Source organism: Panulirus ornatus, chromosome 56, assembly GCF_036320965.1.
Source record: "Panulirus ornatus isolate Po-2019 chromosome 56, ASM3632096v1, whole genome shotgun sequence".
NCBI lineage: Eukaryota > Metazoa > Arthropoda > Malacostraca > Decapoda > Palinuridae > Panulirus > Panulirus ornatus.
In genome coordinates, this window is record NC_092279.1 from 1,956,310 (window position 1) to 2,014,511 (window position 58,202).

General features: G+C 45.2%; 1 protein-coding gene across 1 annotated transcript; it reads left to right on the forward strand.

Annotated features, from left to right (window-relative positions):
- Positions 1–5,428: 5,428 nt before the first annotated feature.
- On the forward strand, positions 5,429–44,802 carry LOC139765815 (sodium- and chloride-dependent GABA transporter 2-like). Its single transcript, XM_071693609.1, has 12 exons — positions 5,429–6,071; positions 28,522–28,653; positions 28,813–28,942; positions 30,731–30,841; positions 32,733–32,881; positions 33,112–33,230; positions 34,791–35,022; positions 35,985–36,106; positions 37,311–37,439; positions 38,062–38,265; positions 39,678–39,848; positions 40,439–44,802. Exons 1-12 carry the CDS (start codon positions 5,921–5,923, stop codon positions 40,562–40,564), a joined length of 1,776 nt encoding a protein of 591 aa, XP_071549710.1. The 5' UTR covers positions 5,429–5,920; the 3' UTR covers positions 40,565–44,802.
- Positions 44,803–58,202: the final 13,400 nt, after the last annotated feature.

A 58,202-nucleotide genomic window follows, 5' to 3' on the forward strand; every position in this document is an offset into this window, starting at 1 on the left:
TCATCCCCAACAGACTTCATACTTGCCCCTCTTTCCAAAACTCTTGCATTTACCTCCCTAACAACCCCATCCATAAACAAATTAAACAACCATGGAGACATCACACACCCCTGCCGCAAACCTACATTCACTGAGAACCAATCACTTTCCTCTCTTCCTACACGTACACATGCCTTACATCCTCGATAAAAACTTTTCACTGCTTCTAACAACTTTCCTCCCACACCATATATTCTTAATACCTTCCACAGAGCATCTCTATCAACTCTATCATATGCCTTCTCCAGATCCATAAATGCTACATACAAATCCATTTGCTTTTCTAAGTATTCCTCACATACATTCTTCAAAGCAAACACCTGATCCACACATCCTCTACCACTTCTGAAACCACACTGCTCTTCCCCGATCTGATGCTCTGTACATGCCTTCACCCTCTCAATCAATACCCTCCCATATAATTTACCAGGAATACTCAACAAACTTATACCTCTGTAATTTGAGCACTCACTCTTATCCCCTTTGCCTTTGTACAATGGCACTATGCACGCATTCCGCCAATCCTCAGGCACCTCACCATGAGTCATACATACATTAAATAACCTTACCAACCAGTCAACAATACAGTCACCCCCTTTTTTAATAAATTCCACTGCAATACCATCCAAACCTGCTGCCTTGCCGGCTTTCATCTTCCGCAAAGCTTTCACTACCTCTTCTCTGTTTACCAAATCATTTTCCCTAACCCTCTCACTTTGCACACCACCTCGACCAAAACACCCTATATCTGCCACTCTATCATCAAACACATTCAACAAACCTTCAAAATACTCACTCCATCTCCTTCTCACATCACCAGTACTTGTTATCACCTCCCCATTTGCGCCCTTCACTGAAGTTCCCATTTGCTCCCTTGTCTTACGCACTTTATTTACCTCCTTCCAGAACATCTTTTTATTCTCTCTAAAATTTAATGATACTCTCTCACCCCAACTCTCATTTGCCCTTTTTTTCACCTCTTGCACCTTTCTCTTGACCTCCTGTCTCTTCTTTTATACATCTCCCACTCAATTGCATTTTTTCCCTGCAAAAATCGTCCAAATGCCTCTCTCTTCTCTTTCACTAATACTCTTACTTCTTCATCCCACCACTCACTACCCTTTCTAATCAACCCACCTCCCACTCTTCTCATGCCACAAGCATCTTTTGCGCAATCCATCACTGATTCCCTAAATACATCCCATTCCTCCCCCACTCCCCTTACTTCCATTGTTCTCACCTTTTTCCATTCTGTACTCAGTCTCTCCTGGTACTTCCTCACACAGGTCTCCTTCCCAAGCTCACTTACTCTCACCACCCTCTTCACCCCAACATTCACTCTTCTTTTCTGAAAACCCATACAAATCTTCACCTTAGCCTCCACAAGATAATGATCAGACATCCCTCCAGTTGCACCTCTCAGCACATTAACATCCAAAAGTCTCTCTTTCGCACGCCTGTCAATTAACACGTAATCCAATAACGCTCTCTGGCCATCTCTCCTACTTACATAAGTATACTTATGTATATCTCGCTTTTTAAACCAGGTATTCCCAATCATCAGTCCTTTTTCAGCACATAAATCTACAAGCTCTTCACCATTTCCATTTACAACACTGAACACCCCATGTATACCAATTATTCCCTCAACTGCCACATTACTCACCTTTGCATTCAAATCACCCATCACTATAACCCGGTCTCGTGCATCAAAACCACTAACACACTCATTCAGCTGCTCCCAAAACACTTGCCTCTCATGATCTTTCTTCTCATGCCCAGGTGCATATGCACCAATAATCACCCACCTCTCTCCATCAACTTTCAGTTTTACCCATATTAATCGAGAATTTACTTTCTTACATTCTATCACATACTCCCACAACTCCTGTTTCAGGAGTATTGCTACTCCTTCCCTTGCTCTTGTCCTCTCACTAACCCCTGACTTACTCCCCAGACATTCCCAAACCACTCTTCCCCTTTACCCTTGAGCTTCGTTTCACTCAGAGCCAAAACATCCAGGTTCCTTTCCTCAAACATACTACCTATCTCTCCTTTTTCACATCTTGGTTACATCCACACACATTTAGGCACCCCACTCTGAGCCTTCGAGGAGGATGAGCACTCCCCGCGTGACTCCTTCTTCTGTTTCCCATTTTAGAAAGTTAATACAAGGAGGGGAGGATTTCTGGCCCCCCGCTCCCGTCCCCTCTAGTCGCTTTCTACGACACGCGAGGAATACGTGGGAAGTATTCTTTCACCCCTATCCCCAGGGATAATATACACATATATATATACATATACACATACACACACATACACATACATACGCACATATACACACACACACACATACATATATATACATATGAAAAATGTAAGAAACAATTTAGAAAACTGAAAGTTCTAGCTTGAAATGAATGAAAAAAAAAATGAATGTCACATAATGGTTCAACCTCTGGCTATGGAAAAAGGAAATGTATAATTTATTTACACAAACGTCAATAGCATATATATATATATATATATATATATATATATATATATATATATATATATATATATATATATATGTGTGTGTGTGTGGGGGTGGGTTGGGCCATTTCTTTCGTCTGTTTCCTTGCGCTACCTCGCAAACGCGGGAGACAGCGACAAAGCAAAAAAAAAAATATATATATATATATATCTGGTATATATATATATATATATATATATATATATATATATATATATATATATATATATCTGGTATATATATATATATATATATATATATATATATATATATATATATATATATTTATCCCTGGGGATAAGGGAGAAAGAATACTTCCCACGTATTCCCACGTATTCCCTGCGTGTCGTAGAAGGCGACTAAAAGGGGAGAGAGCAGGGGGCTGGAAATCCTCCCCTTTTTTTTTTTTCCAAAAGAAGGAGCAGAGGGGGGGAGCCAGGTGAGGATATTCCCTTAAAGGCCCAGTCCTCTGTTCTTAGCGCTACCTTGCTAACGCGGGAAATGGCGAATAGTTTGAAAGAAAAGAAAAAATATATTTTATTATATTAATTTTGCTCTGTCGCTGTCTCCCGCGTTTGCGAGGTAGCGCAAGGAAACAGACGAAAGAAATGGCCCAACCCACCCCCATACACATGTATATACATACACGTCCACACACGCAAATGTACATACCTATACATCTCAATGTACACACATATATACACACACAGACACATACATATATACCCATGCACACAATTCACACTGTCTACCTTTATTCATTCCCATCGCCACCTCGCCACACACGGAATACCATCCCCCTCCCCCCTTATGTGTGCGAGGTAGCGCTAGGAAAAGACAACAAAGGCCCTATTCGTTCACTCTCCGTCTCTAGCTGTCATGCAATAATGCCCGAAACCACAGCTCCCTTTCCACATCCAGGCCCCACAGAACTTTCCATGGTTTACCCCAGACGCTTCACATGCCGTGATTCAATCCACTGACAGCACGTCAACCCCGGTGTACCACATCGATCCAATTCACTCTATTCCTTGCACGCCTTTCACCCTTCTGCATGTTCAGGCCCCGATAACTCAAAATCTTTTTCACTCCATCTTTCCACCTCCAATTTGGGAAACAAAACAAAAAAAAAATATATATATATATATATATATATATATATATATATATATATATCTGGTATATATGTATATATATATATATATATATATATATATATATATATATATATATATATATATATATATATATATATATATATATATATATCATACAAACCTCCAACAGCCAGGATCGAACCCGGGACCCCTGTGCAAGAGGCAGGCATGCTATCCGCTAGGCTATGGGACTGTATAATAGGAAACAACTATTCGAAATACTAAGTACTCGAATACCCTTCGTCTCACAATGGTGAGCAACGGGGTCTATACTTGGTTGTTTCCGAACAGACGCACTTAGCCAGCTGATAGCGTTTTACCGAACCTAACTGTACAACGCGGAGGTATATGAATACGAATAAAGTGCATATGAACGCGCACCCTGGGGATAGGGGAGAAAGAATACTTCCCACCTATTCCCTGCGTGTCGTAGAAGGCGACTAAAAGGGGAGGGAGCGGGGTGCTGGAAATCCTCGCCTCTCATTATTTTTTTTTTTAAATTTTCCAAAAGAAGGAACACAGAAGGGGCCAGGTGAGGATATTCCCTCAAAGGCCCAGTTCTCTGTTCTTAACGCTACCTCGCTAACGCGGGAAATGGCGAATAGTTTGAAAGAAAAGATATATATATATATATATATATATATATATATATATATATATATATATATATATATATATATATATATATATATATATATATATATATATATATATATATGCCTGAAGGCTCAAGATATTAAGTGGGGATCTATATTTAGGTAAAACTTATTCACACACCACTCTGGCGCCAAAGCCAACAGTGCATATATTTCTATAGCAGATGGCGTTAGAACTTTCCTCTTTTATTTGTCTATCTTTTATCTATCTATCTATCTCTCTGGTGCATTTTAGGCACTTGAAGTGTTTTGAGTCTTTGATTGATGGGGGATCGAACCCTCCCCCTGTTAATGGTGAATATCGGTGGAGAGATACTGTTAGAAGAATAAAAAACCGCCAAAATAGCCAACCCTGCGGGAAATACCGAATGACAACAGAATGACGCCTGTTGGAACAGCGATGTTGATAAGGGAGAGATACTTGCTTAAGAAAGAGATAGCGGCGAGATACTACGGCACGAGTGGTGAGGCAGGGCTTATGCTGCTGCCCCTGAGCTGTGGCACTGCCAAGCGCGGCCTCCCTCCCTCACCTGCAGTTTCCTTCGCCGCCGCCGCCGCCCGGAGAGAGAGGAGGAGGGGGGTACGCTTGTAACGCAGGGGGGTCGATTTGTCACGGGCGGGTGGAAGCGTCCACCCGTCACGGGGAAAGGCCGGCCGGCCGGCCGGCTTAGGCGTCCGTGGACTCTTATACATTTCGTTACTAAATCAATAATTGTTCTACCTACCGTCTTATCCTCCGAGATTTAAACGTCTGTTGATAAACGAAAGGGAAATAAGGTCATCGGTAGGTTAAACGATCCATTTAAAAGAGACTGTGGTCGTTTGAAAATTAATACTTCATTTTTTTTTATGGGACAATCCAGTTTCCTCCAAGATGGACGGGACTTTCCTTCATGGAGGGAGGTCAAGAGTAACGGCGTTACGGACATGACCAATACCCGTTCGGCGTGACAGGACGCCCTGGTGGCATCTGGCATCTCGAGCGAGGGACGCCTCTCTCGCGCGCGCTCGCGCACGCGCCAACCCGCTGTTATAAATTTGGCGCCGGGGAGTGCTCAGGCCTCACTCTCAACCCTCACTTGAGCTTGTGAACTTCTTAAGACCTGACGTGCATATAGAAATTAAGACCCTCTTGGGCTACACTCCTGACGCTGAAGACGACGCGTCTCAGCGGAGACCAATTTCGAGTCCAATTGTATATGTATATATATTTATAAATTCTCTCCCTCGGTGACCTATTTCGGTGAGCGCTAACTGCTCGTTCCCAGACCGAGCGAACTGTCTTAAACCACCTCCCCCTCCCGCCAAAACCACCACCTCCCCAACCCCGCCCAGTCACCGTCGCGCGCCTCACGGAACACTTGTGAACCCGATTTTTTCAGAGGAAAAACCTAAAGAATATACAAACCTGAAGGCAATTGCAAGCGCCTTAGACCACTGCCGCGACGCCTACTACTACTACGAGCATCGCGCCTCCCGGAGCACCTCGCCCGAGCGCGACCGGCACCGCCGCCATTGATCCGACGGCCAGCACCAGCTCCGTCGCCGTCGCTATGACAGACGAGATCGCCATCAAGGGGAGTAACACGAAGGAGCGGGAGCAATGGAGCAACAAGCTGGACTTCCTCCTCTCGGTCATCGGCTTTTGCGTGGGCCTGGGCAACGTGTGGCGCTTCCCCTACCTCTGCTACAAGAACGGGGGCGGTGAGTACCACGGCGCTCTTCGTGTCGCCTGGCTTCAGGCGCGGTCTGGTGGTGTCACCTCAGTGGTTCCCTAGTGTCACCTTTCTTTAGCAGTAGTGTCACCTAGTTGTGTCATCTTTTTCTTTCAGTACTGGTGTCACCTAGTTCAGTGTCATCTCTCATCAGTACTAGTGTCACCTAGTTCTGTTGTCATTAAGTGTAGCACTAGTGTCACCTAGTTTTAGGATCACCTTTCTTTAGCGCTAGTGTCACCTAGTTCGTGTGTCACCTTCAGAACTAGTGTCGCCAAGTTTTAGTGTCACTTTTCTTTAGCGCTAGTGTCACCTGTTTTAGTGTCGTCTTTCTTTAGCACTAGTGTCACCTAGTTGTAGGACCACCTTTCTTTAGCGCTAGTGTCAATGTTCTAGTGTCGTCTTTCGCATAAGTGTCACCTAGTGTCACCTCTCTTTAGCACTTGTGTCAACTATTTCTAGTGACACCTTTCCTTAGCACTAGTGTCACCTTTCTTTGGTACTATTGTCATCTAGTTTTAGTGTCATTCTTTAGTAGCGTTAGTGTCGCTTATCTAATAGCATTAGTGTCGCCTTTGTTTAGCACTAGTGTCACCTTTCTTTAGCATTAGTGTCACCTAGTTCTAGTGTCAACTTTCATTAGCACTAGTGTCACCTTTCTTTAGCATTAGTGTCATCCAGTTCTAGTGTCACTTGTCTGTAGCATTAGTGTCACTTTTCTTTAGCTCTAGTGTCATCTAGTTCTCTTGTCACCTCTTTAAGCAATAGTGTCACTTAGTTCTGCTGTCAACTCTTTTAACACGTGTCACATCTTTTAGCATTAGTGTCACCCTAGATCTAGTGTCACCTTTCTTTAGCACTAGTGTCACCTAGTTCTAGTGTCACCTTTCTTTAGCACTAGTGTCACCTAGTTCTAGTGTCACCTTTCTTTAGCACTAGTGTCACCTAGTTCTAGTGTCACCTTTCTTTAGCATTAGTGCCATCTGGTTCTGTTGGCACCTCTTTTAGCAGTAGTGTCACCTTTCTTTATTAGTGTCTCCTTATTTTACCACTGGTGTCACCTAGCTTTAGAATTATTATGCAGTGCCGGTGTGACCCTGTGTCATACTGAGAGCCGTGATATGATCTAGCGTGTCACTTGACACTTCAAGTGTGAGCAGGAAACACACTTGTGGCCTCAGCATGATCCAGTGTGTCATATTAGTGTGAATATCGTCATACTGACGGTCGCCGGACTACCTAGTACCTCTCATACTTATCCTCCGTTATGATCAATTGTTCTGATGTGATCCAGTGTCATACTTTATCATCCACGGAGAAGCCAGCGTCATACTTAAACTTCGCAGTATGATCTGTAGTGGACCTAGTGTGACCTGAAGTGTCATACTAGGTATGACAGGTGAGATGGTAACCAAATGTTGTCTTATTACGCAAGGAGATCGTGTGTACAAGGCGTATAAGGGAGTTAGGGAGTGTTAAGGGTGTATAAGGGAGTTAGGCAGTGTTAAGGGAGTGTAAGGGAGTTAGGGAATGTTAAGAGCGTATAAGGGAGCTCGGCAGTGTTAAGGGGGTATAAGGGAGTTAGTGTTAAGGGTGTAGAAGGGAGTTAGGGAGTGTTAAAGTTGTTTAAGGGAGTTAGGGGGTGTACAGGGCGTGTAAGGGAGTTAAGGAGTGTTAAAATTGTTTAAGGGAGTGTACAGGGCGTGTAAGGGAGTTAGGGGGTGTTAAGTTTGAAGAAGGAAGTCAGGGAGTGATAAAGGTATGTATGGGAGTTAGGGAGTGTATAAGGCGTAGAAGGGAGTTAGGGGGTGTTTAAGGTGTATAAGGGAGTTAGAAAAGTGTTAGATGCGCACAAAGGAGTTAGGGGTGTTAAAAGCATTAATGAGATTTAGGGAGTGTTAAAGACGTAATAGGGAGTAAAGGAGTGTTAAAAGCATTAATGAGATTAAGGGAGTGTTAAAGACGTAATAGGGAGTAAGGGAGTGTTAAAGACTTATAAGGGAGTTAGAGAATGCACAGGACGTGTAAGGGAGTTAGGGAGGGTACTGGATGTGTAAGTGAGTAAGGGAGTCTTAAAGACGTATAAGGGAGTTGAGGATTATACAGGACGTACAAAGGGGTAAGGGAGTGTTAGAGACGTATTTAGGGAGTTAGGGAGTGCTAAAGGCTTATAAGGGATTTAGTGAGTGTTAAAGACTTACAAGGGAGTTAGGGAGTGTTAAAGACTCATAAAGGAGTTAAGGAGTGTTAAAGACTTATAAGGGAGTTAGGGAGTGTTAGAGACGTATCAAGGGAGTTAAGGAGTGTTAAAGACTTATTAGGGAGTTAGGGAGTGTTAGAGACGTATCAAGGGAGTTAAGGAGTGTTAAAGACTTATTAGGGAGTTAGGGAGTGTTAGAGACGTATTAAGGCAGTTAGGGAGTGTTGAAGTCGTTTAAGGGAGTTAGGAGGTACTCGCCCTGGGAGTGCCTGACGATATTCTCCCTGTTTTACAAACAAGGGTGAAACCTGTTTTACTTTTTTACATAACACAGACTGAAGGCTAATGAGGCTTACGCCCTGATGCCGGACCGTTGGCTTTCTAATGTTAGATCTTGAATCATACTAGTAGCATGAGCTACTGTCATACTAGTGGTCTTAGCATGAGCTACTGTCATACTAGTGGTCTTAGCATGAGCTACTGTCATACTAGTGGTCTTAGCATGAGCTACTGTCATACTAGTGGTCTTAGCATGAGCTACTGTCATACTAGTGGTCTTAGCATGAGCTACTGTCATACTAGTGGTCTTAGCATGAGCTACTGTCATACTAGTGGTCTTAGCATGAGCTACTGTCATACTAGTGGTCTTAGCATGAGCTACTGTCATACTAGTGGTCTTAGCATGAGCTACTGTCATACTAGTGGTCTTAGCATGAGCTACTGTCATACTAGTGGTCTTAGCATGAGCTACTGTCATACTAGTGGTCTTAGCATGAGCTACTGTCATACTAGTGGTCTTAGCATGAGCTACTGTCATACTAGTGGTCTTAGCATGAGCTACTGTCATACTAGTGGTCTTAGCATGAGCTACTGTCATACTGGTGGTCTTAGCATGAGCTACTGTCATACTAGTGGTCTTAGCATGAGCTACTGTCATACTAGTGGTCTTAGCATGAGCTACTGTCATACTAGTGGTCTTAGCATGAGCTACTGTCATACTAGTGGTCTTAGCATGAGCTACTGTCATACTAGTGGTCTTAGCATGAGCTACTGTCATACTAGTGGTCTTAGCATGATCTACTGTCATACTAGTAGCATGATCTGCTGTTATACTCGAGGTCTTAGCATGAACTACTGTCATATTAGTAGCATGATCTGCTGTCATACTAGTGGTTCTAGCATGAGCTACTGTCATACTAGTGGTTCTAGCATGAGCTACTGTCATACTAGTGGTTCTAGCATGAGCTACTGTCATACTAGTGGTCTTAGCATGAGCTACTGTCATACTAGTGGTCTTAGCATGAGCTACTGTCATACTAGTGGTCTTAGCATGAGCTACTGTCATACTAGTGGTCTTAGCATGAGCTACTGTCATACTAGTGGTTCTAGCATGAATTACTGTCATACTAGGAGCATGATCTGCTATCATTCTAGTGGTTCTAGCATATGCTACTGTCATACTGGTGGTTCTAGCGTGGTAGCGTCATACTTTTTTATAGCATGATGTACTGTCATACTAAAAGTACAAGTATGAGCTAGTAACACACTGATGGTTCTCGTATGGTATGCTGACATACTAATTATCCCATGTATCATACTAGTGATCCTTCCATAACTTTGTGTCATACTAATGGTTCGAAGTTGGTCTTGTGTCATACTGATGTGTCATTGTCATGGTCTTGTGTCATACTGATATGTCATTGTCATGGTCTTGTGTCATACTGATGTGTCATTGTCATGGTCTTGTGTCATACTGATGTGTCATTGTCATGGTCTTGTGTCATACTGATGTGTCATTGTCATGGTCTTGTGTCATACTGATGTGTCATTGTCATGGTCTTGTGTCATACTGATGTGTCATTGTCATGGTCTTGTGTCATACTGATGTGTCATTGTCATGGTCTTGTGTCATACTGATGTGTCATTGTCATGGTCTTGTGTCATACTGATGTGTCATTGCCATGGTCTTGTGTCATACTGATGTGTCATTGTCATGGTCTTGTGTCATACTGATGTGTCATTGTCATGGTCTTGTGTCATACTGATGTGTCATTGTCATGGTCTTGTGTCATACTGATGTGTCATTGTCATGGTCTTGTGTCATACTGATGTGTCATTGTCATGGTCTTGTGTCATACTGATGTGTCATTGTCATGGTCTTGTGTCATACTGATGTGTCATTGTCATGGTCTCTTGTGTCATACTGATGTGTCATTGTCATGGTCTCTTGTCATACTGATGGTGGTTTTAGTATGACAGTATCACACTACCAGACTTCATGTGTCTCCTTAATCTAATATCACACTAATCAGCTGATTGCTTGTTTTCTAATGATGACTTTGATCATACTAATTATATTAGTATGAGTTTCATATTGATTGATATGACATACTGATCATATTCTTTGTTAGTATCTTATTGATATTGAAGCATGAGTGTCATACTGATTATTCTAGAGATCTCCTCCTGATTATATTTAGTATGAATTTCATATTAATGATGATTCTAATATGACTGTCATACTAATGGTGTAATACTGCTGCTTCTAGCATGGATGTGTCATACTGATCATTTTAGAATGTGTCATACTGATTATTCTAGAATGTGTCATAGTTATCATTCTAGAATGTCATACTTATTCTAGAATGTCATACTTATCATTCTAGAATGAGTCATACTTATTATTCTAGAATGTGTCATACTGATCATTCTGAGATGTGTCATACTGATCATTCTGAGATGTGTCATACTTATCATTCTAGAATATGTCATAGTTATCATTCTAGAATGTGTCATACTTATCATTCTAGAATGTCATACTTATCATTCGAGAATGTGTCATACTTATCATTCTAGAATGTGTCATACTTATCATTCTAGAATGTGTCATACTTATCATTTTAGAATGTGTCATACTTATCATTCTAGAATGTCATACTTATCATTCTAGAATGTGTCATACTTATCATTCGAGAATGTGTCATACTTATCATTCGAGAATGTGTCATACTTATCATTCTAGAATGTGTCATACTTGCTATTCTAGTGTGAGGGGTGGCAACGATTCTGTCATATAGCACACTCTTGAGTGTCATGGTGAGTCTAGTGTGAGTGTCATACTTACTCTAGCATGAGAATCATAATAATCATAGTTCTAGTGTGATTATCTTGCTGATTATTCTTACTTGAGTGTGTCATACTTACTGTCTATGCGTGTCAAAATGATTTTGATATTATTCTGATTTTAGCACGTCACACTGTTCATCTTAGTATGAGTATGCCATGTGTTTCTAGTATGAGTGTCACCAGTGTAGTATGAGCTTTCAGTATTCATTAATCTAGTATGATTGGCTCTTTGACTATTCCAGTATGAGTTAGATACTAATTTTATTCCAGTATGAGTATCATGCTAATTATTCACATACGACTTTCATACTAATTATGGTTTTAGCATATCGTTCTAATGAGCCTCGTGTGACTATCATACTTAATCTTGTAGTATGAGTACCTACCAGTCAGTATGATAATCACGCACCCATTCTTCTAGTATGACAATACCACGCTTATTCTAGTATGATAAATCACGCTATTCTAGTATGACGTAACGCATATCTACTAGTATGAGTCATGCTATTATGTATGATGAAAATGTCATACCCTATTAGTATGATGAAATGTCATACTTATTACTGTAGTGTGTCATACTGATATCCTACCGTGAGATGGTGACATCACTGCTCCTAGTATGACAGGCCTCATACTGACGATTGTACGAAGTAACACAGTTGATTTTGGTCCTTCCGTTAACAAGATGGAGATAGTGATCTGTATTTACCCGGTTTCGTAACGTACTTCCTCGGTTTCGTAACGTACTTTGTTGGTTTCGTAACGTATTTTTCCGGTTTCGTAACGTATTTTACCGGTTTCATAACTTATTTTTCCGGTTTCGTAGCGTATTTTTCCGGTTTCATAACTTATTTTTCATTTTTCCGGTTTCATAACTTATTTTCTGGTTTCGTAACGTATTTTTCCGGTTTCATAACTTATTATTCCGGTTTCGTAACGTATTTTTCCGGTTTCGTAACTTATTTTTCCGGTTTCGTAAGGTATTTTTCCGCTTCAGTGCGTATTTTGCCGGTTTCTTTGCTTATTTGCTGGTTGGCATGCGTATTTTGCCGGTTTCTCTGCGTATTTTCCCCGTTTCGTTGCGTATTTTTCCGTGAAATTTCTTCTCTTTTGGCGGGATAATGAATGGGGAGGTAATTAACAAGGTGAGAGAGAGAGAGAGAGAGAGAGAGAGAGAGAGAGAGAGAGAGAGAGAGAGAGAGAGGTGCTCAAGGCGTACGGGTTCGAATCCCGGGTGCGGCAGTGAGGGCCCCCCCACAGTCACTCCCAGCTGTTCATCCTCCCTTCCCCCGGGGGCTCGGTCGGTCGATAGATGGGAGGGGGGGGGGGGTACCTGGCTTAGGCTGGTGTGTGTGTGTGTGTGTGTGTGTGTGTGTGTGTGTACATGCATAGGAGTACACAGGGGGAGCCACAGGGGCCTACCACAGGGGCCTGCCACAGGGGCCTACCACAGGGGCCTGCCACAGGGGCCTACCACAGGGGCCTGCCACAGGGGCCTACCACAGGGGCGTGCCACAGGGGCCTACCACAGGGGCCTACCACAGGGGCCTGCCACAGGGGCCTACCACAGGGGCCTGCCACAGGGGCCTGCCACAGGGGCCTACCACAGGGGCGTGCCACAGGGGCCTGCCACAGGGGCCTACCACAGGGGCCTACCACAGAGGCCTGCCACAGGGGCCTACCACAGGGGCCTACCACAGGGGCCTACCACAGGGGCCTACCACTGGGGCCTACCACAGGGGCCTACCACAGGGGCCTGCCACAGAGGCCTACCACAGGGGCCTGCCACAGGGGCGTGCCACAGGGGCCTACCACAGGGGCCTACCACAGGGGCCTACCACTGGGGCCTACCACAGGGGCCTGCCACAGGGGCCTACCACAGGGGCCTACCACTGGGGCCTACCACAGGGGCCTGCCACAGGGGCCTACCACAGGGGCCTGCCACTGGGGCCTACCACAGGGGCCTGCCACTGGGGCCTACCACAGGGGCCTGCCACAGGGGCCTACCACAGGGGCGTGCGTACCTTGGAGAACATGGCGGCGCCGGCGCCAGCCTTGACCTATTTCCATCTTGACCCCCCCCTCTCCTACCTCTCCCCTCTCCCCTCCTCTCCTCCCCTCTCCCCTCCCCTCACCTCTAACCTCCCCAAAGGCCATTATTCACCCCCAGCTGCTACACCCCCCCCCCCAGGGACACCCACACACCCCGGGGCCCAACGTCAAGGTCAAGTGTGCGGCGCCCCCCCTCCGTTCGCTGCCCCCCCTTGTCTTGGGGGGGGGGGTGGACCAGTATAGATGGCAGCTCTCTCTCTCTCTCTCTCTCTCTCTCTCTCTCTCTCTCTCCCTCTCTCTCTCTCTCGGGGCGCGGACAGTGGTTCATATAGCCACACACACACACACACACGCGCGCGCGCCCCGCTCCCCTTTCTTTTTGGGGCGCGCGCGCGCCCCAGCGTGGGGTGGTTATGGCCAGGGATCGCTATTCTTTGTTTGCACATGTCAACCACCATCTTTCCTGTGTGCTCACCCCACACCACAGTAATGTTACTCCCCCACACCCACCCCACACCCACCCCACACCCCCACAGTCCCTCTGTGTAACCACTGACCTCCCTATGTGACCCCCATCTCCCCATGTGACACCCCCCCCTCCTTTCTACGTGTCTGTGACATAGTACGTATCTTATGTGACCTCCTTTATCTATGTATGTGACCCCTATGTGACATAATACCTATCTTATGTGACCTCCTTTACCTATGTATTTCACCCCTATGACCCTTACTTGTCTATGTGACCATCTGCCTGTTTCACGTGACCCCTTACTTATCTGTGTGACCCCAACCCGTCTATGTGACTCTTACCTATCTATGTGACCCCTACCTATCTATAATGCCAACTGCATATCTATGTGACCCCCTTTCCTATCTATGTGACCCCTGCCTATCTATGTGATCAACTACATATCTATGTCCCCTACCTATCTAATGTGACCCCTACCTATCTATGTGACATATATGTGACCCCCTACCCATCTATGTGACCCCTGCCTATCTATGCGACAACTACATATCTATGTGACCCCCTACCCATCTATATGACCCCTACCTATCTATGTGACAACTACATATCTGTGTGACCCCTACATATGTATGTGACCCTTACCTATCTATGTGACCAAGTCTTTGCTCCATGTGACCCCCCTACTTGTCTATGTGACCCCCTACCTATCAGTGTGACCACCTACCTATCTATGTGACCAACTACCCGCTCCATATGACCCCTACGTATCTATGTGACCTATTATCTGCTCCATGTGACCCCCCCTTACGTATCTATGTGATCAAATGACTGCTTCATGTGACCGACCCCCCCTTACTTCCTACCTATGTGACCATCTCCCTATCCATGTCGCCCCATCACTACCATTTCTCTAACTCTCCCGACGCCCATTGCGTCACACTCTCCCCCGACTTTACTGAACTCTCTCTCTCTCTCTCTCTCTCTCTCTCTCTCTCTCTCTCTCTCCAGCCTCGGGAGCGCGCCCCGTGTGTGTGTGTGTGTGTTTACAAACGACCTCTGGCGTGGATCCTGCGCGCGCGCACAACCACTCGTTAGCCAGGTCGTTAGAGAAGGCTATGTCATATGCCTCGTCCTAGGAGTAACATATGACAAGGTGGCGCTACCTGGCTGGGGAAGGTATGAGAGCCACACGCGCGCGATTGAACGTGGCACCTAGCAACCCGCTAGGCGGCGGTGAGCGAGGCGGCACAAGACACCACGCTCTGGTGGCGCCTCACACAGGGCAGACCTCCGCTCAGGAAACAGGTGCTAGGATGAGTCACCGCAGTCAAAGGGGTCCTAGCGAGCAGTTACAGGGGTCCTAGCAAGCCGTCACAGAGGTCCTAGCTTGTAACAGTCACAGGTTCGCAGTAGAGTAACATGGGTCGTAGCAAGCAGTTACAGGGGTCCTAGCTAACAGTCACAGGTTCGCAGTAGAGTAACATGGGTCCTAGCGAGCAGTTACAGGGGTCCTAGCAAGCCGTCACAGAGGTCCTAGCTAACAGTCAGAGGTTCACAGTAGAGTAACATGGGTCCTAGCAAGCAGTTACAGGGGTCCTAGCTAACAGCCACAGGGGTCGCAGTAATGAGTCACAGTTGTCCTAGCAAGCAGTTACAGGTGTCCTAGCACATAGTCGCAGGAGTCCTAGCAAACATTGACAAGTCATAGCCACAGTTAATGTGGTTCATAGACTCCCTAGTTGGTTCACCTTAGCCCCCAGGAAAGTCCTTCTGAAGCATAAGGAAAATGGGGATACGGAGCTCCAAGAAAATCCTCGTGGAGCATAAAGAAAACGGGGACACGGAGGAAACTTTTCCCTCCACCAATGAGATGAATGACATTATTCTCTACCCCCCCCAGCCCCCCTCCTACCCCCACTCCCTCTTCATTACCCCACTATGTTTACCAAATGGCGTCCTAGCTTCGTCTCTTCGATGTGTATCAACTGACTGTTATATTTCTCTCTCTTGTGTCTCCCCTGATGATGTGATTATGACACGAAAGTGCACTTGGGAACTTATCGTGTTTCATTTTCCCCGTGGACTCATAGGAATATGTATATATAATACTTAATCGCCGTCTCCTGTATTAGCGAGGTAGCGCAAGGAAACAGACGAAAGAATGGCCCAACCCACCCTCATACACATGTATATACTTAACGCCCACACATGCACATATACATACCTATACATTTCAATATATACATACATATACATACATAGAGATGTACATATATGCACATGTACATATTCATAGTTGCTGCCTTCATCCATTTCGTCGCCACCCCACCACACATGAAATAGCACCCCCCCCCCCCCTTTCCCTGGCACGAACGCGAGGTAGCGCTAGGAAAATACAACAAAGGCCATATTCGTTCACACTCAGTCTCTAGCTGTCGTGTGTAATGCACCGAAACCACAGCTCCCTTTCCACAACCAGGCCCCACAGAACTTTCCATGGTTTACCCCAGACGCTTCACATGCCCTGATTCAATCCCTTGACAGCACGTCGACCCCGGTATACCACATCGTTCCAATTCATTCTATTCCTTGTGCACCTTTCACCCTCCTGTATGTTCAGGCCCCGATCACTCAAAATCTTTTTCACTCCATCTTTCCACCTCCAATTTGGTCTCCCACTTCTCCTCGTTCCCTCCACCTCTGACACATATATCCTCTTGGTCAATCTTTCCTCACTCATTCTCTCCATGTGCCCAAACCATTTCAAAACACCCTCTTCTGCTCTCTCAACCACGCTCTTTTTATTTCCACACATCTCTCTTACCCTTACGTTACTTACTCGATCAAACCACCTCACACCACACATTGTCCTCAAACATCTCATTTCCAGCACATCCATCCTCCTGTGCACAACTCTATCCATAGCCGACGCCTCGCAACCATACAACATTGTTGGAACCACTATTCCTTCAAACATACCCATTTTTGTTCTCCGAGATAGATACACATACATTGCCTCTTGAGTATGTTATCTTAGATTGATGGTGGGTCGAGCAGGACGCGAGAGATAAGACGCCAGATAAGATAAGGAAGATCCCCGGGCCCCTCCGACCAGCCCTCAGCAGTAGCTGACCCACACACACACACACACACACACACACACACACACACACACACACACACACACACGTCTCATTAGAAGCTAGTTAATACGGTTTCCAGAGATGGGACTGATGAGTTCTGTATATATATTCTCTCTCTCTCTCTCTCTCTCTCTCTCTCTCTCTCTCTCTCTCTCTCTCTCTCTCTGGGGATTGAGAATTGTTGAGCCTCAATGGGGTGACTTAAGTCAGTCAACTCCATATATATATATATATATATATATATATATATATATATATATATATATATATATATATATATATATATATATATATTCACCTAATTATTGTGTGTGTGTGTGTGTGTGTGTGTGTGTGTGTGTGTGTGTGTGTGCGTGTGTGTGTGTTCATGCAACGAACCCCCCCTCCCACTTTGTTCACTGGGAAGTGGGTTGAACACAGACGCTGGCACTGGCGTGTTCAGGTGGGAGGCGGCAGCGGGCGGGTCATGTGCCCAGGTTGTCTGGCCTCCACACCCGCCGCCCTTGTAGGGGAGCGGGGTTGGGTGGGGATGGGTAAGTGGGTAGGTCAGGGCTGAGCATTGGAAGGGCGCACTCACCTCCCGCCGCCACCACCACCGCCGCCTGCGGCTATTAACGAGAGAGAGAGAGGAGGGAGGGATAGGTAGCAACAGGGGGCACCTGCAGTGAGGGTGAGGGAGGGGTAGCAGTTGGGCAAGTGGGGGTAACCACAAGGGAGGGAGAGACGGTAGGGGCATAGCAGGGAGGGAGGGAGGGGAGGGTCGGGGCAGGGAGGGAGGGGCAGCAGCCAGCCAGCGCCCTTACCCAAGGTCGCTACGAATGCCAGGGCGAACACTGACGTAACTACGCTCGTTTGTCGGGAGGGAGAGAGAGAGAGAGAGAGAGAGAGGGTGGGAGAGTGAGGGTGTAAGGTGGGTGTGTGTGTGTGGGCGGGGGATGGTGGGCTCTTCCTCCCTGACTGGCCTGTGTACACCCTTAGTTTACAAACCTCCCTTCCCTCTGGTTTACCCAGCTTTAGGTTAAGAGGTCAAAAGAAAAAAAGAAAAAGAAATGAGTGTAAACTGCTACATTCTTTTTTGGCCTCGTCCATATACGTAATTACTTGCTCTACAACGCAGCTCGATCGCGAGTTTACACTACCGTGGTCAAGGGGGACGGTGTGTGGGGTATATTTTCCGCAAGTATACCCTGGCCGAAACTGGTTTACATCCCTAGGGATACCTGGTCGATGCGGACGGAGGCGACCCGTCAAGTAGGAACGTAAATACATGACGCGAGTCAGCATGAGGGGGGAGCGCTAGACGCTGTCGAACCCCACGCTTCTTGTGTGACGAGGGGCGGCGCCCTTCCTGCTGCTGCTGCCCTCCGACCAGGCACCATACCCTCCTCATGCTCCTCCTGCAGGTGCCGCCCCTCCTCCAGGCACGTCCACACCACCACCAGACAGCCACTCCCTCACCCACCGCCCTATGCCAGCTCCCAGCAGGTCGGCTGGCCTCGCCGGGCCCCCTGCCTCCACCAATCCTCGCCCAGCACCGATTCCCCACCCCTTCCTGCCCTTCCCCACCCCCTCCTGCCCTTCCCCACCCCCTCCTGCCCTTCCCCACCCCCTCCTGCCCTTCCCCACCCCTTCCTGCCCTTCCCCACCCCCTCCTGCCCTTCCCCACCCCCTCCTGCCCTTCCCCACCCCCTCCTGCCCTTCCCCACCCCTTCCTGCCCTTCCCCACCCCCTCCTGCCCTTCCCCACCCCCTCATGCCCTTCCCCACCCCCTCCTGCCCTTCCCCACCCCTTCCTGCCCTTCCCCACCCCTTCCTGCCCTTCCCCACCCCTTCCTGCCCTTCCCCACCCCCTCCTGCCCTTCCCCACCCCCTCCAGCCCTTCCCCACCCCCTCCTGCCCTTCCCCACCCCTTCATGCCCTTCCCCACCCCTTCCTGCCCTTCCCCACCCCCTCCTGCCATTCCCCACCTCCTCTCCTTCCCCTTCCCTCTATCAGTCACTCCCTAGAATACTGACTCGGGTCCCTCCCTTTGTCAGTCCCTCCCAAGAATACTGACTGGGGACCTTCCCTCCACCAGTCACTCCCTAGATTATTGACCCGGGTCCCTCCCTCCACTATTCCCTCCCCAGAATACTGACTCGGGTCCCTCCCTCCACATAACACTGCCTCTGGTCCCTCCCTCCCTCCCTCCCCATCCCCTCCACCTAAGTGCCTCTGGTCCCTCCCTCCCTCTCCCATTCCCTCCACATGACACTGCCTCTGCTCCCTCCCTCCCTCCCTCCGCATGCTGGCACGTGACTCACTCCCCATGCCCCCACCCCCGCCAGTTCTTGCCCTCCCCTGGGGGCATTCCCCCAGCCTCCGTCTACTCCCTCAAGGACGCCTGGTTCCCCCTCCGTCACGTGAGTCCTTCGCTCGCCAAGATCAAGGTCCTGCAGGATACGCTGCTCAGGACACCTGGCTCGAGGAGGATTGCCCCCCCAGACTGAGCCATCATGGCTATAAATAGCCAGAGCCACACGCCAGCGTGTGTGTGTGTGTGCTGTACTACGCCCGGGCACAAAAAAAAAAAAGTATCTTTACACCGGTGAACGACGGGTTTCAGAATGATCAGTCATTAACCTCAGGGTTTTGGTGTGGTCTCAGATTGTCTCGCCCGAGTGTCATATTATGTCACCTTGAGAGGGTAAGGATCGTTTTTGTGGTATGTGTACCTATATATATATATATATATATATATATATATATATATATATATATATATATATATATATATATATATATATATATATATATATTTATATATATATATATATATTCTTTCATCTATTATCATACTTAATCGCCATTTCCTTAGTCGCCGAGGTAGCGCCAGGAAACAGACGAAGAAAGAAGACTCATCTACTTGCATAAACATATATATATACATATACGCACATACACGTATATATATATATATATATATATATATATATATATATATATATATATATATATATAGTTAATGTTGAATGGGCGGGATTCGCCGGCCATCATCCCATGGGACAGCCTAGGTCCCCTGAGGTAGCGTTGGCCCTTAGGGCCAGACTGTGTCCCTAAGGGTCACCCTCAGACTCCCCCCCCCCCCGGGCGAGCCCAGGTGCCAGGGGGCCAGCCAGGGTCGACCAGTCGCCCCCTGACACCAGGGTCGACCAGTCCCCCCCTGACATTAGGGTCGACCAGTCCCCCCCCTGACACTAGGGTCGACCAGTCCCCCCCTGACACCAGGGTCGACCAGTCCCCCCCTGACACCAGGGTCGACCAGTCCCCCCCTGACACCAGGGTCGACCAGTCCCCCCCTGACACCAGGGTCGACCAGTCCCCCCTGACACCAGGGTCGACCAGTCCCCCCCTGACACCAGGGTCGACCAGTCCCCCCCTGACACCAGGGTCGACCAGTCCCCCCCTGACACCAGGGTCGACCAGTCCCCCCCTGACACCAGGGTCGACCAGTCCCCCCCTGACACCAGGGTTGACCAGTCCCCCCCTGACACAACTTGCCGACACACCTAACCTGGTTTCGACCAGTGTCCGCCCAGGCTCATGTTGTACCCAACGACCAGGTCTCGCCCAGGTCTTGTCTCTCCCCTATAGCACCCGTTGGTGATGATAGGAGTCCCTGTTGCGCCCGTTGGTGATGATATATGACAGCCCTAATTGACGATCTCAGGGGGGGACTGTTACCCCCACTCTGGGGGAACTGTTACCCCCACTCAGGGGGACCTGTTACCCCCCACTCAGGGGGACCTGTTACACCCCACTCAGGGGGACCTGTTACACCCCAATCAGGGGGACCTGTTACCCCCCAATCAGGGGGACCTGTTACCCCCCACTCAGGGGGACCTGTTACCCCCCACTCAGGGGGACCTGTTACACCCCCCCTCACTCACTGATGTGTGCACGAGTACAAGGAGACGTGACCAGGGTTGACCGGCAATTGATGGATCGAGAACATCGGCCGGAAAGGGCGAAGGGTGATTAGGGGGGGGTTCTCGGGGGGTGATTAAAGGCGTCAAACTACTGGTTCAAGCTACTGCAGCTGGTTCCTGAGAGAGGAGGAGGGGCTTGTGGGGCTGGGGAGAGGCTTGCTCGCCGAGGGGAGGAAAGCCGCAGTGGCCCCTGCATGGCCCTGTCCGTGGGCGCCCACCAAGACCCGCCATGAGTACGCGAGAGAGAGAGTAACGGGGTTAAATGGCCGAATAAGGTAATCCTCAGACGCTATAACGCGGAAACGCACCGGTTTCTCTTTAAGTTCAAAAGCTCTTCTTTCAAAAAAAAAAGATGGTCTTTCCCCTAACATTATATATGTATAGTAGAGGGCTTGTCTTACGCTTTTAAAAATGTGTTTTTTATGATAATCTACGATACTTTATGAGACTGGGTGAGACTCTGCACGTCAACATCTGTAGCAAAAGTACGATAACTGTATTGACTTGCATCGAGCTGCATGTTTCCTCGGCGCTGATTGGCTGGGGAGGGCGTCTCATGCGCTGATTGGCCAGAGCCCGTGCCGGCCAGGGAAGTTTCCATGACGTCACGCCAGACGTCTGACATGATCGCACGACTTGAGATGCTTGTGTTTTTCCTTCGTCAGCCTTGTTAAAGTCAACGAAGACGGAAATTATGCTAATGTATTTTTAAGTTAAAGAGATATACACATGTATACATAGTTTACCTCGAGACTGAAGGGACGAAAGTAAAGAACAGCGTGACTGGAATAATAAGCGGGGTCGATGAACAATTTTTTACCTAGAATTCACAGGACACGCCTGCCCCACGGGGCTCTCGCTACACATCGCTTATCTAACAAAATGTCTCCAACAATTCTCTTAAACTTGACAATCTTAGACCAGCCCTGATACATTTTGAACAAGACTTTGATATTCATACCATTTCCATCATTTGAATAAGAATGTGATCGAGCGTGAGAGATTTTCTCAAAGACATTTAAGAAGCCCGCTCGTTCCCTGTTTGTCCTGGAAGGGGAAAAACCCTGCAGGCGGGAGTGGCGAGCGCGCTGGGGGGTGATTCAAGACAGATGGCGCCACCGACATGGCCGATCAATTCCCGGTTTTATCAACTCTCCATTAACCCCGTTCAGACCCTCAGCCACATGAACAAATAAAAAACATATATAATGAATATTTAAGTATACTTTTAAGACTTATATAAGAGCAGAGTGGCGTGTCATAAGTGACAGGAGGCCAGCTGTACCTAACCTCACCATGAAGGAGGTGATGGCGACGGGTCGCGGGGTCGATGAGTTCTGCAGTTATTTGGCGCTACGGCCGACCTCCTCCTCCTCCTCTTCCCTTGCCCCCGGGAACCACACCCACCGCCATTACGGCAACCCCCGGACGCACCCTACACCCTGGGGGAGTTCATAGGTTTGAGAAGGAACTAGCCTGGAGGGTGTGCGTTCAAGGAAGAACTTGGGGCCACGCGCGCGCGCGCCCTCCGCGCCCTCTCTCTCTCTCTCTCTCTCTCTCTCTCTCTCTCTCTCTCTCTCTCTCTCTCTCTCTCTCTCTCTCTCTCTCTCTCATTCGCATCAGTGTTCTTGTTTGTATGTTTCTATGCCTGGTTCGCAAATGCACTCCTCCAGCTGACGTCCCAGCCTTAGCTGACGTCCCAGCCTTAGCTGACGTTCCAGCTTTAGCTGACGTCCGTACCCAGCTTCTAGCCCCTCCCCCCCCCAAATAGGGCCCCAGACTAAAGCTAAGTTAAGCGCTGACAGCGCCCCAGCTAAAGAGCACCTGCGGCGCCGCCCCAGCTAGAACGGCACCAGCGCCGCAGCTAAAATTTAGCTCCAGCGGCGCCACCCCCAGCTAGAGCTGCGCCGCAGCTAAACCCACGACTCCGGGCGCCATGTTTACGTAATGTGGGGCTGACACCTACGGAGGGGGTAGCTGACGCTTACCCCTCCCCCCCCCGACACACACACACACACACACACACACATTGTGTGCTGTTAGCTCCCCACACCCCCACACCCCCACATCCCCCCCTCCGTAGTGTGGGGGGGTGCCTCTATCTCCCTGTGCTCCCTCCACACTCCCTCCGCACTCCCTTCCTCCCTCCACCTTTTCCGTAGGGGGTACTGAAAGCTCACCTGTTCCCCTCCCTCCTTCCCTCCCCTTTACACACACACACACACCTTCCCTCCTTCCTCCCTCCCTCCCTCCCTTCCCTCCCTCCCCGGTGGGGACCCCTCCCTCCTAGGGTGATGACGAAGCCACTCCCTTCCCCCCACAGGGTGTTGATGGGGCGTCTCCCCTTCCTTTGCCCCCTCCCCAACCCCCCCCCCGCCCTCCCTATGCAAGAGGAGGGCGCGGTGATGGACCCGCTCCCTCCTTCCCTCCCTCGCTTTCCTAAGCGCCCTCGCCCTCCCTCGCCAAAGGGAGCTGATGGTGAAGGGCGTCACACATATAAGGGTGAGTTGGCTTGGTTAGGGAAGGGGGGTGTGGTCCGTCCGTGAGACGTACATGGTGGTCTGCACGTGAGGTAGGGTCCGTGAGACGTGCATGGTGGTCTGGGTGCGTAAGGGGGTGGGGGTCCGTGAGACGTGCATGGTGGTCTGCACGTGAGGTAGGGTCCGTGAGACGTGCATGGTGGTCTGCACGTGAGGTAGGGTCCGTGAGACGTGCATGGTGGTCTGTGAGACGTGCATGGTGGTCTGCACGTGAGGTAGGGTCCGTGAGACGTGCATGGTGGTCTGCACGTGAGGTAGGGTCCGTGAGACGTGCATGGTGGTCTGCACGTGAGGTAGGGTCCGTGAGACGTGCATGGTGGTCTGCACGTGAGGTAGGGTCCGTGAGACGTGCATGGTGGTCTGCACGTGAGGTAGGGTCCGTGAGACGTGCATGGTGGTCTGCACGTGAGGTAGGGTCCGTGAGACGTGCATGGTGGTCTGTGAGACGTGCATGGTGGTCTGTGAGACGTGCATGGTGGTCTGCACGTGAGGTAGGGTCCGTGAGACGTGCATGGTGGTCTGTGAGACGTGCATGGTGGTCTGCACGTGAGGTAGGGTCCGTGAGACGTGCATGGTGGTCTGCACGTGAGGTAGGGTCCGTGAGACGTGCATGGTGGTCTGCACGTGAGGTAGGGTCCGTGAGACGTGCATGGTGGTCTGTGAGACGTGCATGGTGGTCTGTGAGACGTGCATGGTGGTCTGCACGTGAGGGAGGGTCCGTGAGACGTGCATGGTGGTCTGCACGTGAGGTAGGGTCCGTGAGACGTGCATGGTGGTCTGCACGTGAGGTAGGGTCCGTGAGACGTGCATGGTGGTCTGCACGTGAGGTAGGGTCCGTGAGACGTGCATGGTGGTCTGCACGTGAGGTAGGGTCCGTGAGACGTGCATGGTGGTCTGCACGTGAGGTAGGGTCCGTGAGACGTGCATGGTGGTCTGCACGTGAGGTAGGGTCCGTGAGACGTGCATGGTGGTCTGCACGTGAGGTAGGGTCCGTGAGACGTGCATGGTGGTCTGTGAGACGTGCATGGTGGTCTGCACGTGAGGTAGGGTCCGTGAGACGTGCATGGTGGTCTGTGAGACGTGCATGGTGGTCTGCACGTGAGGTAGGGTCCGTGAGACGTGCATGGTGGTCTGTGAGACGTGCATGGTGGTCTGCACGTGAGGGAGGGTCCGTGAGACGTGCATGGTGGTCTGCACGTGAGGTAGGGTCCGTGAGACGTGCATGGTGGTCTGTGAGACGTGCATGGTGGTCTGCACGTGAGGTAGGGTCCGTGAGACGTGCATGGTGGTCTGCACGTGAGGTAGGGTCCGTGAGACGTGCATGGTGGTCTGCACGTGAGGGAGGGTCCGTGAGACGTGCATGGTGGTCTGTGAGACGTGCATGGTGGTCTGTGAGACGTGCATGGTGGTCTGCACGTGAGGTAGGGTCCGTGAGACGTGCATGGTGGTCTGCACGTGAGGTAGGGTCCGTGAGACGTGCATGGTGGTCTGTGAGACGTGCATGGTGGTCTGTGAGACGTGCATGGTGGTCTGCACGTGAGGTAGGGTCCGTGAGACGTGCATGGTGGTCTGTGAGACGTGCATGGTGGTCTGTGAGACGTGCATGGTGGTCTGTGAGACGTGCATGGTGGTCTGCACGTGAGGTAGGGTCCGTGAGACGTGCATGGTGGTCTGCACGTGAGGTAGGGTCCGTGAGACGTGCATGGTGGTCTGCACGTGAGGTAGGGTCCGTGAGACGTGCATGGTGGTCTGCACGTGAGGTAGGGTCCGTGAGACGTGCATGGTGGTCTGTGAGACGTGCATGGTGGTCTGTGAGACGTGCATGGTGGTCTGCACGTGAGGTAGGGTCCGTGAGACGTGCATGGTGGTCTGTGAGACGTGCATGGTGGTCTGCACGTGAGGTAGGGTCCGTGAGACGTGCATGGTGGTCTGTGAGACGTGCATGGTGGTCTGCACGTGAGGTAGGGTCCGTGAGACGTGCATGGTGGTCTGCACGTGAGGTAGGGTCCGTGAGACGTGCATGGTGGTCTGCACGTGAGGTAGGGGTCCCTGAGACGTGCATGGTGGTCTGCACGTGAGGGAGGGTCCGTGAGACGTGCATGGTGGTCTGTGAGACGTGCATGGTGGTCTGCACGTGAGGTAGGGTCCGTGAGACGTGCATGGTGGTCTGGGACATGAGTGTAGAGGGGAGGCCTGTGTGACCGTGCATGGTGGTTGTCATGAAGTCATGTCCTTTTCCTGAGTCAGGTCAGACATGACCCATTGCCACGTCGTACCTGGTCACTAGGGCTCTTCCCTCGCCTCGTACCTGGTCACTAGGGCTCTTCCCTCCCCTCGTACCTGGTCACTAGGGCTCTTCCCTCACGTACCTGGTCACTAGGGCTCTTCCCTCCCCTCGTACCTGGTCACTAGGGCTCTTCCCTCCCCTCGTACCTGGTCACTAGGGCTCTTCCCACACCTCGTGCCTGGTCACTGGGGCTCTTCCCTCCCCTCGTACCTGGTCACTAGGGCTCTTCCCTCCCCTCGTACCTGGTCACTAGGGCTCTTCCCTCCCCTCGTACCTGGTCACTAGGGCTCTTCCCTCCCCTCGTCCCTGGTCACTAGGGCTCTTCCCTCACCTCGTCCCTGGTCACTAGGGCTCTTCCCTCACCTCGTACCTGGTTACTAGGGCTCTTCCCTTCCCTCGTCCCTGGTCACTAGGGCTCTTCCCTCTCCTCTTACCTGGTCACTAGGGCTCTTCCCTCGTACCTGGTCACTAGGGCTCTTCCCTCACCTCGTCCCTGGTCACTAGGGCTCTTCCCTCACCTCGTACCTGGTTACTAGTACCCTTGTTCCTGAACACAGGTCACTAGTACTACCCATAAAACCTCCTATACCTCAAATCACACATTCCCCTTACCCGTTGTTCTCGACCTACATCAACACGCGACCCTCCCTACATACTAGGTCAAACTGGTACCTTCTCTCACCTGTGTTTGGAGGTCACTAGTCCTCTCCCTTTACCAGTCACCTGGCCCCTGGGGGCTCCCATCTGTGCCACCCCCCCTCGCCAAGGCATCCCACTTTCCCTCCAGCGTAAGGGAGGGCAGGGGCCACCCTACCTCATGAACTCCCTCACTCATGACCTCCACATACACCGAGGTCACTCACTCACCAAGTCTACCTCCGCCCCTCGCGTGACCTGTGGCTGGACGTGGCCTGCTTCCTGGGCGCTGGCAGGAGTCTGGCGAGACACAGGGGTAGGAAGTGGGTGTGTGTGTGTGTGTGTGGTGTATGTGTGTGTGTGTGGTGTATATGTGTGTATGTGTGTGTGTGTGTGTGTGGCTGTGTGTGTGTGTGTGTGTATGTGTGTGTGTGTGTGTGGTGTATGTGTGTGTGTGTGTTGTGTGGCTGTGTGTGTGTGTGTGTGTGTGTGTGTGTGTGTGTGTGTGTGTGTTGTGTGGCTGTGTGTGTGTGTGTGTGTGTGTGTGTGTGTGTGTGTGTGTGTGTGTGTTGTGTGGCTGTGTGTGTGTGTGTGTGTGTGTGTGTGTGTGTGTGTGTGTGTGTGTGTGTGTGTGTGTGTGTGTGTGTGTGTGTGTGTGTGTGTGTGTGTGTGTGTGTGTGTGTGTGTGTGTGTGTGTGTGTGTGTGTGTGTGTTGTGTGGCTGTGTGTGTGTGTGTGTGTGTGTGTGTGTGTGTGTGTGTGTGTGTTACATCTTCCCTACGTTCAAAACCTGCAAATATCGATCAAGATTACGATAGTGCAACACGGAACAGCTGTGAGTGAAAGTTACCGAAAAAAAAAGAAAAAAAATATATATAAATGACAAGAAACTTGACTATCTTGAACGAAACCAACTGAACATCTTGACGAAAGCCACTGGGAATCTGAGCAAGCGATGTATTTCGTACACTTTACACAGATGAAGCAAAAAAAAATTGTTTTTGTTTTTGTTTTTGTTTTTGTTTTTGTCACAAGTAAAGTGTTGCTGGTGACAAGAACAGAGGAAAGTGAGCTAAGTCAATATGGTAGGAGGAGCCTGTGGCGGGGTTCGAACCCTGGTGTTTGGACAACGAGTTTGATATTTCTCTGAATTTTAAGAAAGTACACAGACAAACACAGCCACATGACACACACACACACACACACACACACACACACACACACACACACACAGCCACATGACACACACACACACACACACACACACACACACACACACACACACACACACACACACACACACACACACAGCACATGACACACACACACACACACACACACACACACACACACACACACACACACACACACACACACACACACTCACACACCAGGTACCCGTTCATCAACCATCCACAAGAGGTAGATAAACACCTGGGTTGGGTGTGGGCTATTTTTTCTGTACACATACTGGAAAAGCTGATCACGTTCTTTTCACCACTACCAAGTAATGTGTATTGGTAATGTGGACTGGTAACGTGTACTGGTAATGTGTACTGCTGACGTGTACTGGTAACATGTAATGGTAACATGTAATGTGTAATGGTAACATGTACTGGTGGCGTGTGCTGGTAACATGAAATGGTAATGTGTAATGGTATCATGACTGGTGACGTGTACTGGTAACATGTAGTGGTAACATGTACTGGTAACATGCACTGGTAACGTGCACTGGTAACATGTACTGGTAACGTGTACTGATACCAAGTACTGGTAACGTGCACTGGTAACCTGCACTGGTAACGTGCACTGGTAGCATGTACTGGCAGCATGTACTGGTAACGTGTACTGGTAACGTATACTGGTAACATGTACTGGTAACGTGCACTGGTAACATGCACTGGTAACGTGCACTGGTAACATGTACTGGTAACGTGCACTGGTAACATCTGTATCCTTAGTGCACCAGAAGGCATCCTTCAGGACCTGTCTCTATCCCCTCCTTCTTCTCCTTCTGCAGGAGCGTTCCTCATCCCGTACGCCGTGTGCGCCGTCTTGGGCGGCATGCCCATGTTCTTCCTGGAGGTGGGGATCGGCCAGTTCATGAGCGAGGGCGGTATATCTGTGTGGAAGATGTCCCCTCTCTTCACAGGTCAGTGTCAACACAGAGACAGGAAAATAAACCTAAACACAAACCCATGTAATATGTCAGCCCATCTGTCAAATGTCCTGAAATATGGAATATTCTCTTGTTTTTTTCCCCTCTCTCTCCGTCAGCGTGTGACCCCTTGTTCCTCTCTCTCTCCTACAGGCATAGGCTTCGCCGCTATCGTCGTGTGTAATTGGCTGAACGTCTACTATATCGTCATCATTGCCTGGGCTTTGTACTACTTCATCCTGTCCTTCCAGGCAGAGCTGCCCTGGGCCAGCTGTGAGAACTGGTGAGTACTGGAACCAGTGGACCAAAACCTTTCGTTGGTCGTGACCATCATTTCAGTAACTAATTTATCGTTTAAGCCCCAGGAATGTATCTGATATTTCTTTTTCTTTTTTCTTTTTTTAGATAATTTAGTTCAGCCACGAAGGAAATGATTTGGATAAGAATGTGACAGAGAAATTGATTTGGCTGTGTGCATGTGTCGAGATGGATTACCCAGGAGCGATTTCCAGTCTCCATTTGAACGTTTGATGATAGTCTTCTGTTCGTAATGTGACTTCAAATCTCTGTTCTACAAGGAGGCTGTTCAAGTGGCAGAGTGGCAACAGCTCTTAGTGTGTGTCTGTGTCTGTAAGGTCATGGTGTTCGAATCTCGTTGAAGCTTCGCTGGCAGTCGAAGATTTCACGAAGGATACGTTTAAAGAATTGATTGGCCACAGTGTAAGTTATTAATATGAGTGGGGAGGGTTAGTGGTTCCTCTTGGTGGCTACGAGTGGAAGAAGTGGAGGGATAGTGGTTCCTCTTGTTCCTCTAGATGGTGGCTACAGTCCTTCACTGTCAACAGAACCTGTTTGATAACCATCTTGGAGTCGAGAAGCATCGAAGCTTCAAGGCAGCTAACATGAATCCCTAATGTAGACAGATCATGTCAGGCTGGTGCCGTGTTCGAGAGGACACACGTTTGCACGCAGACGCAAAAGAAAATGGGATCTAATCACTTCAACTCTCTGGCGAAGGAGGAAAAGCTGACCCGTTGAACTCTAAAGACAACCTGGGGCATCATAGTGCCAAGTCCTAGTGGATGCAGTGGCTCTCTCTCCTCCCCTCCACCTGCCCTAGTTCGTGTTTCTATAGAATCTTTTCTATGCGTTCTAACTGGGTCAGACCACAGAGAGCATTTGACGCTACACCCCCAGCACACACTGTGCATCTCCTGTAATGATTATCTGTCATCCTCCTCGTAACTCGAGAGTGCTTTGGAATCCTGAGATTTTTTTTTTTTGCGCCAGACTCGCATGACATTGTGGCTGAGGTAGCCTTGTATTCCGACACACATCCCTGGACCTTGGTGGTGGTGGTGGTAGTGGTCGTGCTCTGGCCGTGGACAATGTGCCGTGTATGTACGGCAGGTTGATGGTCGCTCGACTTTGAATTTGGGTCGTGATGGCTTGGTACTCGCGGTTGCTTAGGCTCCCTGAGCCATGGAGAGGAGCCCTGCTACTGCTAGTCATTTGGCCAAATTCCAAGCTCTTGAGGTTTGATAGATGCCGTTGCTCTATAAGTCTGTGTGTGGGTGTGGATGACCGTAGTGGTCAAACACTGGGAGAAGGTTCTTCCGCCGTGCTGATGTTAGCCACAGCACTGGAGGTCTGACACAGATATATCGTCATACAATGAGTTTGGTATATTGTCATCAGGACACTCTGGTGTGGGATTACGATTCGTATCTTGGGCGGTGTACGTGTCTGTGCAAGAGGCCCTGAATGAAATCAACAGATTGCTTATTGTAGGTCCCGATCATGCGGTATCTGCTCAAATGATCCGACCTCAGATAGGCCAACTGAATGAACGAGTTTCGAGGCTTATAGTCGCAGTAGCTTTTGGTAAAAAGATACTCTTGGAATGTCGAGACGTGTGTGGGTCAGGCTTGGAGTAAGGTGGACAGTAGAGTGCACTGTCATATAACATCTGATGTTCCATGTTTGATTTATTCTTAATTTCCATCTTTATTTACCTCACTGAAATGAAAGTGTAAGTCTCATCACTGTTCCTCTCGTTTCCTTCCTGCAGGTGGAACACTGAGGCCTGTGTGTCCTTCGCTGGAAATACGAACCATCCCATTATTCAAGAGCTGAAGGACAGAAACATTACCCCAAGAGATTCTGTGGTCGAGTTCTGGGAGTAAGTTCTGCCATCCGTTTTGTCCCCTAGTGTGTATGAGGAGAGGAAGGTTGAGTGACAGTGTGTGATGATCAGTGTGTGGCTGAGTCTTACATTGTCAAGTGTGAGAGGAAGTAAAGACTCGTTTTTGAAAGGTGAATGGAACAGCTAAACTGAAGATTAATTGTACGTGTTAACTGTAAGGAAATTACATGTCTTCGACCATACAGACTAATAGTAACACACAGGCTTGTGACGGAGGCGTTACAGGTGGTTGTAGCTTATTTCTATCTACTCCCGATAGACTGACGTGAGGGTTAAAAGGGTAACTGACCATCCCGGGGATAATGACGTGTGCGAGAAATGTTCTAGAAATTGTGGAATGTCTCGATGGACAGGACGCGAAAGTGACGTCTGCATCCTTCAACAGATTATTAACTTCTGCTCTTTCCTATTTTGATATTTCTTTACGTTTCTTTTTATCTTAAATCCTTTGCATACCTTCACCCTCGCCCCTCCACAGGGTCATGATTAGACATTCCACCAACCCTCTGCCTTCTTCTCAGCACATTCACATCCAAGAGTCTCTCCTCTGCACGCCTATCAAGTAATAGTCATTCGCTATCTGCTCAGAGGGCGTTGTTCTGATAAGTCAAGTTGAGATACCCTATAGGACTGGCTGTGTATATATATACAGAGAACTCTATAACTATATTACACCTTGCATCACAGTGCGTGAGTCTGCGCTGCAGTCGGCATGTTACCTGACCTTTGGTTTAAAGTTAATTCACCAAGTGAATCAGAGCGAATTACTCGCAATGGACATAGGGCAACGTGACTCACCATTGACTGACGACGGCACCGTGACTGACCAGTGACTCAGAGCAATGCCACACTCCCGTGGCTCACACGCCAACGAGTCTTCTCCACTGCATGTGCATAAGTCATGATCAAACCATTTACAATACTGGCTCGGCTGATCCAAACGTCTCATACCGACCTTGTCTGTGACATCTTCATTGGCCATAACCTTCCTTAATCAAGTCACGTATGAGTAGAGGCGCCCCAAGTGTTCAACCTCCTGCTATGACATGGGCATTCGCTAGTGAGTACTGGGAAGGCTCTTAGTCTGGAATGATGAACGGGAGTGGAAATGTCAAACGGGACTAAAGCTACCGGCCGAAGTAGATTGGTCAGCCTGTCGAAAATGCACCAGATTCACTTTCCTTCTTTCTCAACGTTAGCTGAGACGATGTCATGGGCAACTGAGTGCCCTAATTAGGGCCATCACACAGTGTTTATCTTCTATAATTGATGTGGTTATTGATGTGTTTTTTTTATATTTATCTTACTGAGGTCATGAGATTTTAGAAGTCCCGTTTTCTTCCTTCGGCCATTGAGTCCAGAACACATAAAGAGTTCCGTTTTCTTCTTTCCAGTCACTGATTCCATGAGTCTTAAACAGTCCCGTTTTCTTCCTTTCAGTCATTGAGTCCATAACACTTAAAAGAGCCCCATTATCTTCCTTCCAGTCACTGATTCCATGAGCCTTAAAGAGCTCCCATTTTCTTCCCTCCAACCACTGATTCCAGGAGACTTACAGAGCCCCGTTTTCTTCTTTCCAGTCACTGATTCCATGAGCCTTAAAGCGCTCCCATTTTCTTCCCTCGAACCACTGATTCCATGAGCCTTAAAGAGCTCCCATTTTCTTCCCTCCAACCACTGCTTCCATGAGCCTTAAAGAGCTCCCATTTTCTTCCCTCCAACCACTGATTCCATGAGCCTTAAAGAGCTCCCATTTTCTTCCCTCCAACCACTGCTTCCATGAGCCTTAAAGAGCTCCCATTTTCTTCCCTCCAACCACACTGATTCCAGGAGACTTACAGAGCTCCCATTTTTCCCTTCCTTCCAGCCACCGAGTGCTCCAGATAACAGACGGCGTTGAGATCTTGGGCGACATGGTCTGGCCACTCTTCGGCACCCTACTCTTCTCGTGGGTCTGCACCTACTTCGCCATCTGGAAAGGCGTGAAGGTCACGGGGAAGATTATGTATTTCACAGGTACGTGTTTGGCCCCGAGGTGCCTCTTTCTCGAGCAGAGCACAGCGATCATCACCGGCCAATCACTTCCTCCCCCATTTTGCTATACTTGGCATAATGTGAAATAGCTGCCTTAATCGCAAACACCGCCCCCGAGACGAGAGTGAACCGGCGCTCTGTATTAACCAGGATTATCTTTCAGAAGTGATTTGATATGATGATGATGCTCTACTAACGAGAGATCCTTACAGCCACTTTCCCGTATGTGATGCTCACGGCTCTGCTGGTTCGTGGCGCGACGCTGCCAGGAGCGTCTGAGGGTATTCGATTCTACCTCGAACCCAAATGGGAGAAAGTCCTCGACTATCAGGTAATAACCAGTGTTTTCAGGACCAAAGCTTCTGGGTCGCGTCTGCGGGCTGTTCCGTCTTGGTTCCACGTCCTTCATGACTAGCAGGTAAACTTCACGTATTATGTTCAGGCATCCACAAGTCTCCTCCCCAACACCTTTTGTCTATCAATTGTTGTGCTGCTCATTTACTTCTTGTTTCAAAGGCAAAAAGAAAAACGAAATATTAAGTAATAAATTCCATTTATTCTATGCCATGTTATGTCTTGTGTACTAGAAGAAAATAAATACTTCTTATGAAACCGTTGTTCATCCGAGCGTGACGTTCTTCGAAGCTTCACGCCCAGTTACGCTCGTAGCCACTTCCTCAAGTGGTGGACGTGTGGCTAGGGATCTTCACCACCCAAAGTTCAATGCCTCTCATTCTGTTCCAAGTTGCTTGTCACTCTTGGTTGCCGGGGGGAGAATGACAGAGACAGTCGTGTGGCATGAACGAACCTGTGTTTGAGGAATGTCAGGTTAGGGGGGAGAAAAAGGGTTGGTTATGCTATAGATACATCTAGATAGATATATATGTATGTATATATTTAGATCTATCTCTACCTATAGTCTCAACTTTTTTGGATTCACCAGTTGCTGGTCGTTAATACAGACCACCAAAAAGGAAAAGACCAGAGTTCACATAGCTATATTTTGTTCTGAGATGCCAACCGAACGCCGCCTGACATTTCCGGACACAGGTGTGGCCAATTTGGGCCCGTTACGCTGGCGATCATCTTTCCCCTGAAAGATAGTCAGTTCCAAAACAACTTGCCCTGGCCCCTGTTTTTGAACCTAGTCCTTATCTGGCAAACACACACTGATTCACGCGTCGGGTGGGTGGTTTAAAAGAACCAAAAAAAAAAAAAAAAAAAAAAGAGAGAAAGAGAGACAGAGAGAGACACAGTCGGTCTGCTGCAACCCTGAACCGCTATCTCGACCCGTTGATCAAGAAGGCTTTGTGGGGGCGTCTGGCGTCTCGACGAACCCCCCCTTAAGCTCTCTTGTCTCTACCAAAGAGAGCGGTTTCCCGGTTGATTGTAGATCAGTGGCTAATAAGAGCTTCAATGCAGAGATAAATTTCATGGGAGATCAAAGATCTTGATGATACTCTTATAAAAAAAGAGAGATAGATAATGATAAATGAGAGATCTGTTTCTCTTGAAGTTTGGCAGACGAGACGTGTCACTCGTAGAAAACGGGCTGTGGGTTGGTTGGGCACCAGTTAAGGACTAGCTGGCACAGAGTACTGAGTGATGATGACTCCGCCATGGCACAGCTGTCATGGCCCCAAAGACCCTGGCAAAGTATAAAGCGTTACTTTGTTTTGTCATCTTGGATTTTGTTTTCGAAAAAAAAACAAAAAAAAAAAACAAACCAAAAACCAAACAAAAACCAAACAAAAAATCCACAAATCTAGGACATTGAAATATGTCATACTGTACTGAAAAAAGTGGGCATATGGCATGTGGATTGTGGTGTCCACAGGTCGCGAAGCCAACAGAGCTGCTATCTTCACGTTGGACCGTCTTGTCCCTACAGGTGTGGAATGACGCAGGGACCCAGGTGTTCTACTCCTACGCCGTCGCCCTTGGTGGGATGATCGCCCTCGGCTCGTACAACAAGTTCAACAACAACTTCATGAAGCAGTGCAGCATTCTCTGTTTGTGTAACTCCTCCACCTCGCTCTTCGCTGGCTTCGGCATCTTCAGCATCCTCGGCTTCATGAGTTACCAGCTCGAGCTCCCGATGGAGAAGGTGGCAGAGCAGGTGGGTGTTCTCTCGCAAGCGCTTAGGTGTCCTCTTCCAAAGGCTTTGTTGGCCTTCACTAGGGTGGACCTGTTGTGGACTGTTGAGGGTGGGGTGGTGGGGCCTTTTCCTCCTCCTCTCTGGCCTCATTTGAGGTCAGGCCACTCTGCCCCGGGCATCTTGGCCCTTCCTACCATCATGCCTCCTCCTCCTCATCTCCCCTCACTCTTAAGTTCGAGGCCTTATCTATCCTGAAGCCTCTACCCTCATCCCCTTCAGGCTGGTCCCCTGAGACCAGCAAGTCTTGTATCAAGTCCTTGGATCCTCCTCGCTTCATCTCGTTTAGCCTGACGTTACCCATTCCCCACACACACACACTCTCTCTAGACCTTTGCACCTTGGTTGGATGGTCCCCCTGTGCCATGACCAACTATACCATGACCATCCTCGCTTAACCATCACTACCTGAACACCTTCAGGAGGACGACCCCCTTCCCCCTGGACCACCTCTAGAACGACCCCTCTCTCCTCCTCTTCCCACTTGCCTGACCAGCTTCAACAACACGACCCCCTCTGGCTAGACCACTTGTAAACACGACCCCCATCCCTCCCGAAACCTGTTCTTCACGACCTCATCTCTCCTGAACCTGTCTATCCCAAGCCCATCTGTGTCAAACCTGTCCAGCTTGACCCCCGTCTGCCGTCCATCCTGACCCCATTTCTGTCCTTACCCACTTTAAGAGACCAGAGGTAGATCAGTGTCCCTCAACACCTATTGAATAGATCTTAAGAGTAATTAATAACGTCTGTAAATCTGTAAATATCGTTTCTGTAAATTGAATTTACAACAGTTCATCTCATTCACAACTACAAGTAAAGTGAGTGGAATTTGATATCATTAAGATACATTATACTAATTTGTTTCTTAATGACTTGTGATTTCTAAATTCGACTTTGTTCACGTTTTTTCTCTTTCTGTCCTTCCAGGTCCAGGCTTGGCGTTCATCGCGTACCCAAAAGCCATGGCGGCTATGCCCCTGGCTCCCCTGTGGTCTGCACTCTTCTTCTGCATGATCCTCATGGTCGGGTTGGACTCTCAGTTTGTTCAGGTCAGCACCTTGCACCACGTTCAGGGTCTCCTCCGGCTGCAGTCGTCTGTGTGTGTGGGGGGGAGCGGGTCTCCTCCGGCTGCAGTCGTCTGTGTGTGTGTGTGTGTGGGGGAGCGGGTCTCCTCCGGCTGCAGTCGTCTGTGTGTGTGTGTGTGGGGGAGCGGGTCTCCTCCGGCTGCAGTCGTCTGTGTGTGTGTGTGTGGGAGCGGGTATTTGATAGTGACGGGTGGTTACTTGGCAGGTCTTTAGGAGCAAGTGGGCTGTTACTTTATGGGTAAATAAGTATCACTTATAAAGTGACTTATAGGGCCAGGTGTGGCTACTTTTTGGTGTTACCAGAGGGTTAACCAGTCTTCAAACCTCAGGTGTAAACACCTATATGGTTACGTCGCTCTTAGTCTTCAGACGGCAGGTGTGAGCACTCGGGTCGTTATTTCTGGCCATCCCACCGAGCAGTTGTGGGGCTTGAGCAAGCCTGGAGGTGGTGGGTGGGTGGCGGTGGCGGCAGAAGACCTGTGACGAGGTGACGTGACCTTCTGCTGGAGTCAGCACAAGGTCTCTGGAGGGCTTCCTTCTGGACTGGATTCTGAGCAGTTATGGGTGATCTCTGACGTCAGCGTGGTGATTCCCCAAGGGCGTTAGGGTGACGTCTGGGTCTCGGGTCCTTAAAGGGTGTGTGTGTGTGTGTGTGTGTGTGAGTGTGTGTGTCTCAGGGTGTGTGTGTCTCTGGGGATTACATTCCTCCACGTGAGTTCTGGGGGATCACTAGTGTTTGCAGTTCTGGAAAAGGAATTAACACTTCGATATGTCTGGAATGACTGAGAGATTTTGGGGCATTGGTCATGGAACCATGGAGGTGGTGTGTAGGTCTGGAACGAGTGGAAGGCAACTGAAAGGGGGTTCTTGAAGTACCACCAGACAGAGATGTCTGGAATGGCTGAGAGATTTTAGGGCATTAGTCCTGGAACCATGGAGGAGGTGTGTGTAGGTCTGGAACGTGTAGGAGATGACTGAAGGGAGTTCCTTCAGGAGGCAGTAGAGCACACAGCTGGGGTGAGGGAGGGGGGTTTCAGACGGTGTTGACATCTTGGCTAGGTAGAGATAAGCCACTCTCGTATCTTTCTTATCTTTAGTCGTAACATCTTACTCGCATGACAGTGAGAGAGGATCAGCACCTGTTCATTTCTCTTTTTTGGCTCCACAGGTGGAGTCTGTGGTGACGGCCATTGTCGACCTCTTCCCAGGCTACCTTCGTGTGGGTCGCCGGCGGGAGATCCTGGTAGGAGCCGTCTGCCTCTTCGACTTCATCATTGGCTGCACAATGGTCACGCAGGTGAGTCTCTCAAAGGGCGCGTGAGGAGGGGATCTCAAAGGGCGCGTGAGGAGGGGATCTCAAAGGGCATGTGAGGAGGGGATCTCAAAGGGCATGTGAGGAGGGGATCTTAAAGGGCGCGTGAGGAGGGGATCTCAAAGGGCGCGTGAGGAGGGGATCTCAAAGGGCATGTGAGGAGGGGATCTCAAAGGGCGCGTGAGGAGGGGATCTCAAAGGGCGCGTGAGGAGGGGATCTCAAAGGGCATGTGAGGAGGGGATCTTAAAGGGCGCGTGAGGAGGGGATCTCAAAGGGCTGGCGTATTTCCTGCTGGGTCATTACCTAACTTTGTGATTCGATGTCACTCATGTTATGTTATGTTATGTGTCTCGCTGATCCCTGGTATAGAATAACTTGACCCCCCCTCCCTAAGCTTAATGTATTCTCTTTGAAGAAATACATCTTTTGAACTGCCCATTTAAAGTATAAACTACAGCTGTAGTCATGTATTAAGGCTTCTGTTATCAAATTGGTCTAAAGTTAGAAGTTTTTAAGTCTTTGAGAGTCACATTCGAATGCACCTTACGTCCATTTTTCACACATGCGCGACATTCTGGTAATGTTAGGCTCCTTTGTTTGTTCCAGGGAGGCATGTATGTGTTCCAGATCTTCGACTCGTACTCAGCTAGCGGGATCATCCTACTGACCATCTGCTTCTTCGAGTGCATGGTCATCGGCTGGGTTTACGGCTCCAAGAGATTCTATGACAACATTGCCATGATGTTGGGTCGTACCATCAACCCTTACCTCCAAATCTGCTGGAGGTTCATCACCCCCTGCCTCACACTGGTCAGTACACACACACACACACACACACACACACACACACACACACACACACACACACACAACCCCTCTAACCCCAGCTTGGTGGGTGGAAGGGCCTCTCCCTCCCTTCCACCTTCTTACCCACCAAAAAGCACCAGTTTCTTATGTCTAGAAGAGGTCTTATGTTTCAAACACGCTGGGAATGGGTTGAAGGACGTGTGTGAGTGGTGGTCGCAGACTATATGTGAACTGGAGAGTTCCCTTTGACTAGAAAGGGAGTAATGACGTTAGATATATGATGAAAGAGAGGCGTCTGTCCCTCACTAACTTCATGAACAGGAAGCAGATGATGACTCTTCTTTCTCCAAGACAAATTTACTTTTAACCCTCCCGTTGCCTCAAAATTGGAGGCTGTGATATCTACACTTGACTGTATTCGTTATGAGTACTGTCTCATAAATGAGCATTCTCAAAGGCTCCTTTCAACACTCCCTTTAACCCCTTCCTCAGAGATCTAATGAACCACCTGACTCAAGATATCTCAGTCAAGCTCCTCTCGTAACCAGAGAGACAGTGTTAGATTCCTCATACACAATTATCTTCAAACGTCTCTGATTGCATATATGGCAAGGATTTGTCTACGTCATTATTCCCAGTATGGGTTAACGTGTGACCGACAAGAAGTGACCATGAGTGAATACACGGCCCTCATGACTGATGTGTGTGGCTTGTGGGACCCGGGTATGCTCGGGTCACGAAAGGTTTGGTCAGTAAGAGAAGTGTGAGATGGGGTGAAGTGTGTGGTGTGCCTGGAATATGGAGAATGGTCTGGATCCAGGCCAGAGAAGGCTACGTGGTGTGAGGAAGCCTTTAGACTAAAAAGGAGACAATGATGTGAAGCCTTTTAAGATAGGGCACTCATGCAGAACCCTCTGGTAGACGATGAGGTGTTCCAGAAAGGATATAGAACACTTGAAGGTAAAGGAGAGGAGGAGTTAGACGAGGGAAGAAATGGATCAATATAATGATGGAAGTACAAGGGAATACTTCGATATGAAACTGTGAACAAGAATAGTCTGAGAATGGATGCAGTGGAAACACCTTTTTTTGTGTGCTTCTGGACTTTGTATTAATCTGAGACTTAATACTTGAGGTTGAGAAAATAGGTTACAAAAAGTACTTCTATACGGGGAGGAAAGTCCATGGCTCACTTCAACACTCGCAGGACACGGGTTGAGGATGTGTGTGTGTGTGTGTGTGTGTGTGTGTGTGTGTGTGTGTGTGTGTGTAGAGTGGTGTCATCAAGGCTGAATGCACCTGATCTATCATCTCATTAAGCTTGGGGGAACTTGTGTAAACACACAGTTGAGGCACAACAAGACCTTCCATTAGGACTTCGATGTTAATGGTCTACTTCTCTCCCACCTTCTCAGGGTATGGTCATCTTTGCCCTAGTGTTCCACACGCCCCTCACCTACAACAAGGTGTACGTCTACCCTCTCTGGGCTCAAGGAATGGGCTGGCTCCTGGTGCTCGGATCCTTGCTGTGGATCCCTTGCTACGCCATCTACAAGATCTTCCAGTACCCTGGTACCTTCAGGGAGGTAAGCTCTTCAAGGGGTGCGTGTTGTTGTTTTACTGAGGTCAGCTGCTAAAGTTATTACTGACGGTATTTGTCGAGTCTGGTAACCAAAGGGTGAGAGAGAGAGAGGGTTCGACTCTCGTAGGTCCCCATCTCTTGTTCTTTCTTCTACTATCGTACAGTTTCTTTAAGCTTTCGTATACCGTCAGCATTCAGAATATTTGACTCATGTGCAATCCCTTCCATGTGTCGTACTTGCACCTCAAAAATAGCTCTTTATATATTACGAAACAAGTTTTTTTCTTGCTTGATCTCTTGTGATGGCATCTGGTTCTCGCCTTTGTACCTTTTCCAAGACCCGTTTACTGTTAATATCATGAGAGTAGATTAAGAAAAAAAAAGAATAAGCCTTTACTCTTCTCTCTTCCATAGTGGACAGATTTATCTATCCCTCCATATCTGTTACATATAGAAATCTTTTCCTTTATAAAATATAAGCTTTCACCTCCTTCCCTTCCCTGTGAGTTTCGACCCGGTGTGATCACAAAGACGATCACATGAACGGGGAAGGGGAGATCCAATACCAACACTTTTTTTTCCTTCACCTTACAGAAATGGATCGCCTCCACACGTCCCATCCTGAAGGCCCATCACCTGCGGCCACAGGACTGGGAGGAGAACCCCGAACTCCCTTACAAGAAGACGATGACCATGGACCCCCTGACGGAGAACGCATAGACGCCCTTCCAGGGGAGCTAGCCAAGAGGAAGCGGGTGAAGGGGATCCGACCCGACTTCTTCAAGGAGACAGTCTCGCGCCAGAGATAGTCCATTCGTCTTGCTGTCGTCTGGACTCTCCTCATATTTACTGATGGACCGTCACTGGTCTTCTGAAATAGAAAAAACAAAAACAAAAAAACCATCGTATGGATGCAAGAAACCCACCCCCTCCTCACCTTGCCATACTCCCATGGTCACATGAGAGGGCGTAAGGAAAGAGAGGGAGAAAGAAAGAGAGAGAAGGCATCACCACCTGCGCGTCGGGTGCGAGACGATGCGCGCGCACCAGGAGCAAACCTTCGGTGAAAGCCATTGATTTTTTTGTCTTATTGTTTTACCCCAGTTCGCTACCGCAGCACTTGTGAAGAGCTTCGTGTAGACGGGAGATTTTTTCGAAGAATCTTTCTCCCAAAAGTTCCTCCCCAATATATCATTTTCTCGTTCATTTTGAGGCTCTTGGTGCATTCGCTTAACCGATACGTGAAACTTGAAATGACTGTGAAGAACACGACGAGATGATTCATAATCATTTTTAAAAAAAAACAAACAAAAAAACTAAAATGGTTTTGTAGCATTTCAGTATTATAATGTTCATGTGCAACTCTTTCTTGATAGCTACAATTAATGGTGGGTCTTTGAAAGGTCTTGTCTCACACACCGAACTGACCAGGATTGCGGTGCGTATCTTCGTCAATAATAATAATACAATTCTCCCTCGTCAATCAACCTTCAAATAATGACAATGAAAGATCCTATTTGACCTGCTTCACTGAGCGACAACAACGTGCCAGAATGTCTTTGTGGCCAAAGCCGAAGATCCTGGTTAGACCTGTGGACAGTCCAACCGAAGAAAACCCTTTACAATTAGTGCGGCATAGCTGAAGAAGAGACAAAGAGAGAGACACAGACATGAGTGATGAAGAGAGGGAAAGGTACCATCCCTGCTCTCACGTACCTCATGAGAAAAATGCCTCCTGGACACCTTACATGTAGCGGAAGGTCGTGGTAACAGAAAGTAGAAAGTTAAAAATGGAACACGCCGTCCACAACATAACAAATGCTCAGTTTGTTGATCGTAATGACTAGAAATACTCCCGTTGTTTGCTAAAAGGTCACTGGCAATATATGTATATACTAGTGACCTCTCGTGGTTTCAATCTAGATTTCTATGTGGACGAAGAAAAATTGAGGCGAGCCTAACCCTACCCAACCCCCTCAAAAGAAAGACTTACATTACAATGATCAACTCCCAAGATTTTTTTTTTTTTTTTAGCTAGGCTGTCTATAGACTTCGACAGTGTTGTGGGAAGAGCCCCCATCTATATTTTTTTTTTTCCTTTTTTTTTTTGTGATGTACAATTTTACTAAGTCCCCCGGACATGAGTGATTTTTGAGTACTATATAGGAAATTCTATGTAGGAATTGTTCAAAGGTTAATGTTAGGAGGTGTCGTACAATGCCATACAGAGCATTCGATCACCAGATGTTATTATAACTTTTAAGTGATCTGTTTTTATCTACTCCCATCACAATCATGGATCATCTGTTTGTGCATATTACCTCCGAGTATCTCTTGTGTCTCACTCCTTAATTTCATGTCTTGTGTGTCACATAATGCCATGTATACATAATTGCATAATGTCATGCATATTCTCATGCATAAGCATGTAAATCATGTCATACATAATGCCAAAGTGCATAATAATAATAATGATTAATGATAATATTGATAATATCAAACATAACTGCATAGTCATACATAGTGCATAATAATCATGCATGCATGTGTATATTCCCATAGTGTCACATACATACATACATACATACATACATAACCTCATTGAACACCATTGCGTTCATTATGTTCAAGTTATTAATTAGACTTTAAGTATTTGTGTGTCAGAGAGAGAGAGAGAGAGAGAGAGAGAGAGAGAGAGAGAGAGAGAGATTGTCATGTGCCATATTCGCCCATATTCATAGAACTCGAAGGGCGAGGTAGTCCTCCTGCAGAACTATAGAAAAAAAGGGGAGAAAAGAGAGACCAAACCTCTATAAGTCTGGTTTTGCCCAGACTATTCCTCCAAGTCTTATGACAAAGTATGAGTTAGTGATAACAAAACAAACACAGACTAGAGCCCATTAATATCAGACACAGAGAGAGAGAGAGAGATGTTGAGAAATGTTGGTGTAAGAGTAACAGTAGGATGAGATGTAGAGAAATGTTGGTGTAAGATAACAATAGGATGAGATGTAGAGAAATGTTGGTGTAAGATAACAATAGGATGAGATGTAGAGAAATGTTGGTGTAAGATAACAATAGGATGAGATGTAGAGAAATGTTGGTGTAAGAGTAACAGTAGGATGAGATGTAGAGAAATGTTGGTGTAAGATAACAATAGGATGAGATGTAGAGAAATGTTGGTGTAAGAGTAACAGTAGGATGAGATGTAGAGAAATGTTGGTGTAAGATAGCAATAGGATAAGAGTCGAACTGTCATAACGGAGGCATAATTAATTTAAAGAAGTAATTAGATTCGTTATCATGCTCTCTGTGCCATTATTGCTCATATCTGGACCAAAGTCACTTATGGATGATGTATAAACCCCCATTTTTTTTTGTTTATATATATATGTGTGTATATATACATATGTATAGGTAAACCGTGTTAGTTATAATACAGTTGATGAATGCGATTCCCCCATGAGGACGAAGCTACATAAGTCTTTCTTCCAGTAAAGTCATTAGCCTCGCAATGATGGTATATATATATATATATATATATATATATATATATATATATATATATATATATATATATATATATATATATATCCTAAGTTACCTAATGATCATCCTTATTTTTCACATCACTTGTCCCCGTTACTATGAGACTTAAAAAGGGACTTGTTAACAAGACATTTTGCCTTGTAGGGTATGGCTTTGGTCGTTGATGGACATAACACAATTATTTTGTTTATATAAGGTTGTCAAAATTGGACATATTGGCCAAAAAAAAAAATTGTTAGGTCGACAAAATTTGGACACATTGGCCAAAAAAAAAAAGAAAAAAAGATGGGACAATTTCGACTCAATATCTGAAAATGGAAGTGATCATAGTAACAGACAGTATTAATAAGATATGTCTTAATTTCAAGGAATTATATATACATTGGCTGATATTAATTGAAGACTATGAATCATTTTTTCTTAAATATTCCGATTCTATGATTGCTTTTTTCAAGTCTTCATATGCATAGATTGCAGCTAAAACCGGTGTTCACCAAAGACTAGTTTGATTAACAGTTCACTTTGAACGTAAAGGGATATAAAAATGTATAAAAAAGAAAATAGAACGTAGTAGCGACATGGAGTTCTAATAAAAGTGCTGGCTAGGTTAGGTCATTATAGTTATTCGCCCACCATCGTCTAAAAAAAAGATGCCTTTGCTTGAATTCATATACTCCTAATTTTCATTCACATTTATTGTTATTCAAACATCATCACTGCAACGTATTAAATGCACAATTCGCCCATCACGAAACCAAAACACACACACACACAAAAAAATATATATATATATAAAAAAAAAAGAGAAAATGCTCGAAATTGTCTTCCATGCTCTTGAAAAGGATAATGGAAAATATATATATATATATTTTATTTTTTTCCTATTTTAGGAAGTCCCGTTCACACAGGCATCATGGGGCTGTGTTTCCTGGGGGCATGAGGAAGATGAGGGCTATCAGCAGGCAGGCACAGTAGATAAACTTTGTCATGTTGGTTTGTAAGGAACATGAAAAAAAAAAAAAAATTATCATCCACTGGGACAAAAGCCCCTTGAGCTTGTTGTATTGGATATTAAGTTCTGTGAACTTGTCTAGTTTTTAAGGCTTTGAGCTGCCAAAACACATAAAGAGAAAGTCATAAAAATCGCTGTTGAAGGAACAAAAAAAGCCGTTGGAATGTATTGCATTAATCTGTGAGGACTGATGGTGTACGGGGAAGTAGCTGATTGCACAGCAGTAGAGGCGGGGAGCAGAAGGGAAGACGCGACTAGGATATTAAACGTTACGAGCTTTTTACATCATGTTTATCCGCCGTCAAAATCACTTAGGCTTTTATGATATCCTTATCTTCGCGGACAAACGAAAATTGAAAGCATTCCACACACACACACACACACACACACACACACATTAACTAACATTAAAGGCAGGAGTAACCATTACTTAGATACTTTATATATATATATCACGCTGTTTCTCGCCTCTTGCCAAAATTGGTCTTTCCATAAGACCTTTCTCCAGATCTTACCTAGCACTTTTGAAGAACTGAATTCACCATCTTTATTATAATTCACCACCTTAATTATAATTCACCATCTTAATTATAATTCACCATCTTAATTATAATTCACCATGTTAATTATAATTCACCATCTTAATTATAATTCACCATCTGTATTATATCTCCACAGGGAACTATCTCACTTTAGCTACGTTCCACACCGCTCTGCTGCGTGCAGTCGCGTACTGCCCCTCCACCTGTTGCAATTAACATTCGCTCCAGTCCCCTAGTATTGTGTCAGGTTAACACACCAGAGATCGCGTTGGTCTGCCGAACGAACTAATATATATATATATATATATATATATATATATATATATATATATATATATATATATATATGTTTAAAGACCTGGAATTTCGCCTGAGCATCGAACCTTATAAATCAGACTATATATATATATATATATATATATATATATATATATATATATATATATATATATATATATATATATATATATATGTAATGAGTGAACTATCGTGAAAATCCTATGTCCTTATCTACTGTAGTCTCACAGCGATAGAGAGCTATCAACTTGGCATTTACTGAGGGGAGGCAAAAAAATTAGATTAGACTTTGTCTGAATCAATAGCTAATCATCAGTTAAAACATCGTATGTATATATTAGGTTTTTTCATTTTTTTTCTTCCAATCCGCCATTACAGCTAAGGTAGGATTCGTAACAGCTCTCGGGTTTTTACAGCAGCAACGTTTGGTTGGTTCCCACAAAAGGGGAAGGTGGCAGTGACAACAAGACTTTGCCTCACCTATGTTAAAAAAAAGGAAAAAGAAATATATCGAGGTGGACAGCCCATTCGACATGTATTGATCTTTGGCTGTGAGTTCAAGAAGATAAAAGAAGTTCGAGGGAATATTAAGTCCCCGCTTATTATGATGTGTTTTTTGGCTTCCTCTTCTCTTTCTCTCATGCACCACCTCCATGTGTCAACCCACTTCAGACGTTGCTGTATGTTGACCGTGACTTAGTGCTTGGTAGTACTTTCCTTGGCTTCTTAAGAATCGTAACAAGTTTTGACAATGGCGCGAGTTAAAAGAAATAAAAGACATATTTTCTTTTTTTTTTTTTTTGGTAAAAAACCCCCTTTTTGCAGCGACATAGTAGAACCAGGCTGGTTGTTTTTTTTTCTTCTTTTTTTTTTCAGAGCAGCCATTGCGTCTGCGTTAGCGGCTTTGGTCCAAAAAGGTAAAGCCAGACTAAGTTTTGGGCCATAGTGCATGTCCGACCTGCTCACTGGTAGGGGAAAAAACCTCCTCCCAATCCCAAGCGTAGGTGACCCCGCTTGGCTAGGCTAGGCCACTTCGTCTCCAAACATACTTTTCATTTCTGACTATACTAATGGAGGAACCTTAAACCCGTCTGGTCTGTAAGAACACCATTACTGGCTATTTTCTTCTCTTTATTTTTGTTTAATTTATATATATTTTTTAACAGTAATTTCATATAAAAACCTCCAAGAAAAGAAGGTTTTTTTTCTTTTTTTTATCTTAATCACACCATCAACATCTCTGTACCCCAAGAAATGTCACTTTCTCTATGGCATAATTGTCTCGTTATAGGTGAAATTGGGAACAATGTTTTCTCATTTCATATTCTGTTATCAAAAGATAATCAGATTGTTATGTAATGCAAAAGGAAAAAAAAAAAAAAAGAAGTCGGTGACCAAATGAGTTCTTTCCTGACTACCCTGTTAATTGGCCTTAGTTGGGGGGCACTGAACACCCCTGCATTTACGCCTTGGGGAATGATGAACGGCTAGGGCATGTTTGTGTTCAGACTCGACCATCGACCCGCAAGTATACCCCTTTGGGACTTCATCCCAAGGAAGAGAGAAGAGATAGAGAGAGTGAGTTAGGTTAAGATTGAAATGGTATGTTCCCATTGGTAGTTTGTATGGCCCTTGGCCAAGTGCGTGGAGTGTTATGTGCCCAACAGCTGTGTTTCACAATATAGTACTAAAAGCTCAAGAGAATTTATCTGAAGGAAAGTGTTCTGTTGGTGAGCTGTTAAACTATATTTTCTTACTGTAAAATATATATATATATAATATGGTCTCTACTGTTAAAATAAAATAAAAAATATATATATATATAGATTTTTTTTCTGTCCTTTTTGCTGCCCTTTTGTGATGTAGTGGTAAACGTGATGCATTCATAAGCTGCCCCGAGTAGAGGGCATAGGTTCGAATCCTGGTTGAGGCAGTCGGCCCACAGTCAATCCAGCTGTTCATCCTCCCTTAAGGATTGGTCGATAGACAAGGTAAATGAAATCATGAATACAATAATGTATCTCATGGAAATACATTATCATCATTACAGCTAGGAACACTGCATATGAACTCTATTGCTCATAAACCAACAAAATATGAAAAAAAAATATGGAAAAGGAGAAATCCTTAAGATGCCAGTTTCCTATTTTGTAACCCAAACATTATTTTTCCACTTTGTATGCTTAGAATATATATATATATAGATATATATATATATATATATTTATATATATATATAAATATATATATATATATATATAATATATATATATTATATATATCACGCTGTTTCTCGCCTCTTGCCAAAATTGGTCTTTCCATAAGACTTTCTCCAGATCTTACCTAGCACTTTTGAAGAACTGAATTCACCATCTTTATTATAATTCACCATCTTAATTATAATTCACCATCTTAATTATAATTCACCATCTTAATTATAATTCACCATCTTAATTATAATTCACCATGTTAATTATAATTCACCATGTTAATTATAATTCACCATCTTAATTATAATTCACCATCTTAATTATAATTCACCATCTTAATTATAATTCACCATCTTAATTATAATTCACCATCTTAATTATAATTCACCATGTTAATTATAATTCACCATCTTTATTATAATTCACCATCTTATTATATCTCCACAGGGAACTATCTCACTTTAGCTACGTTCCACACCGCTCTGCTGCGTGCAGTCGCGTACTGCCCCTCCACCTGTTGCAATTAACATTCGCTCCAGTCCCCTAGTATTGTGTCAGGTTAACACACCAGAGATCGCGTTGGTCTGCCGAACGAACTAATATATATATATATATAAATATATATATATATATATATATAATATATATATATATATAGTATATATATATATATGTTTAAAGACCTGGAATTTCGCCTGAGCATCGAACCTTATAAATCAGACTAGATATATATATATATAATATGGTCTCTACTGTTAAAATAAAATAAAAAAAAAAAAAAAGAAGTCGGTGACCAAATGAGTTCTTTCCTGACTACCCTGTTAATTGGCCTTAGTTGGGGGGCACTGAACACCCCTGCATTTACGCCTTGGGAATGATGAACGGCTAGGGCATGTTTGTGTTCAGACTCGACCATCGACCCGCAAGTATACCCCTTTGGGACTTCATCCCAAGGAAGAGAGAAGAGATAGAGAGAGTGAGTTAGGTTAAGATTGAAATGGTATGTTCCCATTGGTAGTTTGTATGGCCCTTGGCCAAGTGCGTGGAGTGTTATGTGCCCAACAGCTGTGTTTCACAATATAGTACTAAAAGCTCAAGAGAATTTATCTGAAGGAAAGTGTTCTGTTGGTGAGCTGTTAAACTATATTTTCTTACTGTAAAATATATATATATATGTTTAAAGACCTGGAATTTCGCCTGAGCATCGAACCTTATAAATCAGACTAGATATATATATATATATTATATATATATATAAATATATATATATATATATATATAATATGGTCTCTACTGTTAAAATAAAATAAAAAATATATATATATATTATATATATATATAATATGGTCTCTACTGTTAAAATAAAATAAAAAAAAAAAAAAAAAAAATTAATACAATTTTCTTAGTAAATTTATTCATAAACCCTGATAATTACAACAGAAATCGAGATGTTCTTTTTTTTTTTCAGAGCAGCCATTGCGTCTGCGTATGCGGCTTTGTCCAAAAAGGTAAAGCCAGACTAAGTTTTGGGCCATAGTGCATGTCCAACCTGCTCACTGGTAGGGGAAAAAACCTCCTCCCAATCCCAAGCGTAGGTGACCCCGCTCGTCTAGGCCAGGCCACTTCGTCTCCAAACATACTTTTCATTTTCGACCATACTGATGGAGGAACCTTAAACCCGTCTGGTCTGTAAGAACACCATTACTGGCTATTTTCTTCTCTTTATTTTTGTTTAATTTATATATATTTTTTAACAGTAATTTCATATAAAAACCTCCAAGAAAAGAAGGTTTTTTTTCTTTTTTTTATCTTAATCACACCATCAACATCTCTGTACCCCAAGAAATGTCACTTTCTCTATGGCATAATTGTCTCGTTATAGGTGAAATTGGGAACAATGTTTTCTCATTTCATATTCTGTTATCAAAAGATAATCAGATTGTTATGTAATGCAAAAGGAAAAAAAAAAAAAAGAAGTCGGTGACCAAATGAGTTCTTTCCTGACTACCCTGTTAATTGGCCTTAGTTGGGGGGCACTGAACACCCCTGCATTTACGCCTTGGGGAATGATGAACGGCTAGGGCATGTTTGTGTTCAGACTCGACCATCGACCCGCAAGTATACCCCTTTGGGACTTCATCCCAAGGAAGAGAGAAGAGATAGAGAGAGAGAGAGTGAGTTAGGTTAGATTGAAATGGTATGTTCCCATTGGTAGTTTGTATGGCCCTTGGCCAAGTGCGTGGAGTGTTATGTGCCCAACAGCTGTGTTTCACAATATAGTACTAAAAGCTCAAGAGAATTTATCTGAAGGAAAGTGTTCTGTTGGTGAGCTGTTAAACTATATTTTCTTACTGTAAAATATATATATATATAATATGGTCTCTACTGTTAAAATAAAATAAAAAATATATATATATATGGATTTTTTTCTGTCCTTTTTGCTGCCCTTTTATGATGTAGTTGTAAACGTGATGCATTCATAAGCTGCCCCGAGTAGAGGGCATAGGTTCGAATCCTGGTTGAGGCAGTCGGCCCACAGTCAATCCAGCTGTTCATCCTCCCTTAAGGATTGGTCGATAGACAAGGTAAATGAAATCATGAATACAATAATGTATCTCATGGAAATACATTATCATCATTACAGCTAGGAACACTGCATATGAACTCTATTGCTCATAAACCAACAAAATATGAAAAAAAAATGGAAAAGGAGAAATCCTTAAGATGCCAGTTTTCTATTTTGTAACCCAAACATTATTTTTCCACTTTGTATGCTTAGAATATATATATATATATATATATATATATATATATATATATATATATATATATATATATATATATATATATATATATATACGTGTATGTGTATGTGGGTGGGTTGGGCCATTCTTTCGTCTGTTTCCTTGCTCTACCTCGCTAACGCGGGAGACAATGTATAATAAATATATATATATATATATATATATATATATATATATATATATATATATATATATATATATATATATATATATATAATTAGTTCCTCGGTTCGATTCATGGACATATCACTCGGCAAAATAGTTTCTATGTTACAAGTCCATTAAAATATTTCACAAACCATTACTTAATAAGGTACAAATTAAGACCGAGGTGGTGGGGGGGAGTCAATATCATTCTATTTCACTACAAGTCAATCATCACCCAGCCTAACAACCCTACGACCAAACTACCTTCGTTATACCCGTGTCTGAACGGACCCCTCCCCCCCTCCCTCCTGCAGGTGGGAAACGAAGATCAAAATTGGGTCAGTTGTGGGCGCTCCGGGCCAGACGTAGGAGGTGTATAGAGGTTTATCATACACACCCGCTCTGTGTATGTATAGAACACTGACGTCACATACACTTAGTATTCAAAACGGGGGGGGGGGGGGGGTAGGGGGACAGGAACAATGACCCCCCCCCCCTTCCCACACCTAATTGGTCAATACAGTGTACCGTAACGTACACTAAACTAGATAACAAGAATCGTCTTTAAACTTGAACCATTTTTTCTTTATATGTTTATCTTATCCTTGCCAAATTCTGTGATCTGTACAAGTCACCCCTGAAATACGTTCGTATTTTCTTTTTTTTTTTTCGTTTACTTACTTCCACAAGGCATCATTTAATATCATCAACATTATTATTAAAACATCATATACATTTGTGTCTATATTTATATAAAAATTCTCGTTGAGTACAACCCTCCGCCGTTTTCTGAAATTTAATATCAAATGCGTTTTCGTCTAGAAAATGGTGCGCTGGTCCAATTATCTTACAGCAGCTGTAATTAGTTTTGCTGAGAATTTGACTCAGAGTTCTGTAACATACAATGTATCATTACATGATAGATAAAACATGCACATGCATATATAAGACTAATTCAGCTCACGCAATTCAAAAGCAAAAAAATTAATACAATTTTCTTAGTAAATTTATTCATAAACCCTGATAATTACAACAGAAATCGAGATGTTCTTTTTTTTTCAATATTCCATTTTTTGACATTGACGTCATTATTTCCCCCTCCCTAACCCCCTAACCCCCCCCCCCCCCGCTTGTTACATAGGTTGGTTGCCATGCCAGTAAATAGCCAAACGACCCTATTGCCTCGTCCGCTCATTTACTACGTATATGACCGTCTATATATACTAATAACAGAAAAAATACCAAACTTATTTGTCAAATTGAAAATGCTCTAAGAACGCGGAACTCGGCATTAATATCATTCTATTTCAGTATAAGTGAATCACCATCACCCAGCCAAACAACCTTACGACCAAACCACCTTGTTATACCCGTGTCTCAACGGGCCCCGCCCTCCTGCAGGCGGGAAACCGAGGTAAAAAAAAATGTGGTCAGTTTTGTGCGATCAGTGCTCCTGGCCAGACGTAGGAGGTGTGTCAGAGGTGTATGATACACACCCGCTCTGTGTATATAACACGTCACATACACATCCGCTCTGTGTATATAACACGTTACATACACACCCGCTCTGTGTATATAACACGTCACATACTACACTTGGTGTGATAACGAGGCCGATATTATAACAAGCGACAGTAAGTATGGGTCAGGTTAGGACCCTCTCAATGGCGTGTGTTGTGAGGGTGTAAACATAGGAGAGAAAAAAAGTGCAAACGATTTATTATTTACAACTGTTTACATTGTCGTTGTTATGACGTAAGCATGGCGTTTCAAGTTTTTTTGCATATATGTAAATTCCTTTCCCGTATATGTCTGTCTTCTTAACTTTTGTGGACACGAAGCTGGAGAGATAATGAGTGCATGAAGTGATTTGCTCTGGTTTGATATAGTGGTAAATATGAGGAAATTACAGTAAAAATTATGTGTTAAATGAGAATATTAATTTTCTTGCACAAAGGATGCCAGTCCATTTCTCAAAACTGAAGTGGATTTTAGATAAAGAATTCGCGTGCGTGGCTTTAATATGATAAAGTAAGCATTTACTCATCTCAAAATGGAAAAGGATCATATAACTGAACTTATTTCATATAAGTGTTTATATATATATATATATATATATATATATATATATATTATCTATTTATATTTATATATTATCTATTTATATTTATATATTTTGCTTTGTCGCTGTCTCCCGCGTTATCGAGGGAGCGCAAGGAAACAGACGAAAGAATGGCCCAACCCACCCACATACACATGTGTATACATACACGTCCACACACACAAATATACATACCTATACATCTCAACGTATACATATATATACACACACAGACATATACATATATACACATGTGCATAATTCATACTGTCTGCCTTTATTCATTCCCATCGCCACCCAGCCACACATGAGATAATAACCCCCTCCCCCCTCACGTGCGCGAGGTAGCGCTAGGAAAAGACAACATAGGCCACATTCGTTCCCACTCAGTCTCTAGCTGTCACGTAATAATGCACCGAAACCACAGCTCCCTTTCCACATCCAGGCCCCACACAACTTTCCATGGTTTACCCCAGACGCTTCACATGCACTGATTCATTCCATTGACAGCACGTCGACTCCGGTATACCACATCGTTCCAGTTCACTCTATATCTTGCACGCCTTTCACCCTCCTGCATGTTCAGGCCCCGATCACTCAAAATCTTTTTCACTCCATCTTTCCACCTCCAATTTGGTCTCCCACTTCTCCTCGTTCCCTCCACCTCTGACACATATATCCTCTTGGTCAATCTTTCCTCACTCATTCTCTCCATGTGACCAAACCATTTCAAAACACCCTCTTCTGCTCTCTCAACCACACTCTTTTTATTACCACACATCTCTCTTACCCTATTACTACTTACTCGATCAAACTACCTCACACCATATATTGTCCTCAAACATCTCATTTCCTGCACATCCACCCTCCTTCGCACAAGTCTATCCATAGCCCACCCCTCGCAACCATATGACACTGTCGGAACCACTTTTCCTTCAAACACACCCATTTTTGCTTTCCGAGATAATGTTCTCGACTTCCACACATTTTTCAGCGCTCCCAGAACTTTCGCCCCCTCCCCCATCCTATGATTCACTTCCGCTTCCATGGTTCCATCCGCTGCCAAATCCACTCCCAGATATCTAAAACACTTCACCTTCTCCAATTCTCCATTCAAACTTACCTCCCAATTGACTTGTCCCTCAACCCTACTGTACTTAATAACCTTGTTCTTATTCACCTTTACTCTCAGCTTTCTTCTTTCACACACTTTACCAAACTCAGACACCATCATCTGCAGTTTCTCACACCAGAGCTGTATCATCAGCGAACAACAACTGACTCACTTCCCAAGCTCTCTCATCCACAACAGACTGCATACCTGCCCCTCTTTCCAAAACTCTTGCATTCACCTCCCTAACAACCCCATCCATAAACAAATTAAACAACCATGGAGACATCACACACCCCTGCCGCTAACCTACATTCACTGAGAACCAATCACTTTCCTCTCTTCCTACACGCACACATGCCTTACATCCTCGATAAAAACTTTTCACTGCTTCTAACAACTTACCTCCCACACCGTATATTCTTAATACCTTCCACAGAGCATCTCTATCAACTCTTATCATATGCCTTCTCCAGATCCATAAATGCTACATACAAATCCATTTGCTTTTCTAAGTATTTCTCACATACATTCTTCAAAGCAAACACCTGATCCACACATCCTCCACCACTTCTGAAACCACACTGCTCTTCCCCAATCTGATGCTCTGTACATGCCTTCACCCTCTCAATCAATACTCTCCCATATAATTTACCAGGAATACTCGACAAACTTATACCTCTGTAATTTGAGCACTCACTTTTATCCCCTCTGCCTTTGTACAATGGCACTATGCAAGCATTCCGCCAATCCTCAGGCACCTCACCATGAGTCATATATACATTAAATAACCTTACCAACCAGTCAACAATACAGTCACCCCCTTTTTTAATAAATTCCACTGCAATACCATCCAAACCCGCTGCCTTGCCGGCTATCATCTTCCGCAAAGCTTTTACTACCTCTTCTCTGTTTACCAAATCATTTTCCCTAACCCTCTCACTTTGCACACCACCTCGACCAAAACACCCTATTTCTGCCACTCTGTCATCAAACACATTAAACAAAACTTCAAAATACTCACTCCACGTATAGTCACCTTTAATCACTAAGATTCTAATGCCAAGGAACTTTACTTCAGTTATCACCTTGAGAATGGCTTCTAATGTCACTTATAGACACGGTTTAGAATAATGGTATTACTATATCATAGTTTATCCTAAACCGTTTTCTTTGAATAGTAAACGAGCTCATTAGTAGATGGCGCTTCAGTCGCATTTAAGGATCTCTTAGTCAGTCATATCAATGAGTGTCAGTTTAGCTTCTTGAATACAAATCTCCTTCAGTTAGAAGTGACTCCTTCTTCGACGCTCGTCAGGGTCAGGTTACACTGGTCACCTGTGACCTGGAAGTGACAGCGGCTCCAGCCGTCACTCGTGGCTGTACTCACTGGTCACTTGTCACTGTACTCGCGTGTGTAACTCGTTACTGTCCTGGCGTGTCACTCAACGCTCGACTCACGTGTCACTCAGCGATTCGAAACGGTGGTCAAAGAGTGTGGAAAATGAGCTTGTGGATCAGACAATAACAAAAGAGTATTGAAAGCTGGTGAAACTGGTGAAGGACATTTTTACATTTGTGTAACTGTAGCCTTCAGGAGTTACATGCTGTACTTAGATCAAGTGTTGTGACTTTAGAACGCTTGTAAAGTGTTGTAAAGTGAAAGTCTGGTTACTTTTAAGGTAACTGTCCACTCCTCTAGCTTTATCACACCAGCTGGGCAACGGAAGGTAAGTAACAGGATAATCAATCAATTAATTATTCATTAATTAGTGTGGTAATTGTCTAGATTATATCTATGTAATCGAAGTTTGTATCAATTACTGTTGACTGATTGTGCCCTGTACTGCTGGTTCAATGTTTTTTGATATTTACGATATGGGATATGTATGATTAAAGTAGATACTCCATTAATATTGTCAGAAGGTAGCCCAACTGATGTATCAATTATATATTAGAAATGATTATATCGTAATGAGAAATATATAATTAAAAGCATTGTCTGCTTGGAGGGTTCATACGTCGTCTGTGTGTTGATATTGGCGGCCATGTTGGTGATGCATCTTCATGGATGTGGATGATATATTTTTTAGGATTTTGAATACTGATGTAGATTTTGACCGCTGGGAAGGTTAGGTAAGGTTTTCAATAGGTCTGTTGATATTTTTAAAAGTGTATTACCGACTTGGTAGTTAAAATAACCGACAGTTTTCCAGATATACTGTTATCGCTGTGTTTTATACCGTTCATTTTGGGAATTTAGGATATACTAGTCTTCAACAGATATATTCACAATCACATCGAATTACAATAAGCATCTAAACAGTAAGTAGATATCAGAATAGAGCTAAGATTCGATGCGGAGTTTAACTAGACTCCCACCATTACCCTTTGTTGGTCATGTAGGAACACAAAATACAGGTTATAATTCGGATGGTTTTTGGTGGTCATACAAGTGATTTTAGGTTCTATTAGACCTCACGGGATTCGAACCAGTTGATAGGTCATCTTCTTTGGTAATATCTCGACCCACTTCTGTTTCACTTAGGTCCATGCAAAGTGCAGGCTACTGAAAGAGCATAGATTACCAAAATTCTTAAGTCTAGAGCCAGAATTTTGATTTTCCTCTTTCACCAAATTATGGCTGAATGGCTATTGTAAGAGTATATAAGTGGTAGTGGGGAAAATAGTGCTTTATAGCACTATCTTTTAAGGGTTTAAAAAGATAAATAGCGGCTGGTGCATGTAATAAAAACTTATAAAACTTATGACATTTTAAATAATGGGGCAATTTTAATGTTGCAACGACATTTTTTTTTTTTAATCTCAAATAAGCTTGACAAAAATTTGGAGATGCTGTATCATCTTCTGAGCATTGAAGCTAGTGGTCGCGTTGCTTTACATCAATAATGAGTCAATTCAATTTCTTTTAACCTTTATCAATGTCTTTATTATTTTTTTCTTACAATTTTTGACAATTTCTGCAGATGGTCCTCAGCTGGACCCTGCCAGCTGGGCGTATACCAACTTGCGAAAACTCATTTTCTTCCCCATTTTCATCATAGTCATTTAGAAGGTGCTCTCAGAGTGACTGACTAGCGACCTTTACGACCAGGTGTTGTCATGATAACAGATAAGAGTTATCCAAATAGATTTATTTTTTTCACTATCTATCTGGATGTTCCGGGTCAGGCAGTGGAACACAGTGTTCCGTAGCCTCGTCGATACAGTAGTGGTTCACTTTCCATATCTCTTGTGGGTGTTCATGCGCCCCGCTGTTCTACTGACTCGTGAAATATGAGTTTGTAAAGTAAAGACAAGTAGATGTATTGCGATGTTTATGTTCTTTGGAATATTCGATGTATCTTTATTCAGGATCTTTCTATAATCATGTTGATTCACTGGCTGCTTCGAATCTTTGCGACGATTTATGTGAACCCTGACCCCTTCGAGTCGATTCCGGTCTTCGTTATATTTCGTTATTTCTCATTGAGTTTGTTATCAGATTGTAGGATTGCAAGGAGTTTCCTGCCGACATATCGATGAACAAACACCTGTTTCCGCTCACCTTACTCCTCCTCATCACTTTAAAGGTTATAGACTTTGTTTGAGTTGTTCATTGTCATGTAATACCATTTCAAGCCATACCATCTGCTTAAGAACCACTTACATTGTACCGGGCAGTGAATGAAGCACTGTAGGTACGTAAAATAATTGTATCATTCATTTATCAGGAATATCTACCCCAAAATGGGTAACTGTCAATTTCTTTACCGTTAACAGCGTCTCCATAAACAGATAAATATGTAATAATGATTCATGGGATTTAGGGAGCCAGTCGGCTGAAAATACACAGTTATCACAGATATTACAGAAGTGGGAGGCAATGGTAGTTGCTTGTTAACAAATCATAAAGAAGCTTTTAAAATGACGGTGAACTTGATAATCTGTTTATCGTACATTTGCCATTATCGATATAGAACTCTCGATAACGTTATTATTGTGAACGATCGCCATTACATTCCAAAAGTTATCAGTATATGGGGGATTTCGTGACGTCATTCATATCATCACCTTCCTCTCTGCCCGCCAACAGCGTCATCCTGTATACGGTACGACATCTGTCAAGCCTTTGAAGCAGTTCCTTCAAACTGCTTCGTTTGATCGAACCTCAGATGGTTCGGATTCACATTGTGGTCCGTGATTATAATGTCATGATGGCTATACTGTCATAGTGTATATATACATGGTTACATTTCATGGTGCATCTATTTTCATGGTAAATATATCATCATGGCTATAATATATATATATATATATATATATATATATATATATATATATATATATATATATATATATATATATACACACACACACTTAGTTCGCCGTTTTCCGCGTCAGCGAGGTAGCGCCAGGAAACAGACGAAGAATGGCCCATCCACTCATACACACGCACATTATTTTTTTTTTTTTTTGCTTTGTCGCTGTCTCCCGCGTTTGCGAGGTAGCGCAAGGAAACAGACGAAAGAAATGGCCCAACCCACCCCCATACACATGTATATACATACGTCCACACACGCAA

Coding starts and splice junctions, on each gene's coding strand:
- LOC139765815 (XM_071693609.1), top strand. CDS start 5,921: ATGACAGACGAGATCGCCATCAAGGGGAGTAACACGAAGGAGCGGGAG. Junction 35,023..35,984: donor GAAGGTGGCAGAGCAGGTGG/GTGTTCTCTCGC, acceptor CTGTCCTTCCAG/GTCCAGGCTTGGCGTTCATC. Junction 36,107..37,310: donor TGGACTCTCAGTTTGTTCAG/GTCAGCACCTTG, acceptor TTGGCTCCACAG/GTGGAGTCTGTGGTGACGGC.